The sequence below is a fragment of the Arachis stenosperma genome, chromosome 2 (genome assembly GCF_014773155.1).
Source record: "Arachis stenosperma cultivar V10309 chromosome 2, arast.V10309.gnm1.PFL2, whole genome shotgun sequence".
Classification (NCBI taxonomy): Eukaryota; Viridiplantae; Streptophyta; class Magnoliopsida; order Fabales; family Fabaceae; genus Arachis; species Arachis stenosperma.
Window position 1 is genome coordinate 65,089,407 of NC_080378.1, and position 72,089 is coordinate 65,161,495.

Below are 72,089 nucleotides of genomic sequence, written 5' to 3' on the forward strand. Positions count from 1 at the left end.
CCTCAGGGTTAACCCCATTAGTCTTGACTGTGTCACAGATTTGCAAGAATTCAGCTAAGAACTGATGAGGATCTTCCATTGGAAGTCCATGGAACTTGCAATTCTGTTGCATTAGAGAAACTAATTGAGGCTTAAGCTCAAAGTTGTTTGCTCCAATGGCAGGGATAGAGATGCTTCTCCCATAGAAATCAGGAGTAGGTGCAGTGAAGTCACCCAGCACCTTCCTTGCATTGTTGGCATTGTTGTTGTTTTCGGCTGCCATGTGTTCTTCTTCCTTGAAGAATTCGGTCAGGTCCTCAACAGAGGGTTGTGCTTTAGCTTCTCTTGGCTTTCTCTTCAAGGTCCTTTCAGGTTCAGGATCAGCTTCAACAAGAATGCCTTTGTCTCTGCTCCTGCTCATATGAAAGAGGAGAGAAAAAGAAAATGTGGAATCCTCTATGTCACAGTATAGAGATTCCTTGAAGTGTCAGAGGAAAAGAGAAATAGTAAGAAGAAGGAGAAGAAGAATTCGAACTTTAATTAGATAAGGTTCGAATTGTGCATTAAGAAGGAGTAGTACTCCATAAAGAGACGCGACAGAGTTTGTGAAAATATGCCCCCCTGCCAAAAACACGCCAATTTTCACAAGGCACCGCCCGAAGACCTTATCAGCATCACTGCGCCATGGCCCTTCGCAAAATGGGGACTCGACCTACTCGGCCCGTTTCCACAAGGACCGGGGCGAGTCAAATACCTCATAGTAGGGGTCGACTACTTCACAAAGTGGATCGAAGCCGAACCCTTAGCCACTATTACGGCTCAGAAAAGCCGTAAATTCCTATACAAAAACATCGTCACGAGGTTCGGAGTCCCCTACTCCATCACAACAGACAATGGAACACAGTTCACGGACACAAGTTTTCAGAACTTGGTGGCCGAACTAAAAATCAAACAGCAATTCACATCGGTCGAGCACCCACAAGCCAATGGACAAGCAGAGGCTGCAAATAAAGTCATCTTGGCCGGGTTAAAGCGAAGACTCCAAGAGGCCAAAGGGGCATGGGCCGACGAACTCCCCCAGGTACTATGGGCATATCGGACAACCCCGCACTCTACAACGGGAGAATCCCCATTCCGGCTAGCTTACGGGATGGAGGCAATGATTCCTATCGAAATAGATGAAGGGTCGCCCAGAGTCATCTTCTACAACGAAAGAGGCAACCCACAGGCACAAAGGGAAGAACTCGACCTCCTCCCCGAGGTCCGAGAAAGAGCCCGAATCCGAGAAGAATCCTTAAAACGGCGAACGGCCCTCAGATACAATCAAAAGGTAATAAAGCGAAGCTTCTCCAGTCACGACCTGATTCTAATCCGAAATGACATCGGAACACAAAAGTCGGGAGAAGGAAAGCTAGCCGCAAATTGGAAAGGGCCCTACAAAGTAACAGAAGTCTTAGGGACAGGCTACTACAAAATATCCGACCTAGAAGGCAATGAGCTGCCCAGGACCTGGCACGCCTGTAATCTAAGACGGTACTACAGCTAGAAAAACTTAACCCGAGGTGTACTCTTTTTCCCTACAAGGGTTTTTTAATGAGACACCCGGTTAAGTAGGATACCCGACCTAAAGGGTAAACACTTTGTAAATATTCTTTCTTTTTAATACTAATCAAATTTCTCTATTTTCTCTTCCTCATGATGAAGCAAATCCTAGAAAGTACCCCACCAAGGCGCATTAATTTATGCTCGGCAAAACGCAAAAAATCATTTGCCAAGAGACCATACAAGGTCGGCAAAGATAAAGCGACGAGGTTCAAATTAATGTGATAAGTTATAAAGTAACTCTGAAATGGCTCGAAAAGCCAAATAAAAAAGAGGTTACAAAAATAACTTAAAAAGGCCGACCAAACGACGAAGTCGGACCCAACAAAGAGTTATAAAGTAACTCTAAAATGGCTCAAAAAGCCAAATAAAAGAGATTACAGAAATAACTCAAAAGGACCGACCAACGACAAAGTCGGACCTAACAAAAAGGAGGTACTCGAGCACCCGATGTCCGAGAAAAAGCTCGGCCCAAGAAAGAAGCCTTAAAACGGCAAGAACCAGGATTTCGAAAAACGCTTACTAAAAAGTTGCTCTACAAAAAGCAACTAAAAAGTACAAGCGAAAAGAACGAAATCGAAAGAAGTTTCAAAACGCTAGCTAAAAAGTTGTTATCCGAAAAACAACTAAAAAGCACGAAAGCGGAAACATAAAGTCAAAACGCTAGCTAAAAAGTTGTTATCCGAAAAACAACTAAAAAGCACGAAAGCGGAAACATAAAGTCAAAACGCTAGCTAAAAAGTTGTTAATCGAAAACAACTAAAAAGCACAAAAGCGAAAACAAGAAGTCAAAACGCTAGCTAAAAAGTTGTTATCCGAAAAACAACTAAAAAGCACGAAAGCGGAAACATAAAGTCAAAACGCTAGCTAAAAAGTTGTTAATCGAAAACAACTAAAAAGCACAAAAGCGAAAACAAGAAGTCAAAACGCTAGCTAAAAAGTTGTTAATCGAAAACAACTAAAAAGCACAAAAGCGAAAACAAGAAGTCAAAACGCTAGCTAAAAAGTTGTTATCCGAAAACGACTAAAAAGCACAAAAGCGGAAACAAAAAGTCAAGCGCGAACAAAAAACACCACATAATAAAGTTACTACAAGTAGCTAAATAAAACAAAAGGTGTCCAAAGCGTTCAACAGAAACCATCCAAAAACAGAAGAGCCCACAGGTCGGGCAAAACACCAAGAAGTACAAGATTACAGAGGATCGAGGCCCTTTCCGGACTCCACATCGACAGCAGGCTGAAACATAGATATCGGGACTGCATCGACGGCAACGTCATCCCGGTTTGAAACCTCCACACCAGATCTATCCTCAGCCAAAGGTGAAGTCGGGTTCACAACCGGAGCCTTGTGGTCGGACACCGGAACCTCATCCTCGGCAGGAGCAGGAACAATCTTTCCCTCCACAACAATGTTTTCCGTACTGAATAAGCTCAGATCCAGGTCGGGAGCAAGAACCCGGACCTGATCCCTCAAATTCACAAACATAGCATCCATACCCTTGGCCACATTATCTTCCAGCTCGTAAAAATCATCCCGAGCAGACTGCAACTTCTCCTTCGTCTCCACAAGCTCGGCATACAGCTTAGTATAGTTCTCCGTCGCCACCCTCGCCATCTCCTCAGATGTCTTCGCCGCCGCCACAGCCGCGGTGGCCCTAGTTTTCTCTTCCTCCAAAGAGGCCTCCAGCTCAGTAATCCTGGCAGCCTTCAGTTGACTAATCTTATCAAGCTCGGACCGTGCCTTCTCAAGTCGGGAGCTGGTCGCCCCAAGGGGAGCTTTCTTGAACTCCCGAGCAATAGCGGCATGAAGACTAGCCATCCGAACACAGCTCCGCGCCATATACTGAAAGTGATGCTCCATAGACGCATCATCAGTAGAAATAAAGGTCTGGGGGAGAATGTGCTGCTCAATCCAACCAAGAGCGTCAAAATCCTTATCATTGAAACCGGCAAGCTCTTGAGAGGTCTTCTGTTTCTTGGGGGGAGGACCCGAGGTCGAAGACGGGGAAAGGTGACCGGGTCCGGAGGTCGGAGGATCTTGAGTTATAGCTCGGAACTGAGGAGTCGGAATGGTCTTCGACCGAGTCTGAACACCCACGGTAGTCTTCTGCGGAGAAGATCAGGCAGAAGCCTCAGCCTCGACATTCCGAGCAGCCGCAGACTTCTTCGACCGACGAAGGAACTTCATGGAATCAGCCTGAGAAGACATCTCTGCAGAAACAAAAGAAAGGGATTATCACAACAGAAAAACCTCCAAAACGAAGCCAAAATACTAAGATGAAATCTCAAAGAGGTCGGGAACTACCTAACTCGGAACGGAGAAGGCTTGGATCTCCCAACATTTTCTTCGTATCCAAGTGAGGTGCCCGACCCCACAAACTGCTCAACACACCCACAAAAGCCTGCTCCACCTCATCTAGACTCTCAAAAGTATACTTAACCGACACTACATTCTCCTGCCAACAAAGAGGAAAAGAAGGCTCCCCACTCTCATCTAGAAAGAAAGGTCGGACATCTCCAGCAGCCCGGACCTTGAAATAGTAGTTCTTGAAATCATGAAACGACTCATCATACAAGGTACAAAACTTCCTTCCCTGGTTAGCCCTAAAAGAGACCCAGGACACCTTCCCAGCACCCGACCCCGGCTTCGTCAACACGAACAGATAGGAAAAAAGAGAAACAGAAGGGGAGACGCCCAAAAACTGACACAAAAGTTGAAACAGCTTTAAAAACGCCCAAGAATTTGGATGGAGTTGCGTAGGGGCAAGGTTACAAGACCAAAGGACCTCGGACTCCAAGTCGGTAAAAGGAAGTCGTACACCCAGCTTAGAGAAAAAACAATCGTAAGCATAAAAGAATAACTTCTCGGAACTTTCTAAAGGCGGGAAGCACACTCTCTCCTCAGACTCCGGGGCTACTAGCTCATAATCTCGCTCAGACTCCCTGTTCTCACAAATACTACACTCCCTATGGAACCTAACTAGATACTCAGAATCTACAACAGAAGGGACCCTTAGAGGAACAGGATCTACCCAACCAAGACCACTCGGAATCTTGGTCGACATTGCTTGAAACACCTTTCGAGACATAAAAATCTTGCCTACAAAGAAGAATACAACAGCAAGCCAAAAATCACATAATAGGCAGACAGCAAAAAACCCGTTCAGCAGAAGCAAGAAAACAAAAGTTCTTTTAGAAGAAAAATGCAGTAACCCGAAAACAAAGTACCAAGAGAAAAGAGCCCCCCCCACATACAAACAACCAAAGCAATGGCGGCGCCTCTCTTCGGGGCAACCCCAGCATAGAAGAAAAAGAAACAAAAGCATATGTGCACAGCGAAAGTAAAGACGAGAAACAAACCTGGAAGAAAGGAAGAAGACGACGAGCTCCGATGCAAGAAGAACAGAGAGAAAGAAGGAAGATGCTCGAAAGAGAGGTGGCGAAAAACCCAGAAAAAGGGAAAGGGAACAGAATAAACAAAGAAAATGAGGAAAGGGGCAAATAAATAATGCCTTCACAGAGCCCGAACGGAAATCGAGGAGAAACGGTAAAAAGCAATAAATGCTGAAACGGCCATTTTCAAAATTTTGAAAATACGACTATGCCCGAGCTCGACCTCTCAAAAGGACGAACTCGGACAGGGGCACTGTTCATACCCTGACCGAGCTCTCCAAACTCGGGAAGTTCGCAGAAGGTCCGACCTCATCCAAAGGCCCACGCCTAAAGGTCGGACCTCGGACATCATAGCAAGGAAGGCCCATCAAAGGAACACAGCCCAAAACCTAAAGGCCGAAATAGGCCTAGAAGAGGCGGTTCCGCAAAGATAGAGATAAAACTCCCAAAAGATAAGATAAGATAAGAATATCTTATCCAGGGAAGATCACGGCCAACCACTATAAATACACTGGAGCACCCAGGTATAACTCATACTCTAATTCTACTCAATATCTGCTTGGACCCATGCTAACTTAAGCATCGGAGTGTCATTGCAGGTACCACCCCCAGCCGCTCAGCACACCAAGCTCGGGTCACGGAACCCCTACCTCGGGTCTTGCCAGACGACCGAGCTACACGTTTCAGGTAACCCTCGGAACAGACACCAACCTTAAGATGAGACACTAGACTTAAGCAAGAAACAGCAAATATTTTTTTTTGGTTTTTATGATTTTGTAATTTTTTTTTGTGTTTTTCGAAAATTAAGTGGAAAAAGGTATCAAAATTCTTAATGAGAATTCCAGGAATCAGTGCAATGCTAGTCTAAGACTCCGGTCCAGGAATTAGACATGGCTTCACAGCCAGCCAAGCTTTCAAAGAAAGCTTCGGTCCAAAACACTAGACATGACCAAAGGTCAGCCAAGCCTTAGCGGATCACTGCTCCAAAAGCAAAATTGATGAAAATCAACAAGCTCTTGTGGTGATAAGTTGAAACCTCGGTCCAATCAGATTAGACATGGCTTCTCAGCCAGCCAGATTTCAACAAATCATCATGAAACTCTAGAATTCATCTTCAAGAATTTCGAAAACAAATAAATACCTAATCTAAGCAACAAGATGAACCGTCAGTTGTCCAAACTAGAACAATCCCAGGCATTGTTACCAAAAGCTTGCTCAAAACTTGAACAATCCCCGGCAACGGCGCCAAAAACTTGGTGCGCGAAATTGTGAACAATACTTTTTCACAACTCTCATAATCCCCGGTAATGGCTCCAAAAACTTGGTAGCTCAATACCATGGCATTACACAACTTCGCACAACTAACCAGCAAGTGCACTGGGTCGTCCAAGTAATACCTTACGTGAGTAAGGGTCGATCCCACGGAGATTGTTAGCATTGAAGCAAGCTATGGTCATCTTGTAAATCTTAGTCAGGCAAACTCAAATGTATATGATGATGAACGAAAATAACATAAAGATAAAGATAGAGATACTTATGTATATCATTGGTGTAAGAGCTTCAGACAAGTGTATGAAGATGCCTTCCCTTCCGTCTCTCTGCTTTCCTACTGCCTTCATCCAATCCTTCTTACTCCTTTCCATGGCAAGCTCGTGTAGGGTTTCACTGTTGTCAGCAGCTACCTCCCATCCTCTCAGTGAAAGCGATTGCGTATGTCCTGTCACGGCATAGCGGAATTCAGCTGTCGGTTCTCGGTCAGGCCGGAATAATATCCATTGATACTTTTGCGTCTGTCACTAACGCCCTAGCCTGCTAGGAGTTTGAAGCACGTCACAGTCATTCAGTCATTGAATCCTACTCAGAATACCACAGACAAGGTTTAGACCTTCCGGATTCTCTTGAATGCCGCCATCAGGTCCTGCCTATACCACGAAGATTCCGATTAAAGAATCCAAGAGATATTCACTAAGCCTCAGATGCTTGTAGAACAAGAATGGTTGTCAGTCACCTTGTTCATGAGTGAGAATGGTGATGGGCGTCAATCATCACCTTCATCAAGTTGAAGAACAAGTGATATCTTGGACAAAGAACAAGTGGAATTGAATGAAAGAACAATAGTAATTGCATTAATACTCGAGGTACAGCAGAGCTCCACACCTTAATCTATGGTGTGTAGAAACTCCACCGTTGAAAATACATAAGAACAAGGTCTAGGCATGGCCGAATGGCCAGCCTCCCAATGGTCTAAGATAGCATAAAACAAAGATAGCTACCAAAAGTCTCTCCAAATACAATAATAAAAGGTCCTACTTATAGAAAACTAGTACATAGATGAGTAAATGACATAAAAATCCACTTCCGGGCCCACTTGGTGTGTGCTTGGGCTGAGCAATGAAGCTTTTTCGTGTAGAGACTCTCCTTGGAGTTAAACGCCAGCTTTAGTGCCAGTTTGGGCGTTTAACTCCCAATTAGGTGCCAGTTCCGGCGTTTAACGCTGGAATTTCTTGAGGTGACTTTGAACGCCGGTTTGGGCCATCAAATCTTGGGCAAAGTATGGACTATTATATATTGCTGGAAAGCCCAGGATGTCTACTTTCCAAGGCCGTTGAGAGCGCGCCAATTGGGCTTCTGTAGCTCCAGAAAATCCACTTCGAGTGCAGGGAGGTCAGAATCCAACAGCATCTGCAGTCCTTTTGAGTCTCTGGATCAGATTTTTGCTCAGGTCCCTCAATTTCAGCCAGAAAATACCTGAAATCACAGAAAAACACACAAACTCATAGTAAAGTCCAGAAAAGTGAATTTTAACTAAAAACTAATAAAAATATACTAAAAACTAACTAGATCATACTAAAAATATACTAAAAACAATGCCAAAAAGCATACAAATTATCCGCTCATCACCCGACCAAGTTTGATTTAGGTAGTTCTTCTCAGACCAGGCCAGTAAACCCTCTTCCTCCTCATTCTCCTCTTTCTCTAGTCCTTACTCCTTCGGTTCCTCCCTTCTCGGAACTGAGTTCTAAGAAGATGACGACTTTGGAATCTGGTGCCCTTAATAACTATAATGTTGGATTTGATGGGGTGAAGTTTTGTGAGAAAAATATTCTTCCTCACAGCTTTATTGCTAGGGATGATGCTTCTATCAAAAATTATTTCCAAGTCTTAATCCAAGGGAAAATCCGAACTGATGGAGTATGCTCTACTTTGCTGAAAGAGTTGGAGAGGACTCCTTTGAATGCTACTCAGCATTCTTTGGAGGTCTTTCGGGCTAAGGTAGCCACTCTTCGGGAGGCAGAGAACGAGTTGGAGGAAGAGAAGGTAAGTTTGGAAGCTGAGCTTTTTGAAGCTCATGATTGAGAAAGACAATCTGTGACTTTCTGTGCTCTGGCCGAGGGGTTAGTGAAGAAGGCTGAGGAGAACAAAGGAGGTGTTTGAGATTTTAAAGAATCAAGTTTGGCTAATTGCTCCCGACTTAGATTTGTCTCCTCTGCATCCCGACAAGATTGTAGTCGACTTGAAGATTGTCTCTGATAAACCGCGATTTTACGGTTTATCTTATGCTTACTTCAGTAGATTTTACCCATTATTCTCACACTTATTCATGTAAATTGCATGTTTTACATTTTCCTTCCTGATTTTGTGCTATGATTGAAAATTCTTCTTTGGTCTTAATTTAGCTAATTTTAATCCTCTCTTATTACCATTCGATACCGTGATGTGTTTGCTGAGTGTTTTCATGATTTATAGGGCAGGAATGGCTTAAAGGATAGAGAGGAAGCATGCAACAGTGGAAGGAACACAAGAAAACAAGGAATTTAGAAGCTGGCAGCGACGCGTACGCGTGACTGGCGCGTCAGACAAGCGACGTGTACGCGTGAACTATGCGTACGCGTGACAGATTTTTGCCAAACGACGCGTACGCATGGACGACATGTATGCGTGATAAAGCGTCACGTGCTGCATATTGCAGAAAGCGTTGGGGGCGATTTTTGGGCTGTTTTCGGCCTAGTTTCAAGCCCGAAAACTCAGATTAGATGCTGCAGAGTAGGGGAATCATTCCTTGACTCATTCATTCACTTCTCATTCATAGAATTTGAGTTTTAGATGTAGTCTTCTATAGAGAGAGGCTCTCTCCTCTCTCTAGGTTTTAGGTTTTTAGGTTTATTTCTTCTCAAATTTAGAATTCTACCTTGCTTCAATTTAGGTTTCTTCTACTTTAATTGTTCTGGTACTTTGGTTTATTTATTTCTCCTGTTGAGTTGTTTATTTTCCCAATTTGGTTTATGAACTCCATGTTAGATTCAATTTCTTTTTAATGCAAGTTGAGGTATTTCATATTTATTGCTTCTTTCTTCAATTTATTGTTATTATTCCCTCTTATAATTGTTGGTTTTAGATTTTATATTCTCTTATTGCTTTTCTATACTTTTATTTTGTGCCTTCCAAGTGTTTGATAAAACGCTTGGGAGGGTTTCAAATTAGATTTTTATGTTCTTAACTTGGATTGATTATTTAAAGACTCTTGAGTTATCAAAAGTCTTTTGTTGATTGGTAATTGAGACTTGCTAGTTGGCTTAGACTTCACTAAATCTAGTCTTTGATTAGGACTTGTGGACCTAAGTTGATTTTACTCACTTGACTTACCTTCATTGTTAGAGGTTAACTAAGTGAAAGCAAAAGGTAATTACCATCACAATTGATAATGATAATTAGGATATGACTTCTAATTTTCTTTCCGTGCTAAGAGCTTACTTAATTATTAGTTTATTCTTCTTGTGATTTATATTTCCTTGTTCCTTATTTCAAAAACCCAAAAATATACTTTTCCATAACCAATAGTAAAAATACTTCCCTGCAATTCCTTGAGAGACGACCCGAAGTTTAATACTTCGGTTAATTTTATTGGGTTTGTTTAAGTGACAAACAAATTAAATATGATGAGGTTGAATTGTCGGTTTAGAACTATACTTGCAACGTGATTATTTTTGTGAAAATTCTTTACCGACGATTTTCCCTCATCAGTCTCTCTGTCCCGCTATCCTACCGACTCTGAGCTTAAGACTACTGACAATGCTTGGTTGAGTCTCCTCCCCAAGAATTCATCGCTCCCATTGAGGTAGTGCCGAGTACCTCTCAGGCAGAAGTTGCCCCATCCGAGGAGATCCTTCCGACTCCCTTCACTGAACCTGACTCTTCTGCAGCCAAAGACCAAAATCCTCTAATTGGCCCTGTTTAAGATTTTGATTAGGGACCAACTTGTAGGTCCTTTTATAAACATTTCTATTGTGATTGACGCTGGTCCTTTGGAAAGGATCTTAACAACTTTATTTTGTTATCATTTTGTGAATATTAGTCCTTTTTTATAGGACTTCAAAGACCTTTTCTTTTTGCTATGAGTAGTTATAATGACCTTGAAAAGATTACATATTTGAAATTTTCTTTTGTCTTAGGATTTCACTATGTTTTCTTCCATAGTATAAGTCGGTCAGTTCATCTACTGACGAGCTGTTTTAGTGACTGTATATGAGGCCCTTGTGGAAGATTTTCGACAAATTATCCTTTATCTTAGGATTTACAAGAAAGTTTTTTTCCATTACTTAGTGCGAATGACCAGTTTATTAGGTCATTTTTATAACTTAAGTTATGTTTGTGATGCATTTTATTCTGCTTGAATGGTTTCTGACTTATAAGTCGTTTGGTTCCGAGTTTATGCGATCATCATTTATAACCTCTTTATACCGACTTGTATCTCGTCGCTTTATCTTGCCAACCATGTTGATCAGGCAACAGATTTTTGTGCTTTTTCGAGTTTAAGTCAATGCGTATCGTAGAAAACAGTAATGGAATAAATGGAAAGAGACATTGTTATTGATGAAGTGTAGTTTACAAAAAGTGTTTTGCTACTAAGGGGATAACATTTTTTCCCTTAGTCCCCGCTTTGATGCCTCGTTAAAACCCCCTTCAGAAAAAACCCTTCTCAGAAAAAAATCATGAAGTCAGGAAAAAGAGTACCTCAGGGAGCAAGGTGCTTCTAGCTATAATATCTCTTCAAATTGCATGCATGCCACGACCTTTGGAGCTCAACTCCGTTCAAGTCAGACACTTTTTAAAAGCCTTTTCCCAAGACTTCAGTTACCTTGAAAAGTCCCTTCAAGTTTGCAGTGAGCTTTCCTTTGCTTGACCTTTTTACCCCGATGTCATTTTGATGACAAGTCATCTTATGCTAGCTTTTCAAGCATTTTTCACTTGTTTCATTAGGTTTTATGCACTTTCTTGCATTATAAGTAAGTGATTTGGAGTGGATTTGCATGGTTTTGTTGAATCAATCAACCATCATTTATTTGACATAAAATTATGAGGTTTAAGCTAAAATTAGTTGGTATTTGAATGATTTATAAACCTTGTGAATTGGTGATGCCTTGATTGGTTGTTTTGATTACTTGTAGGTGAAGAAAAGAAAGAAACAAGGAAAGCTTGCCTATAAAGCGTGGCATCAACCAAGGCAAGGCCATGGCGCTCACTAATTGAGCATAGCACTCTCTATTTGAGCACTAGAGCAAAGGCCAAGGGAATAAAGGCATGGCACAAAGTGAACTCTCTTAACTGAGCGCCCAAGGAACCCAAGAAAATCAATAGCACTCAGTTAACTAAGTTAACTTTATCAGGCTCCATTCAGAAGAAAATGCAAGGCATAGCTCCAAAATAGAGCCAACCAAGGTTTGAACCTTGCACTTGAGGCATAACAAGAGAGTGCTAACTTGCAAGGAAATTGGGAAAAATTGGCCTCAGCAAGGCTCGAATTTGGAGCCTTATGCAAGCAAGAGGAGCGCTGCGTGAAAACAACAAACTGAGCGCCACTCTTCACCAAAGGAAATGGACAAAATGCAGTCACCAAGGCTCGAAGAAAGGACCTTGTACAAGCTTGAAGCGCTAAGTTAACTTACTTAACTGAGCGCTGCTATGTTGCGCAAGAAGTGGGCTTTGGCACGAGACAAATTGGAAGCACACAAGGCAAAGGGAGCGATGCGCTTTCTCTTTTAACTGAGCGCTTCCCTGGGAGGGGCCTTGGTCCAAAAAAAAAAACAATTAAATTCAATTCTTCACCAAATTTGACAGGCCCACTCCAAAGTCTGAATATCAAAATTAGAAAGTGTATAAATAGGAGTTAGTTTGATTTAGGGAGAACTTTTACTTTCACTTTAAAAACTTTCTTTTGATTTTTTTAGTTTTACTTTTAGCTCATTTTAGATTTTCACTTAGTTTTCACTTTGAATTTGGGAGAATTTGGGATTGAGATCTGAGTTTTCTTTTTCATTGTTCTTGCTTCTGTAACTTTTACTTTCTATTTTAAATTTTGCATTAAGATTGAAGGAATTCTGTTTCAATACTTGATCTGAAATTCATCTTTGTCCTCTTCTACATAATTCTGATAATTGAGGAATTGGATCTGAGTTTCATTAACTGCTTTCATCTACATTTCTTATGCAATTCATTTTCTGTTTGATCAAAGAAGGAATTGAGATCTAGATCTAGCTACTAGTCTCATTGATCCCCTGAGATCTTCAACTTCACTTTTAGATTTCAAAATTGAGCTAAGTTTACTTTCTGTTTTGTTCTTCAAGCAAATTTTCCATTCATGTTGAGATCTGCTGCAATTTACTTCATCTTCTACTTCTCTGCTTGATTGCTCTTTACATTCTCTTGTTAAATTCTGAATTCCAGCTCCCACATCCCTTTATTATTCAAGCAATTTATATTTCTTGCACTCTAAGTTCCAGCAATTTACATTTCTTGCAATCTAAGCTTCAGTCAGTTACCTTACTTGCACTTTAAGATTCAGCTCATTTACTTTTCTGCACTTTACTTTTCTGTCAATTCCCCCTTCTCCTTTTAGTTTCATTCAATTTAGCTTCTGGTGGTTACAATACAACTGAAATCATCAACTGTTTGCTTGACTAAATCAACCATCTAACTAAAATTGCTCAATCCATCAATCCCTGTGGGATTGACCTCACTCATGTGAGTAATTACTACTTGATGCGACCGGTACACTTGCCGATGAGTTTTGTGTTGGAATCTGATTTCTGCTCATCAAGTTTTTGGTGCCGTTGTCGGGGATTGATCTAGATTGACAATGATTAAGTAAGGTAGTGGTCTAGATTAAGCACTTTTTCTTTATTTTTCTTTATTTTTGACTAACACACTAGCTGTTTGAATTTTTGTTTAAGCTAACCATAACCTCACTCTAGCAGTAGAGTGTGGTGTTCCTGGTTTTTCTGGTCTTATGTGTTTCTTGTTGTATTGTATGACAGAGGCAAGGAAGGAGACCCCTACCTTTTGTGAGGCTGATGAAAGAACTCTCAGGAGAGTAAAGAGAAGCTAGAGGAAAGGGAGTCATTAGTGAAGAAAAATTTGAGGAAGAATACTAAGAAATAGAGGAGAATCCAACAAATCCACCAGTGGGAGTAGCCAACAACAATGGTCAGCCTCAGAAGAGAGTTTTGGCTTCTTACACATTTGCCAATCCAAGGCATTGTGGGAGTAGCATCCTTACCCCAAATGTCAACGCAAATAACTTTGAATTGAAGCCACAGCTCATCACTTTGGTACAAAATAACTGCTCCTATGGCGGAGACCCACTTGAAGATTCAAACCAACACTTATCCACTTTTCTGAGGATTTGTGACACTATCAAACCAGTAGCCATGTCAAAGAAATTCAAACAACAACTCAAGAAACACAAACAACAACAACCAGCAAAACACTAACCCCAATCCATATAGAAAACCCCAAAACAACCACCCCAATTCCATCTATTATCCACCTAATAACCTAGCCACTAACCAAAATAACCATCATCCATCCTCAACATTTCATAACCAACCACAAATACCACAAGATACTCAAAGGATCTCCAACTTGGAGATACTGATGGAAAAGATGATGAAATATCAGGAATAAACAAGCAACAATCATGAAGTTTCAATGAGAAACTTAGAGAGGCAAATTGGACAATTATCCAAGCAAGTTGTGATTGAAAGGCCAACAAGCTCACTCCCAAGTGATACCATTCCAAATCCTAAAGAAGAATGTAAAGCTATTCAATTAAGGAGTGATGAAAAACAAGAAAACTGACAAGAAGCTTATGGGTAATGACAAAAGGCCAATTGAGGAAGATGAAGCTATACTAAACAAGAAGGAACCAGATAAGCTTTAAGAGAAGAATAACCAGCTACAAAATTCAAGGAAAGGGAAGCAAGTAATAGAAGAACCATCTCAAGAACAAAGGCAAGAAGTGAAAGCTCACACACCTCCCTTGCCATACCCTCAAAGGTTCAACAAGAAGATCAAGGATCAACACTTCCCCAAATTCCTTAAAGTCTTCAAGAAGTTGGAGATTAATATCCCCCAAGCTGAAGCATTAGAGCAGATGCCTCTATATGCAAAGTTCTTGAAAGATCTTATCAATAAAAAGAGAAGTTGGCATGAGAAAGAAACCATTATGCTCACTAAAGAATGCAGTGTTGTGATTCAAAAGGGTATTCCACCAAAGCTCAAGGACCCTGGGAGCTTCTTCCTGCCTTGTACCATTGGTAGCCTAACCATTGATAAGGAACTATGTGACATAGGAGCAAACATCAACCTAATTCCCTATTCTATGATGAGAAGGCTATGCATAGAAGAGGTAAAGCCCACACAAATGTCACTAGAGCTCGTGGACAAATCATTGGTATTCCCCAGAGGAGTGATTGAAAATCTTCTGGTCTACGTAGGGACATTCATATTCCTTGTGGACTTTGTGATCCTGGATCTAGGAGAAGAAGGGAGTGACTCTATTATCTTGGGACGACCCTTCTTGGCCACAGTAAGGGCCATCATAGATGTTGAACAAGGAGAGCTGACCCCAAGGGTACATGATGAAAGCATTACTCTGAATGTCTTTCCAGAAGAACAGCATAATGATGAAAAGGAAAAATGCATGGAGGATGACAAAGAAGACTTGCAGTGGAAGGAAGAAACCAATAAGACACTCATTAATTCTCTTCCAAAGCAAGAGACAAGCAGCAAAGCAGGACAAAAGGAGAATGAGACTCTAACGAATGATGAGAGAAAGTAAGAAGGAAGTAAGGTGTTAACCACTGAGAAGACAGATCCTAAAATAAATCCCACTGTCAAAGTAGACGAACTACCAAAAAAGGAAAGAAAAGCAAGAAAAAGGCTCTAAAAGGGTGGAAGAACAAAAAGATCCCAACTGATGGATTTTTAAAGGGAGATAAAGTGCAGCTGATTTACCAGCAGTTGGGAACAAATCAACAATTTGATGATTACTACAATATCAACAGGATACTCTCACTGGAGCATTCAGAGATTGACCATCAAGACACTGGAAGGAAGCTTACTGTGAGAGGAGACAAACTGAGACATCACAATCATCAACCACCCTAATAAGGGCCCAATGTCAAGCTAGTGACAATAAAAGAGCGCTCCATGGGAGGCAACCCATGATTTAATATTCTTACCTTGTTTTAAATTGCAATAAATGGTTCTTCCAGTATGAATTTGAGTTCTCATGAGTATACTTAATAATTGCATGCAATGTCTTCAAGTATATGCTAAACTTCTAAGTTTGGTGTGCCTGAAGGCACTCCAAAATAGTTTTTCAAGCTTTCTTAGACTATATGCTTACTCATTTAGATGGAGTATATAGCCAAACATTAAGTTTGGTGTCTGCATATACATTAATCTCATAAAAATCATTTTTGCTCAGAGGATCAAATTTATGAATAGATGAACCATACATTGTTTTATTTTAGGAGTTTATGGTAGAAAATAAAATGTTTCTTATGATGAATGTACCAATTATGATGGATATTATTTGCATTGTACATGGATCTCTTAGCAGAGAACAAGTTTGGTGTCCACCGATTCTTTGTTCAAAATCTAAGTAGCATGATTGGTCATTTAATTAAGGAATATGTAGAATTATCTTTCTTTATTACTCATCACCACCATCGAACCAAATTCACTTCGAATGCTCACCATTTCTTTAATTTAATTGTGTAAGACAAAGAAGATTGAGAAGGAGACAAAGAAAGGGAGCAAGCACGGTCAAGACAATGCAGAAAGAAGGTCACATGTGCTTAGAAGAGCGTGCTCTCTTGGGAAACAAAATCTGCATGCTTTGCACCCTTGGAGGCCGAACCACATGCATCCAATGGGAGAGCAATCCTTGTCAACCTTCAACTATGAATGCAAGTCGTTCATGCCATGAGCTTCCCACAATGTCTTGCTCAATCTTCACCCTTAATTTGCCTAACCGAAAAGCTTTCCTCACTTGTGGTTTTGTTCAAAGATTCATGCCTTGGCTATAAATAGGTAGAGACACTTCCTAGCTCATATAGATTCCCTCCCTCCTCATACAAGAATTCTTCACTATTAGGCCTTTGTTTCACTCTTCTCCTATCCTAAAAACACGTTCAGCAGCCTCCTCATCCAACAGCATATCATCTTCCCTTCCTTTCATAACAAAGCCGTACCACACCTCAACCAAAGTTCACCCTTGTTTTTTCCCTTTCCTTTCTATTTCATGGCTTCATCAAGTTCTAAAAGAAGAAAGAGAAAGGAACCAATGGTTGCCGAACCCTCAAACTATGATACAAAAAAATTTAAATCTCAGTTTCATGAAGCAAGGTATCATAGGTTCATGAAGTCAAAGCATGTTATTCCAGAGATGGGTTTTCGGCTAAGGGAGGGAGAGTATCCCATCATGATATAAAATACCAATGAAAGGAGGTGGAAACTTCTATGTGGTCCTTTCACTGACATCAGTGCAGTCATGATAAGAGAATTTTATGCAAATACTGTGAAAGAAAGCAAGAACAGCCCCCCTTATAAGAGCTATATCAGAGGTGTTGAAGTAGATTTTAGTCCATCATCAGTCATGAGGATCCTACAGTTGAGGACAGTAGCCTATGGAGAGCTTAGCTTTGAAGCCAGATTGCAGGGTGAGAATGACCCTGATGAGCTATTACATGGGTTATGCTTGGAAGACAGAGACTGGAAAAAGGACTTAGAGGAAGCCCCAAGCCACTTAAAAAGATTAGATCTCACACCTGAGGCCAAGGGGTAGTATGAGATAGTAAGGAGATCTGTACTCCCTACTGGAAACACCTCATAGGTCACAATCAAGCGAGCCCTCTTGACATATTGCATCTTACATGGAGGAGAAATCAACCTCTCACAACTTATAGCAGATAGTATTTAGGGGATGGCTAAAGACACAAGCAAATCGAGTAGGCTTGGACACCCAAACACTATTCTAAGGCTGTGCATCAGGGCTAGGGTGCTCTTTGAAGATGAAGATACAGAGAAGGTAAAAGGAGGAAGGGGAATCACAAAGAGAAGCATGGAAGGTGCTACTGAAGATGACGATTAAGAGGAAAGAGGAACTCAAAGTGGAAGAAGAAGACCACAAGTGGAGGGAGAGCAAGCTTCTAGTGCACTAGATTTGAGCCAGATGCAAAGAACAATTGAGGAAATGTCTCAACAATTCATGAAAGCACAGGAGCAACAACAAGAACAGTACCTGAGGCAACAGGAGCAGTATCTGAAGGATAGAGAGGAAATAGAGAACTGGCAGCGCCAAATGGAGGAGCGACAAGAAAACTGGCAGCAACAAATGATGGTTCAACAACAAGAATTTCAAACAAGAATTCTTGAAGGGAAAAAGGAACAATCATCAGAATTTCAAAAGTCACATGAATGATTATTTCTGAGGCAAGCCAAGTATGGGGAGTACACTTAAAATCTCTACCAATGGAAGAATATATATCACACTATTGGAGAGCATAAGAATTATGACATAATGGAGTATGATGTGTAAAGCCAAGCAAAATTGGACTATGTAGTCCATAACATGCCAACATTGAATCAAGAAATCAAGCCATTTGCCCAATGCCCAGAATTTATAGAGCAGCAGAGAGCACAAGTCAGAAAGAATATATCACATATGCAGCATGGACTGGAGCAAGCTGGGCTCTCATGCCAAGTAGATCAAATTTGGGATCATAGGTGCCTTGCTGAAGAACCCCAAGAAAGAAGAAGAAGAAGATGATGATGAAGAAGAAGAAGAAGGGAGAATCCAATAGAATAGAAATGCCTGACAACTAGATGTGGTGAAGTTCTTTTCATGGTTTTTAATTAAATAAGGAAGATGCATGTATGAAACATAACATGCCTTCAATTCTTTTATGTTTTGCACTTTCATGCTTTAATAGATTCCTTGCTAGCCTGTATATTGTGAATGTCATAACTCATTAGCTTGAATTCTGTTTTGTTTCCCTTCTGCACAAATAAAAGAAAAATGTTTGAAATAGAAAGTGATTGTCCAATGTTGTAGAAATTAGAATGACATTCAGTGGAGGTGCTTGCTTGATTTAATGATTAGCTCAAATAACAAAAGCTGCATAATAACATGTTCTTTGAAGTGTGAATTGGTTTGCTGCTATAAAGTCTGTTATCAATGAATATCTTTTGAGAATAAAGCCAAATAAGAAAGAAAAAGAAAGAGAAAATCCAAGAATTGGCATAAAAATAAACAATAAGGCTAGACACCAATAGCTTGGACCCTAGAACATATGCCTGTGGTATTTTTGTACTAGGATATGCTTGGACAAGTAGGTTCTGAGGAGTATTTTGAAACTTGGCCACTTAGATCAACTGATCTGGGATTGCCATCTGAAAGTCCACTATCAAGAGCAACCTAGTTACAAAGCATTTAGTAATCCAAAGAGATGCTGGGTATCAATGCTCCTAGGAAGAAATTGTGAGCCATGTGTATGTGCTGAAGAAATGTTGTAAAAAATTGAGCCAAAAGGGCTGCTGCAACATTTGCCACCAAGCTTTCATTAAAGAATAAGCTTTCTAAGCAAAAGGAGGAAGAAAAAGCTAGCAAGGGATCAATCAAAAGCAAGGAATTATAGTAGCAACTCTAGTGAACCTTTAAGGAATCATTTTTTATCTATCAGCAAGTAATAAATGAGCTACATTTGTCTGCATAAAACCCCATGAACCAAGTTCAATTATCCGCTAAATAAGGACATGCATAATCTCTGTTTCATTTCATTTCCTCTTATGTTTAGTGCTTGCTTGGGGACAAGCAAGATATAAGTTTGCTGTTGTGATGACAAGTCATCTTATGCTAGCTTTTCAAGCATTTTTCACTTGTTTCATTAGGTTTTATGCACTTTCTTGCATTATAAGTAAGTGATTTGGAGTGGATTTGCATGGTTTTGTTGAATCAATCAACCATCGTTTATTTGACACAAAATCATGAGGTTTAAGCTAGAATTAGTTGGTATTTGAATGATTTATAAACCTTGTGAATTTGGTGATGCTTTGATTGGTTGTTTTGATTACTTGTAGGTGAAGAAAAGAAAGAAACAAGGAAAGCATGCCTATAAAGCGTGGGCTAAGGAAACAAAAGCGTGGCATCAACCAAGGCAAGGAAACTCTCTTAACTGAGCGCCCAAGGAACCCAAGAAAATCAATAGCGCTCAGTTAACTAAGTTAACTTTATCGGGCTCCATTCAGAAGAAAATGCAAGGCACAGCTCCAAAATAGAGCCAACCAAGGTTCAAATCTTGCACCTGAGGCATAACAAGAGAGCGCTAACTTGAAAGGAAATTGGGCAAAATTGGCCTCAGCAAGGCTCGAATTTGGAGCCTTATGCAAGCAAGAGGAGCGCTACGTGAAAACAACAAACTGAGCGCCACTCTTCACCAAAGGAAATGGACAAAATGCAGTCACCAAGGCTCGAAGAAGGGACCTTGTACAAGCTTGAAGCGCTAAGTTAACTTACTTAACTGAGCAATGCTATGTTGCGCATGAAGTGGGCTTTGGCACGAGACAAATTGGAAGCACACAAGGCAAAGGGAGCGCTGCGCTTTTGATAATGAAAATTCATACCGGTTTGGAATTCCACAAAATAATTCCGTTGTTAGTATAGTCCAAACCGATAATCAATCCTCACATCAAATTAAATTTGGTTTTGTCACGAGTACAAACCCCAAATGAAAATTAACCGGAGTATTTGGACTCCGGGTCGTCTCACAAGGATTGCAATGAAGTGAATGCTTATTGACTATGAGGTATGTTTTGGGGTTTTTGGAATAAGAGACATGAAAAGTAAATGATAAGGAAATTCAAATAGCAAAAAGGCCTTGGCAAAGGTTGGTGGTCAAGGATCTCTATCCTTATCACTAACCACAACATGAGAATTGGCAAGGATCAACCCCATTAAGTCATCCTCTAACTAATAAAGGAGAGTCAAATGAGCTATGTCAATGTAAGTCCATAAGTCCTAGGTCTCCACCAATTCAATTAGTGAGATCTAGGGTTAATGGCTCCCAATCATCAATCACTTTGACACTAGCAACTCAAGAGTTCCTAAGTTACCTTCCCAAGCCAAGAGCATAAACTTCTACTCTAAAGCCCAACCAAGCATTTTATCAAACACTTGGTAGGTACAAAAGGAAAGCATGGTAAAGTGCAAAAATAGTAAACCTACCAACTACCAATTGCAAGAAAAGTAAAATCACAACTCAAATCAACAATAAAAGAACATCAAACATTAAATTGCATTAAAGAAAAGATCCAAATCCAACAAGAGTTCATCATCACAAAAGATAGCAAAAAGGGGAATTAACATGAAAGCTAAGAGGAATCAAGAATAGAAACATGAAATTGTAGAGAAAACAAGATGAGAACATGAAATTGGAACTAGATCTAAGATGAAATTAACCTAATCAACCCTAATTCTAGAGAGAAGAGGGAGCTTCTCTCTAGAAACTATACTACATGATGCTAATGCTACAATCAATTGCTCCCCCTTGCTTGGGCTTCAATTCTGCATGAAATACACTCAGAAACAGGTTGGAATTGGCCCTAGGCTGCTCAGAAATCGCCCCCAGCATTTTGCCTTTAAGTGGGCCATGTGAGAGTATTGGCACGTGCACGCCATGTGCGCGTGCGCATCGATTGGCAAATTCTCCATCTGCGCGGATGCGGCATGTACGCGTACGCGTCTATAGGCGAGACCACTTTTGTGTGTCCGCGCCTTGTGCGCATGCGCGTCCTTTAATGCATTCCCAATCTTTGTTTCTTCATGCATTCTCCCTTTTGTATGCTTTTCTATTCATTTCTTCCATCCAATACTTGCCTTATGAACCTGAAATCACTCAACAAACATATCAAGGCATCGAATAGAATTAAAGTGAGTTAAAATCACCAATTTAAGGGCCTAAAAAGCATGTTTTTACACTTAAACACAATTCAAGGGAGAATTACAAAACCATGCTATTTTATTGAATAAATGTGGGAAAAGGTGGTAAAATCCCCTAAAATAAGCACAAGATAAACCACAAAATCGGGGTTTATCAAATATCCCCATAGTTAAACTAAGCATGTCCTCTTGCTAAAATTAAGAAAGAAGCAAAGGGGTATCACATTTATTCAATGCAAACTAACTAAATGAAACCTATCTATATAAATGCATCTACTTGGTCAAAACAATTCAATTTCCAAGAATACATATACAAGCACAAGGGCTAAGGCAATAGCAATCAAATCAACCCACAATTGAATTGAATCATTGAAAGATTTTACAAACTTGCAAGAAAAGATGATCATCGGTGGAGACATGTAATTGAGCGATCGAACCCTTACCGGATGTGTATCCGCTCTAGGCACTCAAGTGTATAGGGTTGATTCACTCAATTCTCCCTTAATCATGCTTTCTAAGATGTGTTTTTCATCTAACAATCAACAATTATTTTATGCATGCATACAAATATCATGAGGTCTTTCCCATAGGTTGTAATGGGGCTAGGGTCAAGGTAAGGATGCATATGGTCAAGTGGACTAGAATTTGAATCTTTGATTAACCTAAGCTTCCCACCTAACCTATATAACAACCTATACAATTCAAATCTAACCTAACTATCCATTCTTTACTTTTTCACACACTCATGCATTCTATTTTTGGTCACCACATATATGCATTGATTTTTATTGAGCTTTACTTAGGGCATTTTGTCCCCTTTTTATTGCTTGTCTTTTTCTTCCTTTTTCTATATATATATTTTTTTGCTTTTTCTATCATTTTTTTTCAAACTTTGTACAAGAACATCAATGCATAAGGTTAATAAATTTAATCTATACATGAGCATGCACCCAATTCCCAAATATGGAAATAGAAAAACACCCTTTTATCCCAACCAATGTTCCCAATTCTTCCCAAACTTGAATAATAAATACTCTCACTAGCCTAAGCTAATCAAAGATCCAAACAAGGGACTTTTATTGTTTTTAACTTTAGGCTTGTAATGTGCTACAATAAAGAACAATTAGGTTAAGCATAGGCTCAAAATTGGCTAACAATGGAGAGTAAAAGGTAGGCTATTTGGGTAAGTAAGCTAATGAAACAATGGTCTCAATCATATAAGTGCATGTATATATAAAATAATGGACATATAGAATTAAACAAATCAGATATAACAATCATAGAAAGAGAATAATGCACACGAATGAAAATAAGTGGTTATATATGATGTAACCACACAATTAGCCTCAAACCTCTCATGCTTGTGTTCTTAGCTCAAAACATGATCTACAAAGTATATAATTCAAACAAGTTCTAAAAAAAAATTTTCCCAATCTATAGGGGTGCCCTATAGATAAAATCCTTGTAAAATATCATGATTTTGACTAAGCTTAATATACATATGCAAAATAAGAAAATGCAACTAAAAATCCTAAAATAAAATGCAAAAGTGTTTGGATTAGAAACTTGTTACTCAAAAACACCGAGTGGTCGGACGACCTCCCCACACTTAAAAGTTTGCACCATCCTCGGTGCACTCAAAGATAAGCAAGGGGGTACGGCGACCTTCCTAGTTGCCACCTCCAGCTGGTGGGTCAACCGGTTGCTGCATGTCCTTTTCCTACTTCTATTGTTGCTTATGATGACTTATCCTGAAAATAGAAAACAAGAGATAATAAGACAAGTAAATGCACAAGCAAGGAAGCATGGATTGTTGGAAAGAGGTAATTCACTAGAATTGAGTGAGTGAGTTAATGTGACATTGATGAAAAAGAGGCATGTAGGTCCTAACTTGCATGCGGTTTAGAACTCACACCCTAGTATTAAAAGCCATGTCACAATTACACAAAAGAAGTATGCACTTCACTCATTCTAGTGTGCTTGAAGTACTTTAAGAGACTTGTAAGTTAAGTCAATCAAACAAGTAGTGAAGAGGCATGGAAGCATTCAAGCAGTTAATCAAGCAATTGTGAGATTGGATAATGCATGGACATTGATTGACGTGTAAGTAGACTTAGTGAACAAAATGGTATATGAAACTTACATAACAATTAATGACACATATTGAAGTTGTTGCAACACCTAAGTGACATAGAGGTGAAACACATGGGTGCTATGGAACTTAGGAAAAGGAAGATAGAAGTGGAAATCCATCACATAGCAAGCATGGTCCACAAAGCTAAGAAAGCTAAAAAATATGTCACTAGGTAAGCTTTCGATCCAATTTCACAATTCTACAATCTCAATGCATGAAACAAGTGATGTGCATAAGGGTAAACCATAAACAAGCATCACCTAAAAAAATATGCAATGATAATATACAATTGCCTAGCGATGGATGATGAATGCATGGTGGCCAAAACATGCAATTCAAAAGAGTTAAGAAGCTTAAAGGCAATGTAACATTCACTTGATGCTCACAAATGTTAAACATGAAAACTTAAAACCAAGTGACAAAATATAACCTCAACAATTAAATCCAACAATGACAATCAAAGAGAATTATGCTAAAATAGCATCAGTTAATACTTAGCAGCAATAAACGGCAAACAAAACTAATAATCCAACACTTATAATGAAAACTAGAAAATGAAATGAAAAATTAAAATAAATAAACAAGTAACTAACTAACTAAAAGAAGTGGTTATGGATGATGTTTGGTAGTGTTGGATGATGATTGAAGGGTGGAAAGAGAAGAGAAGAAGGAAAGGAATGGAAAGAAGAGAAGAAAAGAAGGTGGGTGAAACAGGGCAATCCACGCGTGCGCGTCATGTGCGCGTAAGCGTGGATTAATGAAATGGTAGCGACGCGTACGCGCAAGGTATGCGTGCGCGTCGATGGGTTATTTTGCAAATGACGCGTACGCATGAAGTGCGCGTACGTGTGCATTGGGCACAAAGTTGGCACACTTCAGGCACAACTCTCGGGTGAATGTATGGGAAGTGGAAAACTTCAATCCACGCGTGCACGTGCATGACGCGTGTGCGTGGATGGTTGAAATTACTTGGGTCACACGTACGCGTGGAGTGCGCGTACGCGTGGATGGTGCTCTGTTTTTCAAAATTTTTCTATGTTTTTTGCACCAAACCAAGCATTCCAAACCTCCAAAAAACTACCAAAACATCATAAAACCTTATTTAACATACTAAACTCCCAAATAAACATATCTAACCAAGCAAAACATAAAATTAAACTAATTATTAGCAATATTTACAACAAGAAAAAAAAGGAAAGATATTACCATGGTGGGGTATCTCCCACCTAGCACTTTTGTTTATTGCCCTTAAGTTGGACTTATGGGAAGCTCTTATCAAGGTGGCTTGTGCTTGAATCCATCCTTGAACATCCACCAATGCTTGGACTTCCATTGTGGTTCATCATTCGAAGTTAATAACTTCAAGCTTTGATGGAGTTCTTTACAAACCATGGGCTCGCAAAGTTGATCTTCCTTGTGCAATCCGGGATCCCACACTTTGTTTTCACACCCGTCCTTGAGTTGATCATGGTGATTTTCTCCGGGTGGCAAGAGAGATGAATTCTCATGGAAGTACCAAACTATCCTTCTAGACCCATTCAATTGAGCATTAGTCCAACCTTTGCTCCTTGAAGCTTCAACCACAATGAGCCTAAACTTACAACGCCAACCACTAAACATCCTCCTCTTACGCTTAATTCCGCAAAGCACCCTAAGTTGGCCATCCGTCTCAAGCAAACCAAATTCAAGTGGGATAATAGAGCTAAGAGTTAGAAGTTTTACCCACTCAAATGAAGGATTGGATGACAACCTAGGTGGGGGAATTCCCAATGATCATGACAAGGCGCGCTCTACTCCCGTCCATCCTCTTCTAAAGGCTTCCACCATTTCGTAAGATTCTTCAAGCTTTACCTCTTGCCAAACTTCCTTAAGTTTCCATTCTTCTTCACCAATTCCTTCAATCTCTTCCCCATCACTCAAATCATAGATAGAAGGTTTAGTAAAATCTACCTCATCATCAATTCCAAGTATAGTGGGGAAGGGCTTTTCAAACTCAAAAGGATCATATGTTGATGCAGAATCATCAAAAATAGGAGGACCTATTTCTTGGGTCACTTCTTCCAATTCTTCAATCACATTGTGCCTTCGAGGTTGTGCACTCTCCTCCTCAACATCAACTTCAAATTCCATGGAAGAAGGCTCTTCAACTTGTGATTCCTCTATGTACTCAACATATCCCAAGGTGCCAACCACTACTTCCTTTGGTTCAATCATCTCTACCTTCTCCTCTTGTTGTATGTCTTACTTTGACTCTTCTTCTTCACCTTGGAGCTTCAAGCTCACTCCCTCACTAAGCTCTTTGGTTGCCTCTCCATATTCAACAATGGGAGTGCTTTGATTGCGCAAGCTTAGGCGGGATGAGACTATTTTACCAATGGCTTCTACTATGATAGCCATTTTTGCTCTTAACTCTACAAACTTCTTTTCATCCTCCTCTTGTCACCTTAAGAGATGAGATTCAAGATCTCTCAATTCTAGCATGGGGGCTTCATCGGGAGGCAATGGTGGAAGAGAGGTTTCATTGTTCGAGGGAAGGGTATTGTAATTGGAAGGTGGTTCATATTGGTGAAATTCTTGAGGTGGTGTGTATGGACTTTGTGGTTCACGGGAGTATGGGTGTTGGAGTGGTGGTGGCTCTAGATATGGTTCATATGGTGGTTGTTATGGTAGGTATGGGTTGAGATCATACGGAGGTGAATGGTGGTATGAGGCTTGTGAGTATGGTGAAGGGCTATATTGAGGAGGGAGTTCATATGCATATGATGATTGTGGTTGACAACCACAATGAGGGTCATCACATACATTAGATTGGTATGCATCAAGATTTGAATTATACCCACAAGAAGCCGGAGGAGGTTGTTGCCAAGAAGGCTGTCCATAAGCTTGGGGCTCCTCCTACCTTTGATCTCCAAATCGTTGATGCATGTTGTCATTATAATTTCCATCTCCTACAACATAGTTAGAACCACACTCATAGCCAAAGTCGTGAGAATTCATAGTGAAAGAGAAAATAAAAACAAAAGCTAACAAGAAACGAAGAGAACAAAATCCTACAACTAGCAAAAACTAACAAACAAACCAAAAATTAAGCTATTCACAATATATACAATAGCCAATAACATAACACCGTTGCATTCCCCGGCAATGGCGCCATTAATTTGATAATGAAAAATCATACAAGTCCAGAATTTCACAAAATAATTCCGTTGTTAGTATAGTCCAAACCGATAATCAATCCTCACATCAAATTAAATTTGGTTTTGTCAGGAGTACAAACCCCAAATAAAAATTAACTGGAGTATTTGGACTCCGGGTCGTCTCACGAGGATTGCAACGAAGTGAATGCTTATTGACTACGAGGTATGTTTTGGGGTTTTTGGAATAAGAAACATGAAAAGTAAATGATAAGGAAATTCAAATAGCAAAAAGGTCTTGGCAAAGGTTGGTGACCAAGGATCTCTATCCTTATCACTAACCACAACATGAGAATTGGCAAGGATCAACCCCATTAAGTCATCCTCTAACTACTAAAGGAGAATTAAATGAGCTATGTCAATCCAAGTCCATAAGTCCTAGGTCTCCACTAATTCAATTAGTGAGATCTAGGGTTAATGGCTCCCAATCATCAATCACTTGGACACTAGCAACTCAAGAGTTTCTAAGTTACCTTCCCAAGCCAAGAGCATAAAATTCTACTCTAAAGTCCAACCAAGCATTTTATCAAACACTTGGTGGGTACAAAAGAAAAGCATGGTAAAGTGCAAGAATAGTAAACCTACCAACTACCAATTGCAAGAAAAGAAAAATCACAACTCAAATCAACAATAAAAGAACATCAAACATTAAATTGCATTAAAGAAAAGATCCAAATTCAACAAGAGTTCATCATCACAAAATATAGCAAAAAGGGGAATTAACATGAAAGCTAAGAGGAATCAAGAATAGAAACATAAAATTGTAGAGAAAACATGATGAGAACATGAAATTAGAACTAGATCTAAGATGAAATTAACCTAATCTACCCTAATTCTAGAGAGAAGAAGGAGCTTCTCTCTCTAGAAACTACACTACATGATGCTAATGCTACAATCAATTGCTCCCCCTTGCTTGGGCTTCAATTCTGCATGAAATACACTCAGAAACAGGTTGGAATTGGGCCTGGGCTGCTCAGAAATCGCCCCCAGCATTTTGCCTTTAAATGGGCCATGTGAGAGTATTGGCGCGTGCGGGCCATGTGCATGCGCGCGTCGATTGGAAAATTCTCCATCTGTGCGGACGCAGCATGTACGCGTACGCATCTATAGGCGAGACCACTTCTGCGCGTGCGCGCCTTGTGCACGTGCGCGTCCTTTAATGCATTCTCAATATTTGTTTCTTCATGCATTCTCCCTTTTGTATGCTTTTCTACTCATTTCTTCCATCCAATACTTGCCTTATGAACCTGAAATCACTCAACAAACATATCAAGGCATCAAATGGAATTAAAGTGAGTTAAAATCACCAATTTAAGGGCCTAAAAAGAATATTTTTACACTTAAACACAATCAAGGGAGATCTATAAAACCATGCTATTTTTATTGAATAAATGTGGGAAAAGGTAGTAAAATCCCCTAAAATAAGCACAAGATAAACAACAAAATCGGAGTTTATTAGCTTTCTCTTTTAACGGAGCGCTTCCTTGAGAGGTGCCTTGGTCCCAAAAAAAATCAATTAAATTCAGTTCTTCACCAAATTTGACAAGCCCACTCAAAATTCTGAAGATCAAAATTAGAAAGTGTATAAATAGGAGTTAGTTTGGTTTAGGGAGAACTTTTACTTTCACTTTAAAAACTTTCTTTTGATTTTTTTAGTTTTACTTTGAGCTCATTTTAGTTTTTCACTTAGTTTTCACTTTGAATTTGGGAGAATTTGGGATTGAGATATGAGTTTTCTTTTTCATTGTTCTTGCTTCTGCAACTTTTACTTTCTATTTTGAATTTTGGATTAAGATTGAAGGAATTCAGTTTCAATACTTGATCTAAAATTCATCTTTGTCCTCTTCTGCATAATTCTTGTTTCAATATATGAGTTTCATTCACTGCTTTCATCTATATTTCTTCTGCAATTCATTTTCTGTTTAATCAAGGAAGGAATTGAGATCTAGATCTAGCTGTTAGTCTCATTGATCCCCTGAGATCTTCAACTTCACTTTTAGATTTCAAAATAGAGCTAAGTTTACTTTCTGTTTTGTTCTTCAAGCAAATTTTCCATTCATGTTGAGATCTGCTGCAATTTACTTCATCTTCTACTTCTCTGCTTGATTGCTCTTTACATTCTCTTGTTAAATTTTGAATCCCAGCTCCCACATCCCTTTATTATTCAAGCAATTTATATTTCTTGCACTCTAAGTTCTAGCAATTTACATTTCTTGCAATCTAAGCTTCAGTCATTTACCTTACTTGCACTTTAAGATTCAGCTCATTTACTCTTCTGCACTTTTCTTTTCTGTCAATTCCCCCTCTCCTTTTAGTTTCATGCAATTTAGCTTCTGTTGGTTATAATACAACTCAAATCATCAACTGTTTGGTTGACTAAATCAACCATCTAACTAAAATTGCTCAATCCATCAATCCCTGTGGGATCGACCTCACTCATGTGAGTAATTACTACTTGATGCGACTCGGTACACTTGCCGATGAGTTTTGTGTTAGAATCTGATTTTTGGTCATCACATTTCTTATCAGGACCAAGTCATCCATGGTGAAGTTTCTTCATATGACCATTTTGTTATATCTGGCTGACATCCTTTGCTTCAGCGCTGCTTCTCTTATCTTGGCTTGTTCTCAAACTTCTGGGAGGAGTTCGAGTTCTTCTCTTATCTCGGACTTTGTTGGCTGCTTCAGCCTGTCCATTAGCTTGGGGATATTCTACCGATGTGAACTTAAGCTTGATCTTCATACTGGCTACTAAATTCCTGGATGTAGAATCGGTGAACTGTGTACCATTATCTGTTGTAATGGAGTGAGGAACTCCGAACCGAGTAATGATATTCTTGTATAGGAATTTCTGGCTTCTAGTGGCTAGTGGTTCTACTTCTATCCACTTAGTGAAGTAATCCACTTACACAATTAGGTATTTGACCTGTTCAGGGGCTTGAGAAAAAGGTTTGAGTAGGTCCAAGCCCCATTTCACAAAAGGCCATGGAGAGGTTACATTGATGAGCTCTTCGGGTGGAGCGATGTGGAAGTTTGCATGCATTTGGTAGGGCGGACACTTTCTCACAAAGTTGGTCGCGTCTTTTTGCAAGTTCAGTCAAAAGAATCCAGCTCAAATCACCTTTCTAGCTAGAGATCGTGCTCCAAGATGGATTCCACAGATGCCATTGGGTACTTCCTCTAAAACTTTTTCAATTCTACTAGTCGGAACACATTTTAGTAAAGGTGTGGATACTCCCCTTCTGTAAAGGAAATTTTGTACCAAGGTGTAATTTCGGGCCTCCCTCCGAATTCTCTTGGCTTCCTTTCGCTCCTTAAGAAGGATGTCAAATTTTAGGTATTCGATAAGGGGAGTCATCCACCCGAGGTTTAAGCCGGAGACAGATAGTACGTAAGACTTACTATCTGACTTGATAACGGAGGCCTCTTTGAGGGTTTCTTGTATCAGACTTCTTTTATTTCCCCTAGGCTTAATACTTACCAATTTAGAAAGGGCATCTTCTTGGCTATTAAGTTTCTGAGTTATATGTCGGACCTCAAGTATCACTAAATTATTGAAGATCCTCAAGCATTTTCTCTAAGTATCTCTTTATATTAGGGTCCTTTGCTTGGTACTCTCCATTGATTTGTGAGGTTACTATCTGGGAATCATTGAATACTACCACTTTAGTTGCCCCAACTTCTTTGGCAAGTTTTAGTCCTGTAATCAAAGCTTCATACTCGGCCTGGTTATTGGAAGTAGGAAATTCAAATTTCAAAAAAACCTCTATTTGAGTTCCTTTTTCATTGACCAATATGATACCCGCACCATTTTCGACCTTATTAGAAGATCCGTCTGTATAGAGCTTTAATGGCTATTTGAGTTTCATATTTCAAATAAAACTCGGACAGTTCTATGACCCACTGTACCATCCGACCTGCTATGTCTGTCTTCTGAAGGATCTGCTTCATTGGTTGATTCGTTCGAACCCTTATGGTGTGCACCTGGAAGTAAGATCGAAGTCTCCTAGATGCCACAATTAAGGCGTATGCAAAATTTTCAATTTTTTGATACCTTAATTCTGGCCCTTATAAGACTTTGCTAGTGAAATAAATGGGATGCTGTCCGACTTCATCTTCTCGTATCAGCGCCGACGCTACTGCCTTTTTGGTGACAGCTAGGTACAATACGAGCTCTTCTCTCGTTTCTGGCCGGGAAAGGATGGGTGGTTGACTTAAAAATTTCTTGAATTCTTGAAAAGCTTCTACACATTCAAAAGTTCACTCAAATTGGCATCCTTTTCTAAGCAGTAAAAAAAGTAGCAAGGACCTCAAGGCTGATCTTGCCAAAAATCTGGACAAAGCTGCAAGTCGATCATTCAATTGTTGGACTTTTTTGAAACAAGTCAGACTCCTCATTTCTAAGATTGCTCTACACTTGTCGAGGTTAGCCTCAATTTCCCTTTGTGTGAGCATAAATCCAAAGAATTTTTCTGTCTCTACTACAAAGGTGCATTTGGTAGGATTAGTCTCATCCCATGTCTTCTTATGGTGTCGAAGACTTGTGAGAGGTCGGACAGAAGACTGGCCTCATCCTTGGTTTTTACTAACATGTCGTCCACATATACCTCCATTAAGTTTTCGAGGTGAGGTTCAAACATCTTGTTCATCAACCTTTGATATGTGGCCTCTGCATTTTTTAATCCAAAAGGCATGACCACGTAGCAGTAATTTGCTCTGGGTGTAATGAACGACGTCTTCTCTTGGTCTGACTTGTACATCGTGATTTGATTGTATCCCGAATAAGCATCCATAAAGGATAGGTACTGGTATCCTGAAGAGGAATCCACCAGAGCATTGATATTTGGCAGGGGATATGGGTCCTTTGGACAGGCTTTGTTAAGGTCAGTGTAATTGACACACATCCTCCATTTTCTATTTTGCTTTTTTACCAGCAGCACATTTGCTAACCATGTCGGATACTTGACCTCCCCGATGAATCCGACTTTAAGTAGAGCTTGAACTTGTTCTTCAGCCACTTGAGCTCGCTCTGGTCTGAGCTTTCACCGTCTTTGTTGGACAGGTCAGGACCCGGGGTAGATTGCCAGCTTGTGTGTCATGAGCTCGGAGTCTATTCCAGGCATATCAGCAGCCTTCCAAGCGAAGAGATCAGAATTCTCCTGCAGGAGTTGTACGAGCTCTTTCTTTAATTCTGTTCTTATATTAACTCCTATGTTGGTATTTTTTCTAACTTCTTCTCCGATTTGGACTTCTTCTGTCTTTCCTTCAAGCTGTGGTCGTAGCTCTTCTCTTCCTCAAACTCCTCCGAGCTCAATGGCATTGACTTCTTTACCTTTACCTTGCAGGTTCAAGCGTTCATTATAACATTTTCTTGCTAGGTTTTGGACTCCCTTGATGGTATCGATTCCTTCCTGTGTTGGGAATTTCATGCAGAGGTGAGGAGTAGAAACAATATCTCCCAGTAGATTTAGTGTTGTCCTGCCAATTAGGGCATTGTAGGCTGACGCTACATCAATGACAATGTAGTCAATATTTAGGGTTTTTGACTTCAATCCCTTTCCAAAAGTAGTATTTAGGGAAATGAACCCTAGTGGCCTAATCGGCATATCTCCCAACCCAAAAAGGGTATCAAGATAGGACTTCAATTCTTTTTCTTCTATCCCTAACTTATCGATTGCAGGCTTAAACAGTATGTCGGATGAGCTTCCTTGGTCCAGCAAATTTCTATGTAAATTTGCATTGGTAAGTATCATAGTAATTACAACGGGATCATCATGCTCCTGTGCAATTCCCTGCACATCCTCTTTTGTAAAAGAGATGTTAGGGAGATCGGGGGTCTCTTCTCCAACGTTGTAGACTTCTTTCAAGTATCTCTTTCGAGATGATTGGGTCATTCCCCTACCAGCAAAACCTTCTGCTATCATGTGGACATGTCGCTCTAGAGTTTGTGGGGCCTGACCTCTTCGACCACCTTCTTCGTTGTCTCTCTTCCTCTTTCCATGACCGTTTTACCTTTCCATGAGATATTTATCCAACCGACCTTCCCTTGCTAGTTTTTCAATCACATTTTTCAAGTCGTAACAGTCAATTGTAGAGTGCTCATACATCTTATAATACTCGCAATACTCATTGCGGCTTCCCTCCTTTTTATTCTTGATCGGATGCAGGGGGAAGTTTCTCGGTATGACAACTTTTTCTGTAGACATCCACGAGAGAAACTCATAGCAGGGTGTAATTGTGATACCTCCTAGGTTTTTTCGATTTGTATTCTTCTTTTTTCTTGGGCTCTTTTTCTTTTTCCCGTGCTTGATGATGGTTCCCTAGTTGCCAATTGGGTTCTCGCAACCTGGTATTTTCTTCCATATTGATGTACTTTTTAGCTCGTTCTTGTACATCACTCAAGGATGTCAGATGTCTCTTTGATATAGACTGGGAAAAGGGGCCTTCTCGGAGACCATTGACTAGTCCCATGATTATTGCCTCAATGGGTAGGTCTTCGATTTCCAAACATGCCTTGTTGAATCTCTCCATATAGTCTCTGAAGGATTCGCCAATCTCCTGTTTGACTCCGAGTAGATTGGGCGCGTGCTTAACTTTGTCCTTCTGAATTGAAAATCGCATACGAAATTTCCGCGCAAGGTCATCGAAACTAGTAACTAACCTAGGTCGCAGGCTGTCAAACTATTTCATGGCCGACTTTGTCAAGGTTGTCGGGAAGGCCTTACAGCGAGTAGCACCGGAGGCATCAGCCAAGTACATCTGACTTTTGAAGTTACTAAGGTGGTGTCTTGGGTCGGTCGTCCTGTCATACAGATGCATGTCTGGGCTTTTGAAGTTTCTAGAAACACTAGCCCGCATGATATCTTCAGTGAAAGGATCTTCTCCCCCCAACGGGGTGTCCTCCCGAGTTGTACGTGAACTCTTACCTCGAATGTCAGATTCCAGCTTCGCGGGTTTTTCCTCCAGCTCTCTTCATCATTTGATTTCTCTTTTCAAATTTCTCTCTATCTCCCGCTGTCGTTCCAACTCTTGCTCTAGTTGTTCAAGTCGGCCATGATTTCCATGTAGCATCCCCATAAGGCTGGTGGAATGGGGTTGGTTTTCTCCTTCTGGGTGGTGAACCTCAGAAGGGATTATTGGATGGTGATGTTCACCCGACGTGCCTTCACCATGTGGTCCCTCCATCCTTGGAGGAGGTACCACAAGGGCTTGGTCGTTGTTGACCATATCTTGGTACTTTGGGTCTGATTTTGACACTGTGCATCCGTTTTCTAGGTGGTCATGTTCAGAGAGTTACCCGAAACTGGATCGTGTTTGGGCTTGAAACGTGAGGTCCAAGCTCTTAGTGAGGTGGTCTCTGACTTGGTCTGCGTCAGGCTGCCTTCGTCCGAGTTGTTTGTGAGAAGGTGAGGGTGGTACCTGTAAAACACTCGGATGCCTAAGTCAGCAAGGGTCTTAGCAGGTTTAAGTGTATTGGGACTTAAATATACGTGAAGAGTATCAGTGTATTTATAGGTGGTGAATCAAAAACCATCGTTGGAGTAGTTCCACTTCTCAGGGTGGATAACCGTCCCTTTATCTTAGGGTTATTGAGATTTCTCTTCTAGTAGTGGGTGAGAGATATTAGGGTTTAGTTATAACTCCTTTGGGAGTGAAGGGGTTGTCATGCAGCACTTCGGTTCAACCTGTAAAAAGATCGGTTATGGATAGCTGTATTTTAGGCTTTCTCTGTTTTTGTGTCTGGCTTACGTTTTGGGCCAAGTATGAACAAGTCTAAATATCGAATTGAACCGAATAATTCAATCGAATTAAACGAAAACTAGTCCTTTAGTTGATGTGAAAAACTATCGTGCAAAAAACCAATAAAAAATTTGGCTAAACCAGTGGTTAATCGGTAAATTAATAGAACCAAACCAATTTTTAGAGGGTCAGTGATTCGGATTTTTTAAGAAAATGCCCCTTCCAAAATGGGGCCGTTTAGATTTTAAAAGAAAACAGAGACCATCCCTCCCCCTCGTCTCCTTTCTCTCTCAAACTCACAAATCCAACCCTAAACCTTCGAATGCAGCAACCCAGCCAGGAAGCCACCAAATTCAAACACAATGCCCAACTCCACGGACCATTCAACCAGAAACCGCCTACGTTGCAATGTCGTCGTTAGTCGTCACCTCTACTCGTGAAGATCCCCGCCGTCTCTGCTTGGTTCTCGCCTTTCCAGCCGTTGATCGCGGTCGCTCTCATTGTCGCCCCCTCGTCGTTGCTTATGAGTTCTGAACTTCGGACAGGATTTTTTTTATTTCTTTAAAAGAAAAGAAAGGAAAAAGGAAACAGCAACCTTAGGAGTTAGGATAGAGCACCGTTTCAAAAATATTTTTTATTTATTTTTTTATTGAGAGCCTAATGACGGCGCTGAATGCTCGTAAATAGCTTTAGCGTTTTGATTTGTACTTTTATATTTTGGTTCTTCTCTTTATATCTTAATGGGCCAACTTATTCTTAGTTTTAGATCATCAATTGGGCTAATCAATTATTTTACATTATAAAATGATATAATAAGCTTATTCTTCATGTTTTTCTTATCTTTTTAGATAATAAATAGGCGCAATCTTACTATTTCATTTTTAAATATAGTCATTAAATTTTAAATATAATTAAAAAGATAATTTTAGTATTTATTAGTAGCTGTATTGAATGTAAAATTGTAATGAAATTTTGAATTATATTAATATTAAATGATTAATTTTGGAAATTTAAAAATTTATATAATAATTTAAATTATTTTATTAATTATTTATTTAAATCTGTTCAATTTCAGATAAACAATGATTGATTCATTAAACTTTTGAACCAATTTTTTGACCGATCCGATTTTTAGAACCTTCATTTTATGTCATAATTATTGTAATAAATATTTTTTTAATTAAATGGGAGGTAATTAATATTTCAAAATTGAATATAGTAGTAGAACAATTGTTTAAAAAACATAAAAGTTGATTTTCATTCTTCAAAATATGTATTTTTTTACGGTTCATAGTTATGTGGAGCTAGATATAGGATTTAGGATTTAAAGTTCAGCGTTAAGTGTATTTGAATGTATCGTGCCAGTGTTACTCTTTAGGGTTTACGGCTCGGTATTAAGGTTTAAGATTTACTGTAAAATAGATAGCATCTAGTGTGTACTTCGTAGGGTTTATAGTTGTCGATTTGTTGTTTAGAGTTTAGGATTTAGGATTTTTTATTATTCATGAGTCTCAATTTTAAAGACAAAATATTTTGTTTAATTTTTAATTTTTATTTGTGGGAGGAGGTCGATTTATGATTTAGCTAAAGTATTTTGTTTTTGTTTTATAATTTTTTTTCTTTTTTAACTATTTCATATAATGATAATGTATTTTTTTTTGTCAAAGTTGTTCATTTTTAAGGTATAAATCAATTAACATAATAGTAATGTTTCAAATATAATTGGAACCTAATCAATTGCACTTGATGATTGAAATTATAATATGTTGATAAAAAAATTTTTATTTGAATTTTGAGAGTAAAAGGATGTTTCAAATAACTTAACACTGATAGATGAATATAATATCTGAATCATTTGCAATAATAGTGAATAATATGCTTTATAAACTCTTCAAATTGTCGAAATTAGAAACATGAAGGTGATAAACCCCGATTTTGTGGTTTATTTTGTGCTTATTTTAGGGAATTTTATCACCTTTTCCCACATTTATTCAATGAAATAGCATGGTTTTGTAATTCTCCTTTGAATTGTACTTAAATGCAAAAACATGCTTTTTAGGCCCTAAAATTGGTGATTTTAATCCACTTTAATTCCATTCGATGCCTTGATATGTTTGTTAAGTGATTTCAGGTTCATAAGGCAAGTATTGGATGTAAGAAGTGAGGAGAAAAGCATGCAAAGAGGAGAATGCATGAAGAAACAAGAATTGGAAATGCACCACGGGATGCGCATGCGTACAAGGCGCGCATGCGCGAAAGTGGTCTTGCCAATGGACGCGCGCGCGTACATGTCACGTCCGCGTGGGTGAAGAATTGCCAATCGACGCGCACGCGCACTTTGCGCGCACGCGCCGATGCTGTACGTGGCCCACTTTAATTAAATCGCCCCCAGCGATTTTACAGCTCATTTTGGTCCCAATCCAACTCATTTCTGATGCTATTGAACCCAAGGATTGGAGGGGGAATGAACACACTTAGTCATAGTTTAGTTTCATTATGCTTTAGCTTAGTTTCTAGAGAGAGAAGCTCTCACTTCTCTCTAGAATTAGGATTAGGATTAGGTTTAGTTCTTAGATCTAAGTTTTAATTCATGTTTTCTTCTACTCCTTCTTCTTAATTCCTTGTTGTTACATTTATCATTCTTCCATTGTTGTTATTACCTTCTTCTACTTTGTTTGTAGATCTAGTTTTGTTTATCCTATTTTCTTTTAGTGTAATTTGAAGTAATTCATTCAGATCTTGTTTCTTTTGATTGTTGTTATTGATTTCTTACATTCAATTGTTGTTAGATTTTACTCTTGTCATCAATTTACTATGCTTTCCTTTTATGCCTGCCAAGTGTTTGACAAAATGCTTGGTAGGATGTTAGAGTAGATTTTGAGCATTCTTGGCTTGGAAAGAGTGATTGGGTAATCTTGAGTCATGAAAACCCAACTTATGTTGGTGATCTAGAGTTGTTAGCTAGTATTGTTTCCATTGACGCTAATCTTTTGCTAATTTAATTAGTGAGTTGATTAGGACTTATGGAAGATTATTTCCATTGACGCTAATCTTTTGCTAGTTTAATTAGTAAGTCGATTAGGACTTTTGGATTGAGATTAGCTAGTCTCATTAGACTTTCTCCCTAATTGTTGGAGTTGATGTAATGAGATAAATTCTTGTTTATAATTGTGACATGATTAATTAATCTTGTTTGACATTCTCCCGATGTGTGAGTTAACTAAATAATGAATTAATCATGCATGACTAGGATAGAAAGCCTATGATCTCAACCCTTGCCATGAATGTCTCTCTTTATTAATCACTTTCTTTAGTTACTTGCTTAATTTACTTTTCCTTGCCATTTATTTGTTGCCCAATTATCAACCAAACCCCCTTGATCCCCAAAGCCAATAATTGACCACTTCATTGCAATTCCTTGTGAGACGACCCGGAGTCTAAATACTTCGGTTAATTTTCATTGGGGTTTGTACATGTGACAACTCAAATTTTTGATGTGGGAATTGTTTGTTGGTTTAGAACTATACTTGCAACGAGAATTCATTCATTGGTGGAATTCTAGACTACACAAAAGTTCTTTCATCAAAATGGCGCCGTTGCCGAGGAGTTGCAATGGTGTTATATTATTGGCTATTGTGAATATGTGAATATGTTTGTCTTTTGCTTATTTGTTAGTTTTTGTTATCTTTAGGACTTTGTTGCTTATTTTTGTTAGTTTTTGTTTTATTTGCTATCATGAATTCTCACCCCATTGGCTATGAGTTTGGTTCAAATTATGTTGTAGGGAATGGGAGCTACAATGAGGATGGGCATCAAGGATGGAATAATCAAAGATGGGATGAGGCTCAAGGGATTGATCAACCTTATTGGCAACAACAACCTCCGGTTTCTTATGGGTATAATTCTAATCCTAATGCATATCAATCTAATGGATGTGGTGACCCTTATTGTGATTGTCAACAACCACCACCACATGCCTATGAACCACCCCCTCAACATGATTTTGAACCACCTTACTCACAAGCCCCCTACCACCAAACACCTCATTATGACCCTAATCCATATCCACCATACCAACCACCTTATGAACCATATGAACCATACATAGAACCACCACCATTCCAACATAATTACTCTCAAGAACCACCTCAATATACACCACCTCCATACCAAGATGAACCACCCTCCAATTATGAAACTTCCCTCCCAAACAATGAACCTTCTCTTCCACCATCACTTCCCGATGAAGCCCCCATGCATGAATTGAGAGATCTTGAATCTCATATCCTAGGGCGACACGAGGAGGATGAAAAGAAGTTTGCAGAGCTAAGAGCTAAAATGGCTATCCTAGCGGAAGCCGTTAGCAATATGGCCTCCTCCCAACTAAGCAATCAAGGAACTCCCATTGACGAATGTGGAGAAGCGACCAAGGAGCATAGTGAGGGAGTGAGTTTAGAGCTTCAAGGTGAAGAAGAAGAGGCGAAACAAGGATTGCCACAAGGGGAGGAAGATGAGACAATTGAGCCGGAAGAAGTGGTTGAAGCCTTTGAAGAGGTTGACCAAGAGATGGATTCAATCATTGAAGAATTCTTATGTATAATTGAATCCTCTCCCATTGGGTTTGACATAGAGGGTAAGAAAGAAGATACCTCACCTCCTATACCCTTGGTAAGCAATGAAGAAGAGATTGAATTGGAAGGAAGCTACCAAGAGGAGGAGGTTGAGCAAGAAGCAAGCTCCATCATTGAAGATGATTCCACACCAACTAATGAGTCTTTTGGAATTGATGAATCTCCTTCATTGTGATGTGAAATTAATGACAAGGAGGATCGTGCACAACCTCCAACACATGGTTTGAGCAATGAAGGGTGTATAGAAGAAGTTGGTGAGCAAGGAATTGGAATTGAAGAAGCTTGCAAGGAGGTGGAGGTAGTCAAGAAAGAGCACAAGGGAGTAGACCTCGCATTGTCTAAGTGTGGGGAGGTCCCCCTTCCTAAGTCACCATCTTACACAACATTCAAGTGGGTAAAATCTTTATCTCTAATCTTTACTTTCCCACTTGAATATGGTTTGATTGAAAATGATGGTCAACTTAGAGCTCTTTGTGGAGTTAAGAGTAAGAGAGAGTTGTGTAATGGTTGGAAACATCATTCTAGGTTCATTATGGTTGCATGCTCGAAGTTGAATGGCAATGGTTGGTGTAGAACCAAATTACATGGGTCTAGGAGAATGTTTGGGTGCTTAATTGAGAATTCCAAGGCTAAACCACCCAAGTGGAATCGTGATGATCAATTTGAAGATGGGTGTTAAAACAAAGTGTGGGATCCCGGATCGCACAGGGAAAATCAACTTTGGGAGCTCATGGTTTGTGAAGAACTCCATCAAGGCTTGAAGATATTAACATTGAAGGATGGAGCTTATTGGAGATTCAAGCATTGGTGGATGTTCCAAGATGGTTACAAGCACAAGCCACCTTAAGAGGAGCTCCCCATAAGTCCAACTTAAGTACAATAAACAAAAGTGCTAGGTGGGAGACACCCCACCATGGTAATATCTTTTCATTTTCTCTTTTGTACATATTGGTAATTAGTTTAATTTCATGTTTTGATTGATTTGTTAGGTTTGTTTGGTAGTTTAGTAGGTTAAATAAGGCTTTTATGGTGTCTGGGTAGCTGTTTAGAGGTTTGGAATGCTTGGATTGGTGCAAGAACATGAAAAATTTTGAAAAGCAGAGCACCAATCCGTGCGTGCGCGCACCTGGCGAGTACGCGCACCTCAAGCATTTTCGACCATCCACGTGAGCACGCCATGTGCGCGGACGCGTGGATTGAAAAAAATTACCCCTCCATACATTGACCCGAGAGTTGCGCCTACACTGCGCCAGCACCATGCCTGAGGCACAAACCAACCACGCGTGCGCGCACTTGGCGCGTACGCGCCCTTTTGGCAATTCGCGGATCAACGCGCTAGCGCACCTTGCGCGCGCGCCGATCGCCCATTTGCACTCCTGGTACATTTTTCAGAGAGTTGTGCCACTTTTGTGCCTATCCTGTGCCTGCCACCCGCGCGTGCGCGCGCTTTGCGCGTCCGCACCGGTAAAAAAAGAGTTTTTTTTTCCTCTTCCATTTTCTTTTGCCCATTGCATTCGTATACTTCCACTCTTTCCATTTTTATTTTGTTTTCATAGCTTATTTTTACCTTTTTTTTGAGTTTCTTATTTTAATAATGGTGTTGCATTTCCCTACTCAATTGTTGAGAATTCGTTGGTTAATCTTGGTGCTTCTTGACTTGTTTGATATTGATGGGTAATGAAATTTCTAATTCAATGCTTAACCCTTGATGATCCTTGTATCTTTTGTGCATTGATATGAGCTTACATGTCCTTCATGACCCACTCTTTCTTGTTTAAGCTCGATGCAACATGCTCTTCATACTTTGACTTTACTCTTGCATAAAGTATTAGTTGATATGCCCTTAGCTTATATTGTTCTCTCACTTACATGCGTAGCTAACATGTAGTGAGAACCTTACTTTTATTTGGCATTAGCCCCGCCTATGTTTTATTGCTTTGATATCTTTGATGTAGGCTTAACTTTCTTTCTTTCTCTTTCCTTTTAGGTTGGCCACCAAGAAGGAAAGAAAAAGAAAAGCTTATAAATGGGGCAACAAACAAGTCCTTTCGCACAACCTTTTGGAGGAACTCATCAATTGTAGCAACCCGTCCACCTTGCTCTTCTTTGCATGCACCGAGAACGGTGCAAATTTCTAAGTGTGGGGAGGTCGTCCGACCGATCTCCATGGGTAACAACTTCCTTTTTCAACACCAATTTTAAATTTTTGTCTTTGTTAGATTAGCTATTGCATTGCATGATAGATTGCATGATAGTTAGAATTTGTACATATTTTTACCACTTCCTTTTTATGTTAGGACTACTTGGTTAGGATGATAATTTCTTTTCCAAGAAACTATTTTTAGGGCACCCTACCAATTTGAAAAAAAAAATTTGTGTTGAACTTGCTTGAAGGATTTATTTTGGAACATGATTTTTGAGCTAAGAACACAAGCATGTGAGTTTTGAGCCTAATTGTGTGGTTACATCTTATAACCACTTATTTCCATTCTTGTGTGTATTATTCTCTTTCTATGATTGTAATCTTTGATTTGGTTGATTCTTTATGTCCATTATTCCATGTATACATGCATTTATATGATTGAGGCCATCATTTTATTTAGCTCACTTACCCAAATAGCCTACCTTTCATCAACCATTGTTAGCCAATTTGAGCCTATTAAATCCCTTTTGTTCTTAATGTTAGCACATCACTACCCCTAAGTGAAAAACAATAACTATCCCTTAATTGGGATCTTTGATTAGCTTAGGCTAGTGAGGGTATATATCATTTGGATATGGGAAACTTGGGACATTGGTTGAGGTAAAAGTGCAATTTTTATTTTTTTGAAAATACTGGGAATTGGGTACATATTCATGCACTATATGTAAAACCATATTGGTGCGCGAAATTGTGATCACTACAACTTCGCACAACTAACCAGCAAGTGCATTGGGTCGTCCAAGTAATAAACCTTACGCGAGTAAGGGTCGATCCCACGGAGATTGTTGGTATGAAGCAAGCTATGGTCACCTTGTAAATCTTAGTCAGGCAGACTCAAATGGGTATAGATGATGAATGAAACATAAAGATAAAGATAGAGATACTTATGTATATCATTGGTGAGAGCTTCAGATAAGTGTATGAAGATGCTTTCCCTTCCGTCTCTCTGCTTTCCTACTGTCTTCATCCAATCCTTCTTACTCCTTTCCATGGCAAGCTTATGCAAGGGTTTCACCGTTGTCAATAGCTACCTCCCATCCTCTCAGTGGAAATGTTCAACGCACCCTATCACGGCACGGCTATCCATCTGTCGGTTCTCAATCAGGCCGGAATAGAATCCAGTGATTCTTTTGCGTCTGTCACTAACGCCCCGCCCTCAGGAGTTTGAAGCTCGTCACAGTCATTCAATCATTGAATCCTACTCAGAATACCACAGACAAGGTTAGACCTTCCGTATTCTCTTGAATGCCACCATCAGTTCTAGCCTATACCACGAAGACTCTAATCTCACGGAATGGCTGGCTCGGTTGTCAGGCGAGCGCTCGGTTGTCAGGCGATCAACCATGCGTCGTGTATCAGGAATCCAAGAGATATTCACCCAATCTAAAGTAGAACGGAGGTGGTTGTCAGTCACACGTTCATAGGTGAGAATGATGATGAGTGTCACGGATCATCACATTCATCAAGTTGAAGAACAAGTGATATCTTGGAACAAGAACAAGCGGAATTGAATAGAAGAACAATTGTAATTGCATTAATACTCGAGGTACAGTAGAGCTCCACACCTTTAATCTATGGTGTGTAGAAACTCCACCGTTGAAAATACATAAGAACAAGGTCTAGGCATGGCCGTGAGGCCAGCCTCCCAATGATCTAAGATCTAAAGTGATCAAAAGATTCCAAAGATCAGAAGATCTCCTTTTCCAAATACAATAGTAAAAGGTCCTATATATAGAGAACTAGTAGCCTAGGGTGTACAGAGGTGAGTAAATGACATAAAAAATCCACTTCTGGGCCCACTTGGTGTGTGCTTGGGCTGAGCATTGAAGCATTTTCGTGTAGAGACTCTTCTTGGAGTTAAACGCCAGCTTTTATGCCAGTTTGGGCGTTTAACTCCCATTTAGGTGCCAGTTCCAGCGTTTAACGCTGGGAAATCTGAAGGTGACTTTGAACGCCGGTTTGGGCCATCAAATCTTGGGCAAAGTATGGACTATCATATATTGCTGGAAAGCCCAGGATGTCTACTTTCCAACGCCGTTGAGAGCGCGCCAATTAGGCTTCTGTAGCTCCAGAAAATCCACTTCGAGTGCAGGGAGGTCAGAATCCAACAGCATCTGCAGTCCTTTTCAGTCTCTGGATCAGATTTTTGCTCAGGTCCCTCAATTTCAGCCAGAAAATACCTGAAATCACAGAAAAACACACAAACTCATAGTAAAATCCAGAAAAGTGAATTTTAACTAAAAACTAATAAAAATATACTAAAAACTCAACTCAAACTACTAAAAACATACTAAAAACAATGCCAAAAAGCGTACAAATTATCCGCTCATCACAACACCAAACTTAAATTGTTGCTTGTCCCCAAGCAACTGAAAATCAAATAAGATAAAAAGAAGAGAATATACTATAGACTCCAAATTATCAATGAAACTTAGCTCCAAATTAGATGAGCGGGACTAGTAGCTTTTTGCCTCCGAACAGTTTTGGCATCTCACTTTATCCTTTGAAATTCAGAATGATTGGCTTCTTTAGGAACTCAGAATCCAGATAGTGTTATTGATTCTCCTAGTTAAGTATGATGATTCTTGAACATAGCTACTCATTGAGTCTTGGCCGTGGCCCAAAGCACTCTGTCTTCCAGTATTACCACCGGATACATACATGCCACAGACACATAATTGGGTGAACCTTTTCAGATTGTGACTCAGCTTTGCTAGAGTCCCCAATTAGAGGTATCCAGGGTTCTTAAGCACACTCTTTTTTCCTTGGATCACAACTTTATTTCTTTCTTTTTCTTTCTTTTTCTCCTTTTTTTTTCCTTTTCTTTTCGTTTTTCTCCTTCTCTCTTTTTTTTTTTGTATTCACTGCTTTTTCTTGCTTCAAGAATCATTTTTATGATTTTTCAGATCCTCAGTAACATGTCTCCTTTTTCATCATTCTTTCAAGAGCCAACAATTTTAACATTCATGAACAACAAATTCAAAAGACATATGCACTGTTCAAGCATACATTCAGAGAACAAAAAGTATTGTCACCACATCAAACTAATTAAGCTAGTTTTAAAGATGAATTCGAAATCCTGTACTTCTTGTTCTTTTGTGATAAAAACAGTTTTCATTTAAGAAAGGTGATGGATTCATAGGACATTCATAACTTTAAGGCATAGACACTAAGACACTAATGATCATAAGACACAAACATAGATAAACATAAGCACTAAAATTCGAAAAACAGAAAATTAAAGAACAAGGAAATTAAAGAACGGGTCCACCTTAGTGATGGCAGCTTGTTCTTCCTCTTGAAGGTCTTATGGAGTGCTTGAGCTCCTCAATGTCTCTTCCTTGTCTTTGTTGCTCCTCTCTCATGATTCTTTGATCTTCTCTAATTTCATGAAGGAGAATGGAGTGTTCTTGGTGCTCCACCCTTAGTTGTCCCATGTTGGAACTCAGTTCTCCTAGGGAGGTGTTCAGTTGCTCCCAATAATCTTGTGGAGGAAAGTGCATCCCTTGAGGCATCTCAGGGATCTCATGATGAGAGGGGTCTCTTGTTTGCTCCATCCTTTTCTTAGTAATGGGCTTGTCCTCATCAATGAGGATGTCTCCCTCTATGTCAACTCCAACTGAATAACAGAGGTGACAAATGAGATGAGGAAAGGCTAACCTTGCCAAGGTAGAGGACTTGTCCGCCACCTTATAGAGTTCTTGGGCTATAACCTCATGAACTTCTACTTCTTCTCCAATCATGATGCTATGAATCATGATGGCCCGGTCTAGAGTAACTTCGGACCGGTTGCTAGTGGGAATGATTGAGCGTTGGATAAACTCCAACCATCCTCTAGCCACGGGTTTGAGGTCATGCCTTCTTAATTGAACCGGCTTCCCTCTTGAATCTCTCTTCCATTGTGCGCCCTCTTCACATATGACTGTGAGGACTTGGTCCAACCTTTGATCAAAGTTGACCCTTCTTGTGTAAGGATGTTCATCTCCTTGCATCATGGGCAAGTTGAATGCCAACCTCACATTTTCCGGACTGAAATCTAAGTATTTCCCCCGAACCATAGTAAGCCAATTCTTTGGATCCGGGTTCACACTTTGATCATGGCTCTTGGTGATCCATGCATTGGCATAGAACTCTTGAACCATTAAGATTCCGACTTGTTGAATGGGATTGGTGAGAACTTCCCAACCTCTTCTTCGAATCTCATGTCGGATCTCCGGATATTCACTCTTTTTGAGTGAACAAGGGACCTCGGGGATCACCTTCTTCAAGGCCACAACTTCATAGAAGTGGTCTTGATGCACCCTTGAGATAAATCTCTCCATCTCCCATGACTCGGAGGTGGAAGCTTTTGCCTTCCCTTTCCTCTTTCTAGAGGTTTCTCCGGCCTTGGATGCCATAAATGGTTATGGAAAAACAAAAAGCAATGCTTTTACCACACCAAACTTAAAAGGTTTGCTCGTCCTCGAGCAAAAGAAGAAAGAAGAGAGTAAAAGAAGAAGAAATGAGGAAAAAGGGAATGGCTTTGTGTTCGGCCAAAGAGGGGGAGAAGTGGTTTTTAGGTTGTTTGAAAATGAAGGGGTGAAGAAGGGTTTATATAGGAGAGGGGGGGCTCATGGTTCGGTCATGTATGGGTGGGTTTGGGAGGGAAAGTGGTTTGAATTTGAAGGGTGGGTAGGTGGGGTTTTATGAAGGATGGATGTGAGTGGTGAAGAGAAAGATGGGATTTGATAGGTGAAGGGTTTTTGGGGAAGAGGTGTTGAGGTGATTGGTGAATGGGTGAAGAAGAAAAGAGAGGGTGGTGGGGTAGGTGGGGATCCTGTGGGGTCCACAGATCCTGAGGTGTCAAGGAAAAGTCATCCCTGCACCAAGTGGCAAGAAAATTTGCGTTTTGTGCCAAATCTGGCGTTAAACGCCGGGCTGGTGCCCATTTCTGGCGTTTAACGCCAGGTTCTTGCCCTTTTCTGGCGTTTAACGCCAGTCTGGTGCCCCTTTCTGGCGTTAAACGCCCAGAATGGTGCCAGACTGGGCGTTAAACACCCAACTGCTAGCCTTACTGGCGTTTAAACGCCAGCAACATCTTCTTCCAGGGTGTGCTGTTTTTCTTTCTGTTTTTCATTCTGTTTTTGCTTTTTCAATTGATCTTGTGACTTCTCATGATCATCAACCTACAAAAAACATAAAATAACAAAAGAAAATAGATAAAATATAACATTGGGTTGCCTCCCAACAAGCGCTTCTTTAATGTCAGTAGCTTGACAGAGGGCTTTCATGGAGCCTCACAAATGCTCAGAGCAATGTTGGACCCTCCCAACACCAAACTTAGAGTTTGAATGTGGGGGTTCAACACCAAACTTAGAGTTTGGTTGTGGCCTCCCAACACCAAACTTAGAGTTTGACTGTGGGGGCTCTGTTTGACTCTGTTTTGAGAGAAGCTCCTCATGCTTCCTCTCCATGGTGACAGAGGGATATCCTTGAGCCTTAAACACAAAGGATTCTTCATTCACTTGAATGATCAGTTCACCTCCATCAACATCAATCACAGCCTTTGCTGTGGCAAGGAAGGGTCTGCCAAGGATGATGGATTCATCCATGCACTTCCCAGTCTCTAGGACTATGAAATCAGTAGGGATGTAATGGTCTTCAACTTTCACCAAAACATCTTCTACAAGTCCATGAGCTTGTTTCCTTGAGTTGTCTGCCATCTCTAGTGAGATTCTTGCAGCTTGTACCTCAAAGATCCTTAGCTTCTCCACTACAGAGAGAGGCATGAGGTTTACACTTGACCCTAAGTCACACAGAGCCTTCTTGAAGGTCATGGTGCCTATAGTGCAAGGTATGGAAAACTTTCTAGGATCTTGTCTCTTTTGAGGTAATTTTTGCCTAGACAAGTCATCCAGTTCTTTGGTGAGCAAAGGAGGTTCATTCTCCCAAGTCTCATTACCAAATAACTTGTCATTTAGCTTGATGATTGCTCCAAGGTATTTAGCAACTTGCTCTTCAGTGACATACTCATCCTCTTCAGAGGAGGAATACTCATCAGAGCTCATGAATGGCAGAAGTAAATTCAATGGAATCTCTATGGTCTCATTTTGAGCCTCAGATTCCCATGGTTCCTCATTGGGGAACTCATTGGAGGTCAGTGCACGCCCATTGAGGTCTCCCTCAGTGGCGTTCACTTCCTCTCCCTCCTCTCCAAATTCGGTCATGTTGATGGCCTTGCACTCTCCTTTTGGATTTTCTTCTGTATTGCTTGGGAGAGTACTAGGAGGGAGTTCAGTAACTTTCTTACTCAGCTGACCCACTTGTGCCTCCAAATTCCTAATGGAGGATCTTGTTTCAGCCATGAAACTTTGAGTGGTTTTGATTAGATCAGAGACCATGGTTGCTAAGTCAGAGGGGTTCTGCTTAGAATTCTCTGTCTGTTGCTGAGAAAATGATGGAAAAGGCTTGCCATTGCTAAACCTGTTTCTTCCACCATTATTGTTGTTGAAACCTTGTTGAGGTCTCTCTTGATTCTTCCATGAGAAATTTGGGTGATTTCTCCATGAAGAATTATAGGTGTTTCCTAGGTAATTCACCTCTTCCATTGAAGGGTTCTCAGGATCATAAGCTTCTTCTTCAGATGAAGCATCCTTAGTACTGCCAGGTGCATTTTGCATTCCAGACAGACTTTGAGAAATCAAATTGACTTGTTGAGTCAATATCTTGTTCTGAGCCAGAATGGCATTCAGAGTATCAATCTCAAGAACTCCTTTCTTATGACTTGTCCCATTGTTCACAAGATTTCTTTCAGAAGTGTACATGAATTGGTTATTTGCAACCATTTCAATTAGCTCTTGAGCTTCTGTAGGCGTCTTCTTCAGATGAAGAGATCCTCCAGCAGAGCTATCCAATGACATCTTGGACAGTTCAGACAGACCATCATAGAAAATTCCTATGATGCTCCATTCAGAAAGCATGTCAGAGGGACACTTTCTGATTAATTGTTTGTATCTTTCCCAAGCTTCATAGAGGGATTCTCCTTCCTTCTGTCTGAAGGTTTGGACTTCCACTCTAAGCTTACTCAATTTTTGAGGTGGAAAGAACTTTGCCAAGAAGGCATTGACTAACTTTTCCCAAGAGTTCAGGCTTTCTTTAGGTTGTGAGTCCAACCATATCCTAGCTCTGTCTCTTACAGCAAAAGGGAATAGCATAAGTCTGTAGACCTTAGGGTCAACCCTATTAGTCTTGACAGTGTCACAGATTTGCAAGAACTCAGCTAAAAACTGATGAGGATCTTCCAATGGAAGTCCATGGAACTTGCAATTCTGTTGCATTAGAGAAACTAATTGAGGCTTAAGCTCAAAGTTGTTTGCTCCAATGGCAGGGATAGAGATGCTTCTCCCATAGAAGTCGGGAGTAGGTGCAGTAAAGTCACCCAGCACCTTCCTTGCATTGTTGGCATTGTTGTTGTTTTCGGCTGCCATGGTTTCTTCTTCTTTGAAGATTTCTGTCAAGTCCTCTACAGAGAGTTGTGCCTTAGCTTCTCTTAACTTTCACTTCAAGGTCCTTTCAGGTTCAAGGTCAGCTTCAACAAGAATGCCTTTGTCTTTGTTCCTGCTCATATGAAAGAGAAGAGAACAAGAAAATATGGAATCCTCTATGTCACAGTATGGAGACTCCTTAAAGTGTCAGAGGAACAGAAAAATAGAAAGAAGAGGTAGAAGAATTCGAACTTAATTAGATAGAGTTCGAATTGTGCATTGAGAATGAGTGGTACTCCATAAATAGAAGGATGTGGGAAGAGAGGAAGAAATTTTCAAAAATCAAGTGAAATATTTTGAAAACATTTTTGAAAAACTTTAATTGATTTTCGAAAATCAAGAGTGGGAAAGAAATCAAGTAATTTTTGAAAAAGATTTTGAAATTAGAAATCAAAAAGATATGATTAAAAACTGTTTTGAAAAAGATGTGATTAAAAAGATATGATTGAAAAGTTATGGTTTTAAAAAGATATGATTGAAAAGATATGATTTTGAAAACAATTTAAAAAGATTTGATTTTAAAAATTAATGACTTGCCTAACAAGAAAAGATATGATTCAAACATTAAACCTTTCTCAACAGAAAAGGTAACATACTTGAAATGTTGAATCAAATCATTAATTGATAGCAAGTATCTTTAAAAAAGGAAAGAAATTGATTTTGAAAGCATTTGATTGAAAAGATATGATTTGATTTTGAAAAACTTTGAAAACTTGAAAAAAAAATGATTTTGAAAACAAAATCCTCCCCCTTGTGCCATCCTGGCGTTAAACGCCCAGAATGGTGCACATTCTGGCGTTTAACGCCCAATGCACTACCTTTTTGGGCGTTAAACGCCCAACCAGGTACCCTGGCTGGCGTTTAAACGCCAGTCTGTCCTTCTTCACTGGGCGTTTTGAACGTCCAGCTTTTTCTGTATAATTCCTCTGCAGTATGTTCTGAATCTTCAATTCTCTGTATTATTGACTTGAAAAGACACAAATAAAAAATATTTTTGGATTTTTAATAATGAGGAATAATCAGAATGCAACTAAAATCAAATAACAATGCATGCAAGACACCAAACTTAGCAGTTTGTATACTATTGACACTAACAAAATGAGAATGCACATGAGAAATAACAAAACACTCAAGTCAATAGAATTCAAAGATCAAAACAAGGAAATCATCAAGAACAACTTGAAGATTAATGAAGACACATGCATAAATTCGAAAAATGCAAGAAGAACAGAAACATGCAATTGACACCAAACTTAAAATTAGACACTAGACTCAAACAAGAAACATAAAATATTTTTGGTTTTTATGATTTTGAAAATTTTTTTTTTGATTTTTCGAAAATTATGTGGAAGAAGAAAATAAAGGTATCAAAATTCTTAATGAGAATTCCAGGAATCATGCAATGTTAGTCTAAAGCTTCAGTCTAAAGGAATTAGACATGGCTAGCCAAGCTTCAGCAGGACATTGCATTCAAGAGCTAAATTGATGAGGATCAATCAGCCTTGGTGATGATAAGAACATCACCTTGAAACACTAGAATTCATTCTTAAGAACTCTGAAGAAAAATACCTAATCTAAGCAACAAGATGAACCGTCAGTTGTCCATACTCGAAACAATCCCCGGCAACGGCGCCAAAAACTTGGTGCGCGAAATCGTGATCACTACAACTTCGCACAACTAACCAGCAAGTGCACTGGGTCGTCCAAGTAATAAACCTTACGCGAGTAAGGGTCGATCCCACGGAGATTGTTGGTATGAAGCAAGCTATGGTCACCTTGTAAATCTTAGTCAGGCAGACTCAAATGGGTATAGATGATGAATGAAACATAAAGATAAAGATAGAGATACTTATGTATATCATTGGTGAGAGCTTCAGATAAGTGTATGAAGATGCTTTCCCTTCCGTCTCTCTGCTTTCCTACTGTCTTCATCCAATCCTTCTTACTCCTTTCCATGGCAAGCTTATGCAAGGGTTTCACCGTTGTCAGTGGCTACCTCCCATCCTCTCAGTGGAAATGTTCAACGCACCCTGTCACGGCATGGCTATCCATCTGTCGGTTCTCAATCAGGCCGGAATAGAATCCAGTGATTCTTTTGCGTCTGTCACTAACGCCCCGCCCTCAGGAGTTTGAAGCTCGTCACAGTCATTCAATCATTGAATCCTACTCAGAATACCACAGACAAGGTTAGACCTTCCGGATTCTCTTGAATGCCGCCATCAGTTCTAGCCTATACCACGAAGACTCTGATCTCACGGAATGGCTGGCTCGGTTGTCAGGCGAGCGCTCGATTGTCAGGCGATCAACCATGCGTCGTGTATCAGGAATCCAAGAGATATTCACCCAATCTAAAGTAGAACGGAGGTGGTTGTCAGTCACACGTTCATAGGTGAGAATGATGATGAGTGTCACGGATCATCACATTCATCAAGTTGAAGAACAAGTGATATCTTGGAACAAGAACAAGCGGAATTGAATAGAAGAACAATTGTAATTGCATTAATACTCGAGGTACAGCAGAGCTCCACACCTTTAATCTATGGTGTGTAGAAACTCCACCGTTGAAAATACATAAGAACAAGGTCTAGGCATGGCCGTGAGGCCAGCCTCCCAATGATCTAAGATCTAAAGTGATCAAAAGATTCCAAATATCAGAAGATCTCCTTTTCCAAATACAATAGTAAAAGGTCCTATATATAGAGAACTAGTAGCCTAGGGTGTACAGAGGTGAGTAAATGACATAAAAAATCCACTTCCGGGCCCACTTGGTGTGTGCTTGGGCTGAGCATTGAAGCATTTTCGCGTAGAGACTCTTCTTGGAGTTAAACGCCAGCTTTTATGCCAGTTTGGGCGTTTAACTCCCATTTAGGTGCCAGTTCCAGCGTTTAACGCTGGGAAATCTGAAGGTGACTTTGAACGCCGGTTTGGGCCATCAAATCTTGGGCAAAGTATGGACTATCATATATTGCTGGAAAGCCCAGGATGTGTACTTTCCAACGCCGTTGAGAGCGCGCCAATTGGGCTTCTGTAGCTCCAAAAAATCCACTTCGAGTGCAGGGAGGTCAGAATCCAATAGCATCTGCAGTCCTTTTTAGTCTCTGGATCAGATTTTTGCTCAGGTCCCTCAATTTCAGCCAGAAAATACCTGAAATCACAGAAAAACACACAAACTCATAGTAAAGTCCAGAAAAGTGAATTTTAACTAAAAACTAATAAAAATATACTAAAAACTCAACTCAAACTACTAAAAACATACTAAAAACAATGCCAAAAAGCGTACAAATTATCCGCTCATCACATATGCATTGATATGTTTGTATATACTTTTGAAAAAATAATACAAAATAAAGAAAAATTAAAGAAAAAAATATATATCAAAATAAAAAAATATATATATATATAGAAAAAGAAAGAAAAAGAAATTCAATAAAAAGGGGACAAAAACGCCCCAAAGTAAAGTTCAATAAAAATCAATGCATATGGAATGTGAATTAAAAAGAATGCATGAGTATGTAAAAAAAAAAGTGGGAATCATGGGTAGCTAGGTTGTGTATTAGAATTGTATAGGTTGTTATATGTGTTTCGTTAGAGCTTAGGCTAATCAAAGATGCAAATTTCAAGCTCACTTGACCATATACATCCTTACCTTTACCCTAGACCCATTACAACCTATGAATAAGTCCTCATGATGAATGTATGCATGCATTGAATAATTGTTGATTGTTAGATAAAAAACAAATCTTGGAAAGCATGAGTAGAAGAGAATTGAGTGATCGACCCTATACACTAGAGCGACTAAAATAGATACACATCTGATGAGGGTTCGATGCTCAATTCCTTGTTCCCGGCTTTCATGAGCTTTCTTCTTGCAAGTCTATTTGAACTTCATTTTGATATTTGAATTGGTAGAGTTTGTGAGTCGTCATATGACCTTTGCCCTACTTGCTTATATATGTTCTTGGAGATTCATTTGTTTTTAACCAAGTAGGTAGAATCATATTGCATTTAGTGGCATTCATATAGATAGTTGCATATAGTTTATTTGCATTAAATAAATGTTCATACCCTTTTCTTGTCCTTCTTTATTCTTAGCATGAGGACATGCTTGGTTTAAGTGTGGGAAGATTTGATAAACCCCGATTTCGTGGTTTATTTTGTGCTTATTTTGGGGGATTTTATCACCTTTTCCCACATTTATTCAATGAAATAGCATGGTTTTGTAATTCTCCTTTGAATTGTACTTAAATGTAAAAACATGCTTTTTAGGCCTTAAAATTGGTGATTTTAATCCACTTTAATTCCATTCGATGCCTTGATATGTTTGTTAAGTGATTCCAGGTTCATAAGGCAAGTATTGGATGGAAGAAGTGAGGAGAAAAGCATGCAAAGAGGAGAATGCATGAAGAAACAAGAATTGGAAATGCACCACGGGACGCGCACGCGTACAAGGCACGCACGCGCGAAAGTGGTCTCGCCAATGGATGCGCACGCGTACATGCCGCGTCCGCTCGGGTGAAGAATTGCCAATCGATGCGCACGCGCACTTTGCCCGCCCGCGCCGATGCTGTCCGTGGCCTAATTTAATGAAATCTCCCCAGCGATTTTGCAGCTCATTTTGGGCCTAATCCAACTCATTTCTGATGCTATTGAACCCAAGGATTGGAGGGGGAATGAACACACTTAGTCATAGTTTAGTTTCATTATGCTTTAGCTTAGTTTCTAGAGAGAGAAGCTCTCACTTCTCTCTAGAATTAGGATTAGGATTAGGTTTAGTTCTTAGATCTAAGTTTTAATTCATGTTTTCTTCTACTCCTTCTTCTTAATTCCTTGTTGTTACATTTATCATTCTTCCATTGTTGTTATTACCTTCTTCTACTTTGTTTGTAGATCTACTTTTGTTTATCCCATTTTCTTTTAGTGTAATTTGAAGTAATTCATTTATATCTTGTTTCTTTTGATTGTTGTTATTGATTTCTTACATTCAATTGTTGTTAGATTTTACTCTTGTCATCAATTTACTATGCTTTCCTTTTATGCCTACCAAGTGTTTGACAAAATGCTTGGTAGGATGTTAGAGTAGATTTTGAGCATTCTTGGCTTGGAAAGAGCAATTGGGTAATCTTGAGTCATGAAAATCCAAGTTATGTTGGTGATCTAGAGTTGTTAGCTAGTATTGTTTCCATTGATGCTAATCTTTTGCTAATTTAATTAGTGAGTTGATTAGGACTTATGGAAGATTATTTCCATTGATGCTAATATTTTGCTAGTTTAATTAGTAAGTCGATTAGGACTTTTGGATTGAGATTAGCTAGTCTTATTAGACTTTCTCCCTAATTGTTGGAGTTGACGTAATGAGATAAATTCTTGTTTATAATTGTGACATGATTATTTAGTCTTGTTTGACATTCTCCCGATGTGTGAGTTAACTAAATAAGATGAATTAATCATGCATGACTAGGATAGAAAGCCTATGATCTCAACCCTTGTCATGAATGTCTCTCTTTATTAATCGCTTTCTTTAGTTACTTGCTTAATTTACTTTTCCTTGCCATTTATTTTGTTGCCCAATTATCAACCAAACCCCCTTGATCCCCATAGCCAATAATTGACTACTTCATTGCAATTCCTTGTGAGACGACCTGGAGTCTAAATACTTCGGTTAATTTTCATTGGGGTTTGTACATGTGACAACTCAAATTTTTGATGTGGGAATTGTTTGTTGGTTTAGAACTATACTTGCAACGATAATTCATTCATTAGTGGAATTCTAGACTACACAAAAGTTCTTTCATCAGAAGGACACTATTTAGAATATATAAAATCATACCAATTTCAAAAAATGCAAAATTGGAAAAATTTATCAACCATGACAAAGCTAAGTTCTCAAAGTAAAATTTTTATTAACTTAATTCAACAAAAAAAAGAGCACAAAATACACAGCACAACAGTGAAAAAGACACAAAACAGCATCGTACAATAAAACTGCAGTGAATAGAGCTAATCAATAATCATTAGTAATCAATATAATTTCTGAACAAAAAATAAAAACAAAAAGAAGAACAAGCACTAAAAGTGAGCAGAGAAGCCATTGCCTTCTTTGATTTGAGTAGTTTGGGCAGAGTACGAGGAAAAGTGGTTGAGTGCGAAGGACGATGGTGACTAGGCGACGATCACAATGACAAAAGTGTACCTGACCAGAGGTAGACCAGACGACAGAGGTGGAGCTTGAGGAAGAAGCTGCGATAGGTGAAATTAGGAGAGGAGTTTGAGACTTGGAGCACAACGATGACCAAACGAGGACCGAAGCACCTAACTGAGAGGGATGACAACAAAAGCATGGTTGATCTGACAATGACAACACGACGGACGCCGAGCTCAATGAAGAGGATGTAATTGGAGTGAACAGTGGTTGGAGAGCTCAAGAACGACGATAGCACAATAGATGGAGGCAGTGTCTTACTCTTTGTGGCAATGGTGGAGGCTACTGTAAGTTAGGATTTCTTTTTGGGGAAAAAGACCTTCATTAAGAGTTGAGACTTTGTGGAGAAGGAGGATTGATGCCAAAGGAGGCTACTGAACCTACCTTCCTTTTTCTTTCCTGTAACAATATGTAAAATGACGCCTTTTCACAAAAACTGGCCAATAATCAAAACCATGCTTCATTAACCTAAAACAAAATTTACTCCCTTTTGCTATAAAAAGTTAATTGCAAACCGACCCTTCTTTTTAAGCAAATTCAATTTCTTACTTAGTCCTTCAAGGTCTACATTATACTTTTATTATTGAAGAAAGTTCCAAAATAGATTTGCCATAAGTAGATGAATGAAAAGGTTTCAAATAAGAATGTTGAATTCAATTAATACAAATTATACAATACATATAAATACGTATACAATACTCTAAAAAAATTATCAAATAGATTATAAATACATAAAAAATCTGTCTTTCAAACTATAAATACATACGATGACTTCATATGTAATGAGAGGAGACTACCAAGATTCAAATAGTCACTTTGAAAGAGTAGAAACTCGCTAGACCGACTTGGTTATAACAAAAGTCTGCCGAGATATAAGAAAGAGAAGCAAATAACAACGAGTGAGAACTAGAAAAATTCCAGCAAGGTAACGAATCCAAATAATGACTATATATAGAAACATGAAGCTTCTAAACATTCCTAATCTCCTACTCGTAAGATTTCAAAGCCTAGGGTTTAGTTCAACTATTTGAAGAGAACCTCTACTGTGTAGTATAATTTTAATTATAATTTAATTGACCTCTTAATTGTCAATTCATTAACTAAGCCCTTAGTATCATAATTCACTTAAAGTTACAAGCTAAGAATCCTAGAGCAATTAACTTACTTATCAACATTAAATTAACACCATTCATTAATTGACCATATCAGACATAGTTGTAAGAATCGGATCGGATCGATCGATTTGACCAAAAAACTGATGAACCAAATTCTCAACCATTCCGGTCTAGTCTTTGAACCATTTAAGGAGAAGAACTGGTCAAAACTGATAAGAACCGGTCAAAACCGTCCAAAATCGGTGAAAATCAGTTCAATCAAACCGTTCGAGAGAACACTCTAAAATTGATGAAGATGTGGTTCGAACTTGGATCTTCTCTCGCCTGCATGTTCTCTTTACCACTAAACTACATTGTTCTTTATTATTTTATAGTAAAAACGTACCATAATTTTTTTAGATATTATTTTAATTTTATACTCACTTATATGTAAATTAATTATATTTTTTATTATTCATAATTATTAATTTAAATGTAATTAAATATGTATAAATAAAAATATCAAATATTTTTATTAATTATAATATTAAAATACTAGAATATATATTTATTTAATAATAATCAGATTATTACTTGTTGGATTATAATTTGTTAAAACTTGATTATTTTTAAAATATTAGTGAAGATATATTTATTTTAAATTTTAATTTTAGGTTTTTGACTATTTTATATTTTTTATTTACGTAAAATCAGTTCTATCGGTTCAACCAGTAACTTATCAGTTGAACCAATAAACTAATAAACCAATAACCTGACAAATTCGATTACCGGTTCAGTTCTGACAACTATGATATCAGACCTTAAAATTAGCGTTATATATATTGTATGCAACATTAGCTTCGTAGCAAGGGACAAGGCGTTAAGACCTTGAGTTTAAGGTTTTAATCCTGCTTTAAGTTTTTTGTGAATTAGGACTCGTTTGGAAAGTTTTAAACATAATTTTTTTTGAGCTTTTTACTTATAAAAAGTAGTAGTAGTAATGTCTGGTGTAATTTTCAAAATCAAATTGTAGCTTTTTAAGAAGCTATTTAGGAGTTTATAGAGAAGTTTAAAAAAATGACTTCTCTCATAATAAAAAACTTTTTATCATATTTCTTTTAAAATAAGCATTTTTAGAACTAAAAATTTAGATACAAAATAACTTATTTATAATGTACTTTTAACATAAATATTTATTATTAAAAGTTTAAAACTATTTTTTTGAAAGAAACTTAATTAAGTTATTTATTTAAATTGGACCTTATTCACAAAAGAGGGGCTTTCCTAGCATGATCAAACAGGACTGCTGTTGCACCATGGGCATGCGTGATTCATGAGTCTTATTAGTGCCGATTCAATGCAAAATTGTCCGGTTTTGAGGAGCATTGACCAAGTTTGACCAGTCTAATAGCTGAACCGATTCTGGTCTAAGTTTAACAACTATGCTATTAATTATCTTAATTACTCCTGCCACTTTATTTCTTTACGTGCATGAACAGTTTCAACCTCAATGTAGCATATAATTTATTATGTTATGCCTGCTAAAATATCTCTTATTGTGGGACACTTGTCCTCCTCTCATCTTGACAACAACAACCTATATGTGTAGAAAACACAAAGATGATAAAACGGGTCGAATATATCGGATCGAATCGCTAAACTCACTAAAAAAGATGGGTCAGATTAGAATTCGAAATCCGCCAAATTAAAAAAAATTTGCCAAACTCGCATTACCAAATTTGCAGGTTTTGGCAGGTAACGGGCCGGCCCGCCAAACCAAAGATTTTTTTTTTTATTAAATAAAAGAGTAATTACAACTATAAAATTAATAATTATACAATTCTCAAACATTTTTTATATTTTTTGTTTTTATTCTTTTTTTAGTTATTAACTTTATTTATTTTATTTTATAATTTCGTATATATGTTCAAATTATGTGACTTATTTTTTAAAATAAAAATAGTTCTATTGACAATATTATTTTAAATAATTTTATTAAAATTAAAAATTAAAAGAAAAATAGTAAAAAAATTATATTGTAATCTGACTTTTTTTATTTATATTTAATTTTTTAATTATTTTTTTTGGTTAATTTTAATGAATTTTATTTTAAAAAAAAGAAATGAGTCAAGCGTGCTAGTCCGCCGGCCCGCCAATCCGCCATAAAGCGGGGTGGACTAGCATTTTGAACTCACCTTAGTTGGCGGGGTGGACCGGCCTTCTTTGCCACCCCTCAGTAGAACCATCAAATGCTCTTATATAACATTTCGTATTTTTAAAAATTTAAATATTAATAAATTATAATTTTATCTTATTAAATTTAAATTTTATAATTTTAGAAATTATTCTATTAGAAATAATTAAATAGAATCAGAGATAATCTTATTTTAAATTAAATTAAATTTTTAAATAATTTTGTTATAATTAAATATTTTATATAATTTTAGTAATTGAAAAATAAAAAAGAATTGTATAGTATAATTTAAGTAACTTTTATTATGAAAACATTATAATTAATTTTATTAATATGAACTCTTTATTTTTAGAAACTAATCGATTAAGAGTAATTAAATTAGTTTTATTAATATTTAGAGTTAAGTTAATTAATATTTTTGTGTAACTTTTATAATTGGTTATTTCATATAATTTGAAATTAAAATTTAGTAATGGAAGTATTATATAATTTAATTTAAGAAATTTGTATTATGAATAAATTACGGTTTATGTTATTAAATTGAGCCCTTAGAGATTAGTTTGTTAAAAATGATTAAATTGATTTTTGTAAATACTTTATGTTTAAGAAAATTAATATTTATATACAATTTTTATTATAATTAGTTATTTTATATAAATTAAAATTAAAGTTTTGGAGATAGAAAAATAATGAAAAGTTATATCATTTAATTTGAATAATTAGTTTGAGTTTGAACTATTTTATAAAATGTAATCAATACATTCATTTTATAACTTAAATTTGAAATAAATATTTAACTAATTGATATATTGATAAATAAAATTTTGTGTGTTCCGAAAATAATCTTTATAGTATTATATTTAAATTCAAAATTGTTTTCTATTTCAATATTTTAAAAAATTATTATATTACTTATATATACTTTACCCTAATTCTAAATTTTCAAATCAAAACCTAATTTAACCTAATTTTTGCCCTGACTCACTAAACACACATATAGAAAAGGAAACAAAAGGAGAACGGGGAAACTCGAAGGAGAAACGGAGATCAGAGGGAGAGACAGAGGACGAGGGGAAAGAAAGGGGAAGGAAGTCGCGGTGCCTTGCCCACTAGTCGCCGTTCCGTGGAGCAGCCGCCATCATCGCACTAAATGGAGGGTGTGGAGATGGAGAAGAGTGCAAGCAAGAGAGGAGAAGTAGTCACCGTCGTCGAGGACTCCATCACTGCCACTAAAGGTCCTGACCATTGAGCTCATCGTCGCCATCGCACCTCACATCACTGTTGCCATTGAGGAGCTCGAAGAGAGAGAAAGGGTTCGCGCAGCGAGAGAAACGCGACGAGTATAATACCCTTACTATCAGAATGTCACACTTCCGGATGTGCCACTCTAATAGCGGGGATATTATGATGACTCTCATATATTAAATGATAAGTTATGAGCCTTTACGCATAAATCTATCGATGATTTTACTAAAAAAATAAAAATTTTACAACAAGAACAAACAACACATATTTGCATATTTAATATTAATAATACAGTATAGTATTACATATACAAAAGCAATTACAAAACCTACCCCTCTAAATAAAACTCTAACTAACAAGACGAGAGAAAAGTAAATTCTAACAACTCAACTCGTAAATATAATCTTCTATGCTCTTGTAGCTCCACACTAAACCTTCGTACCTGTAGCTGAAATAGGTGGAAATAGAGAGTAAGAAATGGGGAGTTCTTAATAGGGTCGGGGTGTATAGGTATGTTCATTTTATTACCATAACTAACAACACCGAGAAATAGAACACATTTAGACTTAACAAATAAAGAATACATAAATTAAACAATCATATAGCACATCCACAATCACAGGAAACACACTCACAAATAAATATGCGCAAACAAGTATGACACATGTTTGTCCTATATATGGCTAATGAGCTCATTTGTCCGTTATATAGCCAAACCTAACATGTCTGGTAGGTAATCCAGACACTATCTCTCTATTGTGCATTAATACCGTTTGAGAAAATATGTGTTCTATCACCATTAGATGGATTATGTGTCCTGTCACAATTAGAGGGAATATGTGCCCTGTCACCCTTACAACCAGAGAGAAAACATAGACATACTTGTCAACAATCATCCTCAATCATTTGTTTAATTTTAATTATATTTTCATAGGTTTTAGTGCAAATTTCACATTTTTGGATTCTACTTTGAGTTTATGTGTTTTATGATGATTTTAGGTATTTTCAGATTGAAATTGAGGAGTCCTGGAAAAGTCTTATTCAGAGACAGAGAAAGGACTGCAGATACTGTCGGATTCTAACTTCCATGCACTTGAAGGAGCATTTCTAGAGCTACAGAAATCCAAATGGCATGCTCTCAACGGAATTAAAAAGCTAACATCCAGGCCTTTTCAGAAATATATAGTAGTTTATACTTATCTCTGGAAATAAAGGTCCAAAACTGACGTTCAACACCAGCTACCAACCCTATTTCTGGCTTTGGATGCCAAAAAGAGAGCAGCTGGCGTCCAACGCCCAAAAAGGGAAGCAAAGTGGGCGTCTAACTCCCCAAAGGGAGTACCAACTCATGGCTTCACCTCAAGCTCAGCCCAAATACTCACCAAGTGGGCCCGAAAAGTGAATTTTTTATGGAGAGAATTTTGTGCCAATTTGGAATTTTAGATAAAATAGGATTTCTTCCGTTGCAAGTATAGTCCAAACCGGAAATGGATCATCTCAATCAATTTTTAAATTCAAAGGTGTCACAATTCAAATCAATATAACTGGGAGTTTTAAGTCCCAGGTGGTCTTCCCTAGGAGTTGCAAAGAGATTCTCTATTATTGGCTATGGGGGGATTTGGGGATTTTGATTATAAGAGGCAAAAAATTAAAATGGCAAATAATTAAATGGAAAGTAAGTAAAAACAATGAAAATGGAAATTAAATGGCAGAAAGGGACTCTTGGCAAGAATTGGAGAAATAAGGATTCCTATCCTAGTTATGGACCACAAATATTGTAATTGTGTAGAATTAATCCCAATTAGTCAATCCTAACATCGAGAATTAGTCAAAAGGGCATAATTGATCTCAATCCACAAGTCCTAGCCAACTCTATTAATGGAATGCTTAGAGTTAGTAGAAACCAAATCAATTGACAATCTTCACACAATATAGAATGGACATCCACCACTCAAGTTCACCCAATTACCCAATTTTCCAACCAAGAGAGTGGAAAACTAGGAAAAAATCCAACCAAGCATTTTATCAAACACTTGGAAGGCTCAAAATTAAAGGATGGCAAAAAGACAAGAAATATAAATCTTACAACTACTAATTGCAAGAAAACAAGAATAACAACTAAGTTAAACAATAAGAAACATAAAACATGAATCGCATTAATTGAAATTAAAAATAATAAAGTGTCATAAACATAAAGGATCAAAAGAAAGGAAATAACAAGTAGAAGTAAAGAACAAAAGTACAATAACAATAAATGACAAGGAAAACTAAATGAAAACAAGAATTACACCTAAATTTAAGAGAGATCTAACCTAATCTACCCTAATTCTAGAGAGAAGGGAGAGCTTCTCTCTCTAGAATATGACCTAAAGCATGTTTCTAATCTACCCTAATTGCTCTCCATTTGAGATAGAGTGATGCCCCTTTGATATAGCACTCAATCAGTTTCAAAAAGTCCAAAACTGGGCTCTGGAGGCCCAAAAATCTCCCCCAGCGTTTTCCTTTAAGTGAGTCACGTGTGCTGATTTGTGCGTACGCATAGATGTGTGCGTACGCAGACATGCTAAATTTTCCTCTTGTGAATACACACACATGGCTGTGAGCTTCTCCTTTGATTTCTTCATGTTTTCTCCCAATTGCATGCTTTTCTCCCACTCTTATCAAGCCATTCCAACCTATTACACCTGAAATCACTCATCAAAACCATCAAGGCATCGAATGGAATGAAAGTAGAATAAAATTGGTTAAATTAAGCACAAAATAGTATGTTTTAACAATTAAGCTTAATTTAAGGAGAGAACACAAAAATATGCTATTTGAATGAATAAATGTGGGTTTATATGATGAAATCTACTCAAATCAATCCAAAATTTATCGTCAAATATGGATTCATCAATTCTCCCACACTTAAACAATAGCATGTCCTCATGCTATTCACAATCAAAGGAGAATGATTAAAGGGGAGCAATTCATTCAATGTACTAACTACATGCATGCAACTATACTAAATACTATCTATCTATATCTATGACATGGTTCCTACGGAGTTTGGCAAAAACAAACAATAGAACTCCAATCAATCCAAAGTAGATAATCATTAGGGCCAAGGCAAGAAAATATAGCAATATGATCAATGTCCAAAGATTTGATTTGAAATTTTCAAAAATTACTTCCACAACTTGCAAGAAGAAATAGGATAAGAGATGGAAACATAGAATTGAGCAATTGAATCCCTCACCGGTTGTGTATACACTCTAGTTTCTCAATGTTTAGGGCTTAATCACTCAATCCTCCTTTAATAATGATTTCTAGGATTTGCTAGTCATCTAACAATCAACAAGTACTTGATGACTGAATGCAAATATCATGAGGTATTTGGAGGATTGTAATGGGACTAGGGTAAGGGTAGGATTAATATGGTTAAGTGGGCTAATAGATTGGATCTTTGATTAGCTCAAGTATCCCTCCTAATCCTATATCAACCTATGTACACAAAAGAGAACAACCTAACTTCCCATTCACCTCTTTTCTCACATTCACTCATGCATTTCCTTTCACATTCTCATACATATGCATCCTTTATTTACATTATTATTGTCATTTCTTTTCTTTTCTTTTCTTTTATTTTATTTTCTTTTTCTCTTATTTTTTTAAACAAAGTATGTACACCAAAATTTTTCTTTTGTCATAAAAAAAATATGCATATGTTTTAAGTAATGACTGCAGTTACCCATTTTTCCATATTTTCTCAATGAATACCCAAAAAAACTAACTACCAATGTGTCCCACGAATTTCCCCCACACTTGATTAACACACACTCTTAAACCCAAGCTAATCAAAGATATAATTCATGGACATTAATGGTTTTTTGCTTAGGGCAAAAGATGTGCTTAGAATTAGAACAAAAAGGGAATTAAAGGCTCAAAAGTGGTTTACAAAGGTAGATGTAAGGGTTGGCCATATGGGTTAAGTGAGTTCAATTCAAAAATGGCCTCAATCATACTAAATGCATCAAAAACATCAAATATAGGACATATAGACTAAAGCATATCTAAGATCACAATCATGAAAGGAGTATTGCACACAAGAACAAAATTTATGGTTGAAAAATGTGCAACCATCCAATTAAAGCTAAAATCCCACTAGGTATTTTGTTCAAGCTCTTTTCTATGTCCCACAAAAATACTTCAAGCAAGTTCAAAAACAAGTTTTCAAATATAATTAATAGAATGCCCTGAAAGAGATTTCTTAAAAATTCTTTGTTGTTTTACCAAACTTATTCTTATACTAGGTAACATGCAAAGAAAACTATAAGCAAACTAAGCAAAGTGCAATGCAATAAAATATTTACAAGTATTCACAAAAACATAACTATTAAAACAAGAAAATGATTCAAAGTGTTTAGGAAGAGAAAATTTACGCCCCAAAATTACAGATCCTCCCCCACACTTAAACGTTGCACGGTCCTCCGTGCACGCACACAATTTGGCGGTGAAGAGATGTGAGGCTCCACCTTTTGCTGGTGGGCACCGGGGCTCTGGTCACTGGAGAAAGTAAATAAGAAAGAATTGGAAAAAAGTAAGATGTGTGTGGTAAATAAAAAAAAGCATATATTCCTCAGTCAAGTAGCCTAGGTTGCATGTAAAGCATAAGCAAGAGTAAAGGCATAGACCAACCTAGGTAACCACAACTAAAGTGAATTGAATATATAAGATATTGGTTTTTGAAATTGTGCAAGTGAAAGCGCAGAATTGATATAGAGGCACAATAAACAACAACCAATTCAATGATGAAAAGCAAACTACTTGTTCATCCTCAACATAATAAAATATTCACATAATAAAGGTAGTTGTTGCAAAAAGTGACAAGCTTGATAAGAATCAAGTCAAGTCACTCAAACAAATGCATGGCATTAACAAGAAACAAGTACCGGTCATGTGATAAATTTGATATGAAATTCCTGATGAACAAGTAATTCAATTTAATTCACTAAAGTAAAGCTGCACAATTCATGATTAAGATGCCAAACAAGGATATAGTTTAATGCATATGGTAGCTACAACATATGAATCAAACTCACAATTCATTTAGGCAATAAAATTAAGATGCAATGCTCGGAGCATAGATTCAACAAATTTCAAATAAGAAGTAACCCAATCAACATCAATCAAACACTTGCAATTTATTTAATTGACAAACAACTAAACTAAACCTAATATAATTACTAAAATGAAAATGAGATGCAATAAAGAGTAAGTAAAACAAGTAGAAAAATATGGAAAAACCAAGAGAAGAAAGGGATGGAGAGGTGGAAGTGCATTGGTGCTTAATTCAAAGAGCAATAAAAAATTCTCCAAAAATAGCACTTGTGCATAAGCACAAGCATGTGTGCGTATGCACACTAGGTGAAAAGGGGAAGGTGTGCGCTCGCACCAGCGTGTGCGAGTGCTCCGAGAAGAGAGGGGATTAAGAAGTGTGCGTACGCACAGAACACACATTTTTTAGACAAAGGATCATGTGTGCGTGTGCACGCACAAAAGTAAAAAGTGGCAGGGGTTCATACGTACTAGGTGTGCCAGCGCTCCCAATAGAGGGAGTGTAGGTGAGTGTGTGTACGCACAAGATGGTGCGTACGCATACAGTGCACAAAAAGAAGGTTGCATGCGTACAAACAATGGCGTGCGCACGCACAAAGCACAAAACAAAGGGAGATGCGCGCGTACAAGGCGTGTAAGTGCTCCCAACATTGGGCATACAGGCTAGTGTACGTATACACAGGTGGGTGCGCACGCACAAGACGCGAATTTTAGCCATTGTGTGCGTACACACAAAGGTGTGCGCACGCACAGTGCCCTGTTTTTCCAAAAAAATTTCTTTCAAAATCTAAGGTACCAAGCCTTAGCTCAACAAAAGCTCAACCCCAAAACATCCAAAAACCCATAAATTCATGATCCATACAGAAATTAACCTAAAAAATCTCAAAATTATCAAATCCTAAGCTAACTAAAATAAGCAAAATGCAATAAAGTCAAATTATAAACAAAAAGGGAAGGTAAGAACAATATTGCCATGGTGGGGTGTCTTCCACCTAGCACTTTGGTTTATTGTCCTTAAGTTGGACTTATGGAGAGCTCTAATCAAGGAGTTTCCAAGCTTTGATTGTACCAAGTTTTGATGGCGTTTCCAACAAGCTATGAGCTCCCAAAATTAACCTCCTATACAAACAAAACCAAGAAAACAAACAAAAAGCAAGATATTCACATATTAACATATTCACAATAGTCAATAATATAACACCATTGCAACTGCCCGGCAATGGCACCAAAAATTTGATGGAGAGAATTTTGTGCCAATTCGAAATTTTAGATAAAATAGGATTTCTTCTGTTGCATGTATAGTCCAAACCTGCAATGGATCCTGTTCATACCCTGACCGAGCTCCCCAAAACTCGGTAAGTTCATAGAAGGTCCGACCTCATCCCAAAGGCCCACGCCTGAGGTCGGACCTCGGACAAATAAGCTAAGAAGGCCCATCAAAAGGAACGAAGCCCAAAAACCTAAAGGCCGAAAAGGCCTAGGAAAGGCGGTTCCACAAAGATAGGGATAAAACCCCCAAAAGATAAGATAAGATAAGAATATCTTATCCAGGGAAGATCACAGCCAACTACTATAAATACACTGGAGCACCCAGGTATGACACACATTCTACATTCTACACATATCTGCTTGGACCCATGCTAACTTAAGCATCGGAGTGTCATTGCAGGTACAACCACCCGCCGCTCAGCGCGTCAAGCTCGGGTCACGGAACCCCCACCTCGGGTCTTGCCAGACGACCGAGCTCCACGTTTCAGGTAACCCCCGGAACATTGGCGCCGTTGCCGGGGACCTGGAAGTCATCCCTTTACCATGGCGGACGATCCTCTCAACAGTGACCACGCTGCTTCAGAACAAGAGGAGGAAGTTGACACCGGAGAACGACCGGACAGCCCTCTATCACCACGCACTCCAGGAGGAAACAAACAGAATCGCCCAAAGACATCACTCCCAAACAAAGATCCACAAAATCCCGAAAGAGAAAAGAGCTCGGAAATTCTAGAAGCAGTCCGGGCACAACAAAACCGACTGAAACAACTCGAAGAGGATATAAAAAAGCAAAAAGAAACTGAACAAGATCTGAGAAGAGAGGCTCGCAAGCGCAGAGAATTAGAAGAAAAACTGCGGAAAATAGAGGCCAACCTGAAAGATCGGACAGAACGCGACACCACCCCCGAAGGCAATCATGATCCCTTCACAAAAGAGATCATGAAGGAGAAGGTACCGCGAAACTTCAAACCACCCGATATGGATCTCTACGACGGCACCACCGATCCAAGTCACCACCTCAGCAACTTCAGAAGCAGAATGTACGTAGTCGACGCCTCCGACGCGATTCGGTGCAAAGCCTTCCCCACCACTCTCACCAAGTCAGCTATGAAGTGGTTCGACAAAATGCCACCAAGATCAATCACTAGCTTCGAAGACCTAACCAAAAAATTCCTAACGAGGTTCTCCATTCAAAAGGACAAGGCAAAACATGCCCCCAGTCTACTCGGGATCAAACAAGGTAACCAAGAAACTCTCCGAGAATACATGGAGCGATTCAACAAAGCCTGCCTGGACATACAACACTTGCCCACTGAAGCGGCCATTATGGGACTAGCAAACGGCCTGAAAGAGGGACCGTTTAGCCAATCCCTATCCAAACGATACCCGACCTCCCTATACGAGGTGCAGGAGCGGGCAGAAAAATATATCAACATGGAGGAAACCTCCCAGCTAAGAGACTCTTCTAGGAAGGAATCAACCTACCCACTCCGAGATCGAGATAGGGAACAGAAGAAGAAAGAAGAACCCAGCTCGGACAAGCCACGAAAGTACCACAACTACACCCCCCTCCGAGTCTCCCTGGTAGACGTCTACAGAGAAGTATGCCACACCGAAAAGATTCCACCGCCCCGACCTCTAAAACACAAGAGATCGGGGAGAGATCGGTCCGAATACTGCGAATATCACAAGCTCTACGGTCATTCTACCAACGACTGCCACGACCTAAAGAATGTTATAGAAAAGCTAGCCAGAGAAGGAAAGCTCGACAGATACATAGCGGAGAAAGGAGAAGAGACCAGAAAGAGAAGACGGGGAGACAATGAAGGTCGGGCCGAACAAATCCCGCGAACCCCTGAAAGACACGTTCACATGATAAATGGAGGTTTTGCAGGCGGAGGAACATCCAGATCCTCGCGAAAAAGACACCTCAAAGAAGTCTATCATGTCCGAGAAGACAGTCCCCTGCCCGAGTTGCCCACTATCTCATTTACCCGAGAAGATGCTCAAGGGATAATACCCGGGCACGACGATCCAATGGTGATCACCGTTATTCTAGCAAACGCCAACTTACATCGAACCCTGATTGACCAGGGAAGCTCAGCAGATATCCTGTTCAAAGCGGCCTTCGACAAGCTCGGACTTGAAGAAAAAGAGCTAAAAGCCTATCCCACCGACCTATTTGGGCTAGGGGACACCCCGGTCCATCCCTTAGGATACATCTCGCTACACACTACCTTTGGAAGGGGCGAGCAATCTAAAACATTAAGCATCGACTACATTGTAGTCGACGTCACTTCAGCATACAATGCCCTCATTGGGCGACCCACCTTAAACAGACTGGCAGCTATAGTCTCGACCCCACACCTCTGTATGAAGTTCCCTACCACAAAAGGAATCGCTACCCTAAAGGGCGACCAAAAACTAGCACGGCGATGCTACAACGAAAGCCTAAGCCTAAAAGGGAAAGAGATCAACACGATAGAACTCGGACGAGTTCAAGCCCGAGAAGATCTTCGGCCACAACCAGAGGGAGAAACTGAAAAAGTCCAGATTGGGAGCACACCCGAAAAAATAACGAACATAGGGGCAAATCTCGAGGCAGGCCTAAGAGAGGAACTCATAAACCTCTTAAGGGAGAATTCCGACCTCTTCGCCTGGAAAGCCTCCGACATGCCAGGCATAAGCCCCGATCTGATGTGCCACAAGCTATCAGTATACCCGGGATCCCGACCTGTCCATCAAAGACGCAGGAAGCTCGGGCCCGAACGCATGCAAGCAATAAAAGAACAAGTACAAGCACTACTGGATGCAGGGTTCATTAGGGAAGTAAAATACCCCCTATGGCTCGCAAACGTGGTCCTGGTAAAAAAGCCTAATGGAAAATGGAGGATGTGCGTCGACTACACAGATCTCAACAAAGCCTGCCCCAAAGATCCATACCCACTACCAAACATCGACGCCTTAGTAGACGCAGCCTCAGGCTATAGATATCTCTCCTTCATGGACGCATACTCGGGATACAACCAAATCCCGATGTATGGACCTGACCAAGAAAAGACCTCGTTCATAACCCCAAGGGCAAACTACTGCTACGTAGTAATGCCCTTCGGGCTGAAGAACGCAGGGGCAACCTACCAGAGGCTAATGAACAAAGTGTTCTCAGAGCACATTGGACTACAACTGGAGGTGTACGTCGATGACATGCTGGTAAAGACACAAGAAGACAGAAACTTACTGACCGACCTCACCAGTGTCTTCGGCACCCTCAGAAAACACAATATGAGACTTAACCCGACGAAGTGCACCTTCGCCGCAGAAGCCGGAAAGTTCTTAGGTTTCATGCTGACTCAAAGGGGCATCGAAGCAAACCCGGACAAATGCCAAGCAATACTCAATATGAAGAGCCTGACGTGTGTCAAAGAAGTACAATAACTGAATGGAAGGCTGGCCGCCCTATCAAGATTCTTGGCAGGATCAGCGATAAAGTCACTACCTCTCTACTCACTCCTAAAGAAAGGGAAACCCTTCTCATGGACCCCGGAGTGCGAAAAAGCCTTTCAAGAATTCAAGGAGTTCCTCGGGCAGCCACCAATCCTAACCCGACCTGTAAAAGGGGAAGAGCTCGTACTATACCTCTCGGTCGGACATCGAGCAGTCGCTTCAGCATTGATACGAGAAAATGACCAAGGACAACACCCCGTATACTTTGTAAGCAAGGCACTACAAGGGGCCGAATTAAACTATCAGAAAATAGAAAAATTCGCCTACGCCCTAGTGTTCACAGCTCGGAGGCTCCGTCCCTACTTTCAGGCCCACACCATCAAAGTCCGGACAAACCAACCCATGAGACACATCCTACAAAAAACAGACCTGGCGGGACGAATCCTACAATGGGCGGTGGAACTGTCCGAGTTCGACCTCCACTACAAAGCCCGGACTGCCATAAAATCTCAGTATCTAGCCGACTTCGTCGCAGAATACACTGAGACCCCTGGAACCCCACTCTCATGGAACCTGTATGTTGACGGGTCCTCAAACAAAACAGGAAGTGGAGCAGGGGTTATACTCGAAAGCGACCAAGGAACGCGGATAGAACTATCCCTAAAATTCGAGTTCCAGGCTTCGAACAACCAAGCCGAATACGAGGCCCTACTAGCGGGGCTAAAACTAGCCGAAGAGGTCGGAGCCCAGAAAATCACAATCTTCAGCGACTCCCAGGTCGTCACATCACAAGTAAATGGAAGCTACCAGGCCAAAGACCCAACTATGAAGAAATACCTGGACCAAACACAGGCACAATTATGCCACTTTTCAGAAATACAGATCCAGCATATACCTCGGGAACAAAATGCCCGGGCAGACGCCCTCTCAAAGCTTGCCAGCACCAAGCCCGGAGGCAACAACAGAAGTCTCCTCCAGGAAACCTTACGATCTCCCTCTGTGCTAAGAGAGGAAGAAACGCTAAATATATCCGACCAACAGCAAGGATGGATGACCCCCATACTCAGCTACCTGAAGTCGGGAACTCTCCCCGCCGAAAGAAAGGAAGCTAAAAGACTCACGAAAGACGCCCAGAATTATACACTAATTCACGACGTATTATATAGAAGAGGATTCGCAAACCCCCTCCTTAGGTGCGTCCCGACCTCAGAGACAAAGAGCGTCCTCGAAGAAGTCCACGGAGGCATGTGTGGGAACCACCTCGGAGCTCGGGCATTATCCAAAAAAGTAATCCGAGCCGGGTTCTACTGGCCAACTTTGCAAAAAGACGCCACGGAGTTTGTGAAAATATGCCCCCCTGCCAAAATCACGCCAATTTTCACAAGGCACCACCCGAAGACCTTATCAGCATCACCGCACCATGGCCCTTCGCAAAATGGGGACTTGACCTACTCGGCCCGTTCCCCCAAGGACCGGGGCAAGTCAAATACCTCATAGTAGGGGTCGACTACTTCACAAAGTGGATCGAAGCTGAACCTTTAGCCACCATTACGGCTCAAAGAAGCCGGAAATTCCTATACAAAAACATTGTCACAAGGTTCGGAGTCCCCTACTCCATCACAACAGACAATGGAACACAGTTCACGGACACAAGTTTTCAAAACTTGGTGGCCGAACTAAAAATCAAACAGCAATTCACCTCAGTCGAGCACCCACAAGCCAACAAGCAGAAGCTGCAAATAAAGTCATCTTGGCCGGATTAAAACGAAGACTCCAAGAGGCCAAAGGGGCATGGGCCGAGGAGCTCCCCCAGGTACTATGGGCATATCGGACAACACCACACTCTACAACGGGAGAATCACCCTTCCGACTAGCTTATGGGATGGAGGCAATGATTCCTATCGAAATAGATGAAGGGTCACCCAGAGTCATCCTCTACAACGAAGAAGGTAACCCACAGGCTCAAAAGAAAGAACTCGACCTCCTGCCCGAGGTCCGAGAAAGAGCCCGGATCCGAGAAGAAGCCCTAAAACGACGAACGGCCCTTAGATACAATCAGAAAGTAATAAAACGGTGCTTCTCCACTCACGACCTAATTCTAATCCGAAACGACATCGGAACGCAAAAGTCGGGAGAAGGAAAGCTAGCTGCAAACTGGAAAGGACCCTACAAAGTAACGGAAGTCTTAGGAACAGGCTATTACAAGATATCCGACCTAGAAGGCAATGAGCTGCCCAGGGCCTGGCATGCCTGTAATCTAAGACGGTACTACAGCTAGAAAAATTTGACCCGAGGTGTACTCTTTTTCCCTACAAGGGTTTTTTAATGAGACACCCGGTCAAGTAAGGCACCCGACCTAATCAAGGGTAAACACTCTGTAAATATTCTTTCTTTTTTAATACTAATCAAATTTTTCTATTTTCTTTTGTTCTTCATAAAACAAAATCCTGGAAAAGTACCCCGCCAAGGCGCATTAATTTATGCTCGACAAAACGCAAAAAATCATTTGCCAAGAGACCACACAAGGTCGGCAAAGATAAAGCGACGAGGTTCAAATTAATGTGAGAAGTTATAAAGTAACTCTGGAAAGGCTCAAAAAGCCAAATAAAAAGAGATTACAAAAATAACTTAAAGGGCCGACCGGCAACAAGGTCGGACCCAACAAAGGAGGTACTCGAAGCATCCGAGGTCCGAGGAAAGGCCCGGACCAGAGAAAGAAGCCTTAAAACGGCGAAAAACCAAGATTTCGAAAACGCTTACTAAAAAGTTGCTTTACAAAAAACAACTAAAAAGTACACGCGAAAGAACGAAATCGAAGGAAGTTTCGAAAACGCTTACTAAAAAGTTGCTTTACAAAAAACAACTA